Source organism: Protopterus annectens, chromosome 3.part1 (genome assembly GCF_019279795.1).
Source record: "Protopterus annectens isolate FY-2018-M chromosome 3.part1, PAN1.0, whole genome shotgun sequence".
NCBI classification, from domain to species: Eukaryota; Metazoa; Chordata; order Ceratodontiformes; family Protopteridae; genus Protopterus; species Protopterus annectens.
In genome coordinates, this window is record NC_056732.1 from 1,744,228,560 (window position 1) to 1,744,300,648 (window position 72,089).

Here is a 72,089-nt window from a genome sequence, read left to right on the forward strand (position 1 = left end):
CCTGATCTTAGCACTCCCCACTCTATGACCCAGGTAACAGACCTCTGCCATACCCAACTGACACTTACTGGGGTTAATGGTCAACCTTGCCCTTTGCAGTATATCCAGGACCTCCCTGACATGCTGAAGGTGCTATTGTCAGGATTGGCTGTAGATGGCAGTATTGCCCAGGAAAGCAAGGGCATAATCTCCTGCTCCTGCTAGGATACAATCTACCAGCCTCTGGAATGTCATTGGAGCATTTTTCATCACAAAGGACTTCTTTGTGAACTTGTATAATCCAAAAGGAGTTGCAAAGGCTCCCTATAGCAGTGGCTGTCAAGAGCACCTGCCAGTAGCTCTTGGTTAGATAAGTAGTTGTCAGATACTTAGCCCCAACTAGCCTCTAAGACTTCAAATGTCATAGGCATGGGGTAAGTATCTGACTGTGTGATTGTTTAGTTTTCTCTGGTCCACATAAAACCTACTGCTGCCATCCTTCTTTGGTACCAGCACCATTGAGGAGGCTCAGGGACTGCTGGTCTCCTGCATTACTCTCACTTCCAACATTACCTGTATCTCCTCTCACAGAGTCTGTCTGACTCACTAGGCACCCTGAAAGGGACCTGCTTGATAGGTATTTGGGGTGCCGTATCTACATGGTGCTGCACCAGGTGAGTGCACCCAGGTTTCCCAGTGAACATGTCCCCAGATTCCCATAACACTGCTCGGATTTCTCAAATCTGGGTAGGGGATAGTCACTGGGACATTGCTACCCCTTCCACTGAGGTGTTAGTCTGAGCCTAACTGAGGAGCTCACTCACTAGATCCTCATCAGATTCCTCCTGCCAACTACTGCAAATACTCAGCACAAGGGCCTCCCTATCATGGTAAGACTTCACCGTGTTAACATTGTACAGTTTGTGTCCCTGCCTCCTGCCTAGCAGTTTTGCCATGTAGTTAACATCACTGACCTGCCTTACCTCTTTGAATGGTCCTTCCCAAGCTGCCTGCAGTTTATTGTATCTGACAGGAATGAACACCATAAACTGTTGTCCCACAGCATACTCTTGGGCTCAAGCAATCCTGTCATACCAGACCTTTTTTCTGCTGTTGGGCTCCTGCCACGTTCTTCTGGGCGAAGCCCATGAGCTCTCTAAACCTTGTCCTGAGGTTTAGGAGATATGCCACAACAGACTTTTTGTAGGATTCACACTCACACTCCCAATCATCACAAATCAAATTCAAGGGCCCCCTCACCCTGTGTCCATACAGCAACTCAAATAGTGAAAAACCTGTGGATTCCTAGGTTACCTGTATGTATGCAACATTAGCGGGGTAAATATTTGTCCCACTCTCTCTTAAACTGGTCTGCAAATGCCCTTAGTATGGTCTCCAGTGTAGAGTTTAAGCTCTCCACAAAACCATTAGTCTCGGGCTGGTGGAGATAGTCTTTGGGTGCTTTACCCCACAGCGCTCCCAAAGACAAGGCAACAGGTCTGACATAAAAACAAAACTTGTACCCAACAAGGGTAGAAACTTGTTGTTTCTTACAGATCTGATATGAAACTGGTACCACTGTCAGTCAGTATTTCTCTTGGGAAACCTACTCTGCTGAAAATTTCTAACAAACCATTTGCCACCTTCTCTGCCTCGATGGAGGACAGCACCATTTCCTCTGGGTATATAGTAGCATAATCTACTACTACTAGGATGTATTTCTTCCCTGGGGAACTTGGGCTACTCTGAGGGTCCAAAATATCCATAACTACCATCTGAAAGGGCTCCTTAATCACAGTAAAAGTGCCTTACTTACTTTTTGGCACTGCTCATGTGTTCTGCAGAGCTCTGTTACATCCCTTGCAATTCCAGGCCAATAAAAGTTCTGCATAATACTTCTCTTGGTACGCTTTATGACCATATGACCTACAAAAGCATTGTCATGGGCTATAGCTAGAAGAGTCAGATGGTAGGCTCAGGGCACTATCAACTGTTGCATTACCTCACCCTTTAGCACCCCATCAAGGGTCCATTCTGTAAGTAATAACCCATTGTTCCAGTATATAGACTCCCCTTTTCCTTGAGAATCGTGTGCCTCCCTAGCTACCTCCCTCAAGCCTCGTAATGGAGAGACTGAAAGTAGAGCCTGTCTCAACTCTACCTTTGTGACCCTTCCTAGCTCCCCTTCCACAGGAAGTCTGGTATCTTCTGACATCAGTGCCTCACTGTCAGCTTAGGTACTAACACTTACCCCTGCCCTTGCATTCACCCTGTCCAAAGAAACATCAGCACCTATCAGCAGCTGTGGCTCACCTTCAGGCTCACTGCTACAGGGTAGCTTCCTCCCTAAAATAGCCACATCACCAGCCCTGGTTTCAGGTGTAGGGTCTGTCTGGTTCTCCCCCAGGCTACCAGACCCACATCCCTGTCTCCAAGCCTGACTGCCTGTAACTGCATGCATGCATACAAGGTACTGCATTATCAAATTCCTCTGTTAAGACATCTTCAGGGATATCCTCAAACACACCTAGTTGTTTGCTTCCTTTTCCACCCTCCCTGTCAAGGTGAATTCTGGCCAAACGTATTTGAAATGGGATCCCTCCTAAAGCATTGAGTGGAGTGAACTGCCAAGCAAGTAATACTCCTCTTTAACCACTGCAGGCTTCACAATAGTAATGTCATAGGCTGTATCTGTCTTAGCAGTGACACTAAAATGGGATACAAACTCCAGTGATAGTTTGGTACTCCTGTTGTCTCCAGGCAACTTACTACTCCCAGGCTGCTATTGCCACTTGCTGGCTCCCTCAACTTTTGTTCCCCACCTTGCTTCAGTGGACATTTGTATGCTACATGACCCAAGAAATATACACGATTCCTCCACTCCTTCACCAGTAAAGCATACAAAATACAGAATGGAGAACACCGACTACTGCAATTGAAAATTTTTTAATTCTGGTACCTCGGCCTTCGCCTTCTCCTGGAATACATTTTACTTAATGCTCCACCCATTTTTATACAAATCTTTTAATTAAATAATTGATGCACCATCCCCCAATTAAATAGTTACAATCATTTCATTACTACTTGAAGCAAACAAATTTGACATTTCTTAAGCACAACTATACAACATGTTAACTGGAGAATAAATAGCATTCATTTCATAAATACTTCTGATAATATATACATGAATATAAATATTATTACTAATAATATATATACCTGTTGTTCACATAATGTTGCCCTTGCAAGCAATCCCTTTTCCCTAAATATTAGAAAATATTAGAAAATATTAAGAAATATGTGAAGAAATTAAAATTACTGAAAAAATTTTACTGAAAAAATTACTGAAAAAATTACTGAAAAAATTTTACTAACAAAATTCTTATGTGGAAAACACATTACACCTCCATATTCATTCCATTCGGAAATATAGTTTTTAAATTAAGAATGAACCTTGACTCCATCAAAAGTAATTTTTCACGAAAAATGGCCTCATTCCCAAATACATTAGGTCTACCTAACACACTGAAGACAAATCCATCTGGGACCCCCCCATGATTGTCAATGAAATGTTTTCCCACTGGGCTCTCCAGCCTCTTGTGTCTTATATCTCCTAGGTGTTCCAAAATCCTTAATTTAACCCTTCTAGTGGTTTGTCCTATGTACCAATTTTGTCTCTCACAGCCACATCCTATAATATACACAACCCCAGTTGAGTTGCAATTATAAAATTCCGTGGCATTGTATTTAACCCCATTAATTCTGCAACCATCCAAATTCCTAATCCACTTACACACTTTACATTTTCCACACCTAAATGATCCCTTTCTATCATCTTCACCCCCTTCACCATTTTTTCTAAAGTGATGAAACATGATCGAAATCAAAAATAGAGTGTCTAAGATAGAAACGGAGGTGGTTTCCCGAAAGAAGAGAAAATATCTTCGTGATATTAAAGACCATGAAACAGGTAAACTGTTTTCATGGCAATATATCTTTAAGAAAAAGCGTGGAGCTTCTCGTGACGTCATCAGGGGCCCGAGATCCGTTGGTGGTGGTGAAACTTCAGCATCTTCAGCAGATGAGTCGAGTAGTAGGAAGAGTGTATCGTTTGAGAGCTTGAATACAGAGCAGGAATCCAGCATGGGAGTCAGCAATGCAGCAAGCGACACAGACCAAACGGCGGTGCAACAGAAGGGAAGAGGCCGTCGGTTTCAAAGTAAGGGGAGAAGGAGGTGATAATCCGGCAAGTTTCAGCAGACATGGAACTATTCTCTCAGAGTCTTTTTTCCAAAGGGAGAGAGGGGTTCAACAGGTTCAACAGGATCATATGCAGTTTTCAACGTTCATAAGAAGCAGTCGTCATTCGGATGAAGTGGTTCCCTTACAGGACTTTGATTCATTGGTTTTTGATGCTGTGAACATTTGCGAAGGTGAGAACTATAATGTAATAAATGTCTCAGATTTAAATATAACTGAGAGTGCCAAACAAGTTCTTTATAAAGGCACCAAATTTGTACCTGTTTGTTTCCCTTCTCTTGCCGACTTGTCCTTGGAAATCAAGCAGTTTTGTAGAAAGCTGTTTCTGAGGGAATTTTTTGCAGTTCAAACTTTATTTAGACATAAATGTGATTCCAATATAAATGTTCCATTGATTGATAATTTAAATAATGTTGAGGAGAATTTGGCTAGTTTAGAAATTTTAGACGAGTCTTTATTGAACCTCACATTACATGAAAATGATTTGGTGGACATTCATGAACAAGATGAAGTGTGTGATGTTGGGGGGGGGTTTACCTTTAACACTGGTTATGGTAGACTAACGGTTCCCCATTTACCCTGCAAAAGTGAATTCATGCCACCTAGAAAGAACATAGTTATTAGTGTATTTGAGAAAACATTATTAAACACTTTGGAAGAAGAATATGTAAAGTTTTGTGGTAAAGAAAGAAATTATAACTTGAAAAGGGATGAATGGAAAGCTTTATGTGATTTAAAGCACATGAATAAAAAGTATGTATTCACTCAGGCAGATAAGGGAGGGAACTGGGTTGTTCTTCCTAGGGACAAATATAATTCCATGGCCATGGAGCTTTTGAGGGACCATAATACTTATTTTGAGTTACCCTTAAATCCAATGAAAGAATATAACATGCTATTGTTGGAAATACTGGAAAGGGGCGAGCGGCTGGGCTTTTTATCTCCAGGGGATGTTAGAAAGTTACATGTTAAGAATCCACGAGTGGCCAGATTTTTTACCATCCCTAAGATACACAAAAATCTCATGGATCCACCCGGACGCCCCATAGTTTCAGGGAAAGGAGGATACTTACAGAATGTAGGTATATTTTTGGATTCCCTTTTAAAGGGGTACCTAGAAAGGGTACAGTCTCATGTCAAGAATAGTGAAGAGGTGTGTTTCAAGGTTAGCAATATAGCATGGGACGAAGATTTTTATTGGGCTAGTATAGACGTTAAATCTTTATATACTAGCATCAATAGGTTGCATGGTCTAAGAGCAGTGGAAAAAATGCTAGGGGACGGACCCAGAACATTTTTTATCATCAGTTTGTTGGACTTTTGTCTCACGCACAATTGTTTTGAATTTGAGGGTAAACATTTTTTGCAAAAAGAGGGTACAGCTATGGGGGCGGCTTTCGCGCCCTCATATGCTATTTTGTTCATGGCCCATTTTGAAAATAGTTATATTTATCCCTCTTTCTTTTATAAAAGGAAGGTGGTCAAATATATGAGGTTTATCGACGACCTTTTATTTTTGTGCAGTGGTGTACCAGAGGAGTTCGAGAATTTTGTTTCAGAATTGAAGCAAAATAATTGGGGTTTGGATTTCACCTATACCATAGGGGGTAGAACTATCCATTATTTGGATGTAGAAATTTATGTGAACCAGGATGATAAAATTCAATACAAACCACATTATAAGAAGACTGCATGAAAATTTTCTCCATGCTTCCAGCATGCATAGTGATTCCTTGATTGATTCTCTCCCATTTGGTGAGTTTAAAAGAATAGGGAGACACATTTCAGATAAGAATTTGATTCCAGTGGAATTTAATAAAGTGGAAGGAAAGTTATTAGAGAGGGGATATTCTGTCATGAGTGTTAAAAAAGCTAGAAGAAAGGTGGAGAATGAGTTGGGCATCACTAGAAGGTCCAGCAATAGGGTGAGATTTAGGGGGATGGGACACTCTGGAAATCATGATATTCATGATAAAAATAGAGGGGGTTCCAAGGAATCTAATGGAAAAATATTTTTTGTAACCAGATTCTCTCATTTCTCTCAAACTTTGAAGGGACTAGTGGATAGATTTTGGCCAATTATTTGTGAAGATGAGAAGATAGGAAAACTCTTTCCATCACGGGTGACCTTTTCATATAAGAGATATTTTAATCTCAGGGAAATTCTAAACTTTAGAAAAAATGGTGAAGGGGTGAAGATGATAGAAAGGGATCATTTAGGTGTGGAAAATGTAAAGTGTGTAAGTGGATTAGGAATTTGGATGGTTGCAGAATTAATGGGGTTAAATACAATGCCACGGAATTTTATAATTGCAACTCAACTGGGGTTGTGTATATTATAGGATGTGGCTGTGAGAGACAAAATTGGTACATAGGACAAACCACTAGAAGGGTTAAATTAAGGATTTTGGAACACCTAGGAGATATAAGACACAAGAGGCTGGAGAGCCCAGTGGGAAAACATTTCATTGACAATCATGGGGGGGTCCCAGATGGATTTGTCTTCAGTGTGTTAGGTAGACCTAATGTATTTGGGAATGAGGCCATTTTTCGTGAAAAATTACTTTTGATGGAGTCAAGGTTCATTCTTAATTTAAAAACTATATTTCCGAATGGAATGAATATGGAGGTGTAATGTGTTTTCCACATAAGAATTTTGTTAGTAAAATTTTTTCAGTAATTTTTTCAGTAAAATTTTTTCAGTAATTTTAATTTCTTCACATATTTCTTAATATTTTCTAATATTTTCTAATATTTAGGGAAAAGGGATTGCTTGCAAGGGCAACATTATGTGAACAACAGGTATATATATTATTAGTAATAATATTTATATTCATGTATATATTATCAGAAGTATTTATGAAATGAATGCTATTTATTCTCCAGTTAACATGTTGTATAGTTGTGCTTAAGAAATGTCAAATTTGTTTGCTTCAAGTAGTAATGAAATGATTGTAACTATTTAATTGGGGGATGGTGCATCAATTATTTAATTAAAAGATTTGTATAAAAATGGGTGGAGCATTAAGTAAAATGTATTCCAGGAGAAGGCGAAGGCCGAGGTACCAGAATTAAAAAATTTTCAATTGCAGTAGTCGGTGTTCTCCATTCTGTATTTTGTATGCTACATGACCCCTCTGGTTACATTTAAAACATCTAAACCCTGATCTGGGCTTTGTACCTGATTAAGTGGCTTCCGCTTTTATTGGTGGACTCTGTTGGGGTGGTTTAGGCTGTCCACCCTGGGTTCCCTTATATCCATGTGCACCACTGGGTATCCCCTTCTTGTCCACTGATGCCCTGCTTGCCAAGCTGAAATCCTCTTTTCTCCCCAGTTTATCTGCAGAGTTGCACTCTTGGTCTGCCAACCAGATTTTCATGTCCTCAGGCAAAGTGCTAAGGGCTTGTTCCCTCACCAAAAGGTCTGTCAGACTTTCAAAAGTGGTGATCTGATATCTACTCACCCATCTATCAAAATAAGTACTTAGCTCAGCAATATAATCACATATTTTCATCTGCCTTACGTTTATGCTTGCAATTTTTTCCTGTAAGCTTCAGGTGTTGACTTAAAACATTCCAATAAACATTGTTTAACCTTATCATAATTTAAACAATCAGTATCATACAATTTAGAAACAGCAGTTGTAGCTTTACCATGGGGTAAGGGGGTTAGGAACTGTACCCAGAGCCCTTGTTCAACATCATATTGTTTACATACTCTTTCAAACACATGAATAAAACTATCAAAATTATCACCTTCTGTATATTGTGGAAGAAATGTACTGACCATTGTTGCTTCTGGGGTTCAGTTATTTCCTTCCCATTACCTCCTTGTTCCTGTTGAAGAGTCAGCATGCTCCTCTCATGTTGACACTGTTTCTCATTTTCTTTAGCCTCCAAATGATGTAGTCTATTTGCTGAATCTAATTCCATATGTTTTGCCTCCAGTTCAAGTCTCTCTAACTCTAGGTGGGTTTTTAAATCTTCTTAGGAAAAGGTTAACTGTCCTGTTTCTGAGGGCTGCATATCCCTATCACCAAACTGGTTGTCTTCCTGGTTGCTTGTCTGTGCTGCAGCTGTCACTAAGGCTGAAGTCATTTCTTATTTAATCAGGTTGGCATGCACCAGTCCTTTGGATTTGCACACCTTAGCCAACTGGTTCACTGTCAGCTTGCCATAATGCTCTTCTGACATCTTTGCCTGCTTTCTATAAATAAACTAAACTAAAAAAAAATAACATTGTTGTAAAAATGAAATTCTGTATGTTTACCTTGTGGCTGCTGAGAGTATACACACCTTTAGTGACAGCTGCTTACAGGCTACAGAAGTTCAATTAATATCCACACCGTTGCTCACCAATATGTGACGCCCCTCCTCTGGGCCAGTGATCAAAAAGCCTCAGTCCTCAAAACTAACACCAGGGGAGATCATTGACTGAAAGAAAATAGACACACACACACACACACACACACACACACACACACACACACACACAGAATTTTCAAAAGCAGCTGTCTGCACCAAGTACAATTTTTCTTAAGAGTACACAGGAACTGCGCACTCCACTCCTGGGGCTGGGCTTCCTCTCCAGGGCCCAAATAAGACTCCCCACTGACCCCTACAGAGCTACGTCCTTAGTCAGATGTTCCAAACAAAGTCATCCAACACCCTGTCTGTAAAATCAGTGCTCTCAGTGCCCCTGTTCAAAGTAGCCATCACACTCACTCACATTTGAGATTTGGATTTTCATACACACACACACACACACACACACACACACACACACACACGCACACACACACACACACACACACCTGGGAAAAGCTGGCACAGCTTACTCACTCTGACATCTCCACCCAGACTATTAGGTAGATTCATTGTCACCAGAACACACAAAGTCAGCTATTTTAAGGATCTTACAAGGGTACCCAATTACACTTATTAAAATTAATATTTATACAAGTGGTAGTGTTAAACAAGCAGCAAGACTTTGAGGATGCCATTAAATAAATGCAAGTACTATCTAAGGTTAAATGTTTTCTAAAAGACTAGCCACAAAGAAAGATTTAGATATATTTAATAATAATTAATAAAAAGAAAACATGAAAGTACTGAATATCTATTTACAATAAACACCAGAGTTTCAAACACAGGAAATATGAAAATAACACAGATGCAAAGACTCAGACAGATACAGAAAAATGCATTTATCTAATCTCACTAGATTTTCTAAATGATTGAAGAATTACTGTTCCCTAGTTACTTACTAAAGCAAGGCAAGATGATAGTGGATGAGTGTCTTTGGCAGGTGCCAAAAACAAAGTGCACTTATCACATCTTTCACTAGGATTCAAATACAATTTCAGTGCTGGCTACAGAATGACATCACATCTGGTCACCTGACTCTCGTTCCCACACTACCTCCTCACTAGAAACTGAGCCATCATCTGGCACTGATGTTTCACAATACATGCATACAACTTTAGATAAGGTTTATTACAGCATCTGGAAACTGTAAAATAATTCCAACACTTCCACCCTTCCTGCAGAAACTAACAAGCTATCATCTGGCAGCATTCAAACCTGTGAGATATAATCATTATGGCCTAAACCATCTGTAAAAATCAGTTTGATATTCAAATGACATATCATTCTTTACACAACTCCAGTTAGCTATGCTGGCATATATTATACATGTACTGCCTTACTTTCCCTGGCACAGCTGGCACTACCTTGCATAATCACAAGGACATCATTATATCTCCAATCCAGAAAGCCTCATGCTTTGACAAGCTTCATGGCACCCATGCAGATGGGAACCGAAAGTTTGACTGCTGAATCCTACACTAAGGCACTGTACAAGCACATCCACTTGTACATGAATCATGCCATCCCAAATAGAACCAAGACGCTCTCCTCCAAAAAAGGAAGCCAATCTGGTGGTCCTCTGCCATAAACAAACTATACAACAGAAGGAAGAAACTGTTGCAGAAAAGAGGAAAATCCCAGGATGCAAAAAACTCTCTTACTAGCCTCAGTAAGAAGCAGAGATCCCTCATAAAATCCTCCAAAGCTAGTTATGAAAATAAAATTGCCAAAGATTCCAAAGACAACCACAAGACATTCTATAGCTATGTCAAGAATCTAAATGGCAATGCTCAGATCTGCTCTGAGCTACAACAGAATAGCATTAAATATACTGATCCCAAAGATATTGCCAATATCCTGGCAGATCGATTTAGTGCCAACTTCACCCCCCTCTCACCCCCTAAAGGGCCTATCTCAATACCAAATGATTGCCAAATTCTGGTAATCACAGCCACACAGGTAGAAACCGCACTCTTCAAAGCTAATAATACTGCGTCCATGGGACCAGATGACATCCTGGGCTGTGTATTACATGAACTACAAAATGAACTTGCACCTCACCTAAGTGTCATGTTTAATCATAGCCTCACCTCAGGCTTCATGCCCACTGAGTGGCACAGAGCTACAGTTATCCCACTCCACAAGGGGGGATCCACCTTGGATCCTGGGAACTACCATCCCATCAGTCTTACGAGCCTGATCTTCAAGGACTTGGAATGCATTATCATGTAACTTATAAACAAAGACATTGGCAACCATCAAACATTGGACCCCACACAGTTTGGGTTCGTGAAGGGCTGACTTTGTTTCCTGAACCTGATTGACTTCTTCAAACCAATCTCCAGAGCTGTGCACAAGGGTAAGGCGGTCCACACAGCCTATCTGGACCTTGCCAAGGCCTTCAACACCATCTCCCACTCTGGAATCATAGATAAATTTACTAAGCTGGGCATAAATCCCCACATCACTCGATGGGTTGCCAAATGGCTTACTGACAGAATGCAGACTGTAAAAGTAGCCGACTTCAAATCCAGCTCCAGACAAGTGACAAGTGAAGTACCTCAGGGTTCAGTCTTGGGACCACTCTTGTTTGGCAACTACTTCTCTGAAGTACAGGCCAACTCTAAGTGACTCTGGCTAACAAAGTTTGCAGATGACTGCAAACTGGGAGCCATTATTGAATCCCCAAATTATGTGGATATTGTACAAAAGGGCCTTACAGAAACAGATGCTTGTTGCCAGAGCCATGGGCTCAAGCTTAATGCCAAGAAATGTATAGTTATCCCCTTTGGGAAAAATCATGTACCCATGAATTACCACATAGGTGGCAGTATACTAAACACCAAAAGTGTGATGAGAGACTTAGGGACACAGGTGGGCAGTGGTCTCACCTTCGATAACCACATCACCACAACAGTTAGGAAATCCTTCTATGTGGCACACCTCATCACTAAGGGCTTTTCATCCAGAAAAAAGGAGGTCATTGTCCTACTGTACTCATCCCTCATTAGACCCATTACTACATCCCATTTGGTATGTACCTCACAAGACATATGCAACAGCTGGAAAGGCCCCTGAAATACCTCACTAAAAGAATCACAGGCCTAAAGCAGATGCCCTATGCTGACTGTCTCAAAAAAAACTCCAGCTATACTCTGTGGCATATCATCTACTCAGAAGTGATCTCTGCTTAACATACAAGGCCATGTCAAACCCTGAGCTGTTGGACATGCTCCACTTAAAGAAATCCCAATCCCTCAGAGCCACACGCTCCAGGGATCTAAACCTTGTCATCACAATGAACAAAACATGCTGGAGGGATAGGTTCCTGACCCAGAGACTCCCCATACTCTGGAATAGACTGCTCATACATGTCAAGCAGAGTGCCTCCTTGGCCGTCTTCAAAAGGAACCTTGACGATTGGATGGGAGATAGGAAATTCACCCCGGGGATCATGTCAGTCACCCTGCTAGACAGGGGTCCAAGAAAGTAAATATTGTGGGAAGAAATATCCAGGGAATTGTTTGGCTATGCTTGTATAGGCCCTAGGGCCGATAGCCTAGTACCAACTTATGAACCTATGAACCTAGGTGAGCCTTTGCAAAATTCTATTAGTAGATGGAAATGAAAAAGTATAGCAAGAGTTCTTGACTAGTAATACAATCAAAGCATTGATCTAGTAAAACAGTGCTCTAGTGTAACCATCTTTTTTAAGTGGCAGTTCCATGACCTACCTGGCAAAAGGGACTGGAGGAAGCATAGCAGTCAATACTATATGCCCAGTATTACCTTACTGATATTCTCGTAGCCAGCAAAGAAAATTAATAGAATTGCAATAAAATATGGAAATGTGAGGTAGGTTAATAGAAAGACATACGTTTTCAAGGAAGTACTTTCATGATGTGGGCATGAGATTAGCAAAGGATAGATTACATAAGTCAGCAAATAAGAAAATCCTAAACTTTTAGAGTTCATTTTTAACCCAATACTGGGTTTTCTTATCAAAGACATTAGAATTTCTGTAGCATTTATTATTGTTCGTAAAGACACATACTTGTAACAGTGAATATACAGGAACAAAGTAACATGGTAATGGTGGTACTCCATCTCATTTATCATAAGAGAAACTTGAAGTGCCAAGCACCATTGACACATTGCATGCATTAAGCCATAACGATTAAACAAGTGTCCCAGAGAACTACCCTTTTAGAAAGAGAAACCAGAAATGATTTGATAATGTCCTTACTATATGGGAATGTTGTAAAAGGATGGCCTGGAAAAATAACATATTCCCTTAAGTATTCCAAAGCAGTCACACTGGTTCAACATGTAGCACTAGTCTTTGATCTGATATGTCCCTGATTTGAAGCCATTGTCTATCACTATTTTTTGGTTTTGTCTCTAAGTCTTATTTCAGGAATTTGAGAGCTAGGCATACATAATGTAAAGGAAACATGCTATACTGCATTGCACGTGACCTACACCAGACTGCATTTACATCTAGCTGTCAAAGCCCATTCAAATCACTGAGCAGTTCACCATATAGAAACTGAGTTAAGGTCTCTGAGGATTGTGAAGAAACGAAAGAAGTATGAGAGGCAGAACGTGATTTCTACTGGTGGCTTTTCAGGTGGTCATTCTTCCAAGTTCTGACGATGCTCACAGTGCAACTGCAACTGGGAAACAGGGGTGATGATTAACATTACATCAGGCAACTAGCTTATTTGTGAATCATGTGTTTTGAAAATTTGCATTTACCAAAGTTATAAATATCGCAGTTAAAAAGCCTGATAAGGAAATATATTTTATAAATAGTGGTGACAGCATTCACTACAAGGAACAAAAAATATATTTACTGCTTATGTATGTTGCAATTGTCTACAGGATTTTTTACCTACAGTGATGTCATTTTGCAACAAAATATGCTTTCTTGCGTCATTTTATCATATCCATTATTTTTAAACTTGTGTTTCTTACTTGGAAAGTAGCCACAGTTCTTCCGGATTTTTTTCTTAATCCTGGCACTGGGAGGCAACCAGACACATTGAGTGGTGGACCTATCTGAAGGACAGATGGAGTACCTAGCGATGGTCCCTAATTTCAGTTTCTGAAGAGTCTGATTTAGCAGAATGTCACTGCTATTGCTTCATTTTGCTTCTTCTCCTGTCCTGTTAAATCTCTAAGGATCACAGTCAGTCAGTAATACTAGACATTAGAGTTTTCTACCACTTGTTCACAAAAACGATGTTAATACAAAGCCATTTATTCTATTACCATTCTAATTGACTTTGAGTAATATTTAAGCATTATCCCTGATCTGTGATCCTTTCACCATCCTGTTATTAAACTGAGAGCTATGAATGTCTCCTGAGTTCGTGTCACTTATTTGATTTATTTCCATGCATTTTTTTTTTGGTCAACTATGGAGTGTTTTACTCACAAAATAATGAGAGATTTTTGTTCCTATGAATGCCATGCAACTCTATTTGTGCTGTCAGCTATCTAAGTGTACAAGAGCAATATTTAAAATACAGTAGAGAGTCGATTATCCAAACTAATTGGGACTGGGTAGTTCAGATTATCAAACTGTTCAGATAATCAAACATACATTGAACCAGATAAAAACTTCTAAAATACTGTTTTTTTCTGCATGCAGGGAATACACTTTTCAACCATTTATCAATTCCAGTGGACAATAAAGAATATCTATCACATACGAGTGGGCTACAAGCTAAAAAAGCACACACAAGTGAATACATATAACATTTACATATTCTGACTTTAAGATTTTTTTCTACCCAAAAACTTTGGAAAGTTGCGTTCGGATAATTGATGTTTTGGTTAATCGACATTCAGATAATTGACTGTCAACTGTATGTCCCTGATTATGGGGATTAGTTTTCACAATATGTTCATATATACTGTGTGTGTGTGTGTGTGTGTGTGTGTGTGTGTGTGTGTGTATGTATATATATATATATATATATATATATATATATATATATATATATATATGTGTGTGTGTGTTTGTGTGTGTGTGTGTGTAGGAGTGCTACAGAAGCCAAAAAAGCCCCAAATCCTGAAGACCAAAATCCTGAGACCAATGTCTTGAAAGTTCAAAATACTGAATACTCAAAATACTGAAAACTCAAAATCCTGAAAACACACAGGATACCAACAATTACTATATTCCAGCAGAAGTACATACAGAAAGAAATAAAACATAAACTATATAACTGTTCTACAAGTATAAGCACAGGGCAAGCCCCCCTGCATGCCCCATGTGGGGGGCTGTGCCCCCCACACCCCTTGCTGAAGTGCAATCTTGGAGTTGATATATTTAAGTAGCAAGGAGTGTGGGGTTGCAGCCCCCCAAATGGGGGGGTATAGGGGGTCTTGCCCCCCCTGCATATAGTTGAAGTGTAATATGTTTCTGTATGTACTTGTACTGGAATATAGTAAGTGTTGGTATTCTGTGTGTTTTCAGGATTTTGAGTTTTCAGTATTTCAAGTTTTCAGGATTTTGAACTTTCAGGATTTTGGTCTTCAGGAATTTAGGCTTTCAGGATTCTGTAGAGCTCCTATATATATATATATATATATGTAAAACAAGCCCTGATAACCACAGACAACTGGATACTGGCATAGAAAATCAAAAGGTGTCCTTAGAGAAGTCGCTGTTCAGCACTGATGCTATTACGTTAAAGTTCGTACAGGGAGCAAAAGTACAAATATATCCAGTCACGGCAATGCTTGTATATGAGAAATCCAAATGCGAATCGTGAATAAAAACAGGTTTAATGACATAAAAAGAACAACGTAAGCGCTTTCACTATCAAACAATAGCTTCCTCAGACGTTACAAATTTAAAATACGAGTGATGTTAAATAGAAACTCACATCTCACGATGTTACAATGAAACGTGACTTCCTGTTCTTCTGTAAGGTAGACAATGCATTTCTAAAACTGGTTACTATCAGATATATAAAAAAGTAGATAACGCTTGAGTTACATAGGAGCATATGCATAGTAGATTCTAACCAACAACCATAATATGGGTAAGTATGCATACAAAGCTCTATCCTGTTCATGATATTAATAGATGACCTAAAGTGCATTATTAAAGAATCCAAAAGAACACTATATCAGGACCCATGGCGCTATCCGTAACATCGTGCTAAAATTAGCCATGTTCACACAGGCTGAATTCAAGTGCAGCGAGTGTGCAAGAATATAAAAGGAACATGTCCATCGGCGTATGTTGGCGGAATGCCTAGACCGCCGTGCATATCATGTGAAAAACACATGTACACAGAAGAATTATATAGGTGATGAGGGAGAGTATTCAACACTGAACATTGTTTAATACAGTAAGTTCTATGGTTAATGTTGTCAACAAATGGGGCAATGTGTGTTGATTAATGACAGCAATAATGAGCACTAAACCAATGTGCTATGGGCAGAAAGCCCAAAGATAATGTGCTCATATGATCAACCATAAGCTAATGGTGTATGTATGTACAAGTGGAAGGGGAAGGAAGTGATGATGGAAACATCTAGAGTATTCAACACTGAACATTGTTTAATACAGTAAGTTATATGGTTAATGTTGTCAACAAATGGGGCAATGTGTGTTGATTAATGACAGCAATAATGAGCACTAAACCAATGTGCTATGGGCAGAAAGCCCAAAGATAATGTGCTCATATGATCAACCATAAGCTAATGGTGTATGTATGTTCCCACATACACTATACACCCAGTCTCACATGGTACCATCACAACCACAAATCATACACATAAACACACAAAGACATACTCGGAGGCTCTGATCAAAAATCTACCAAGACAGCAGAGACCACCAAAGCATACACCCAAACAACTACCACCTCAAAACACAGCACCTGCAACACATAGACCTCACAGTCAGAGTGTCAAACAGTCGCAGCCCATAAGGCCAAACACAATGCCAGACACACTAGTCATTGGTGACTCCATAGTCAGACACACTGACGTCCCGCTCACCAGACTGAGTAAGGAGAAGGTCACAGTAAGCTGCCTGTCGGGCGCTAGAATCCGCCACATAACGCAAGCACTCAGGTCTCTCAACAGCAGGTACAAGTACGACTCAGTCATTGTCCACGCTGGTGTAAACGACCTGAGACGTACCTCCTTGGACTACATGAAAAGAGACATTGAGGAGCTCTCCGATTATGTAGCCCAGGCAGGTATGACCCTGACCTTGAGCAGTATCTTACCTTCACCAAGAATGATGCCAAAATACAGAGATAAGATGATCAGTTTTAACAATTGGCTTAAACTCTGGTGTCATTCAAAGGGGATCCAGTGTCTGTCTGCCTGGGATGACATGCTGGGCAAGCCACGCTGCTTCGAAGGGACGGCTTGCACCTGTCACCCCTGGGATTCCGGATATTGGCAAAGGCTCTTGCCACCCCCATAGTGCCTTTTTTAGGCAAGGCTCAAATTCTAAACCTTCCACCCTAGAACACAAAAGGAAAAACTAAGGGTAATGCTGCTCAATGCCAGAAGTCTCAATCTCAAAATGCACGCACTCGAGGCCCTTCTCAGTATGGAGAACATCGATGTCTGTGCTGTGACAGAAACCTGGTTCAAGGCTCCCGAGAGCACCCCAGCACTATCAGGTTTTACCTCATATCATGCGTTCCGCCCCAAAATCTGGACAATACCAAGAAAGGAGGGGTATCCATATTCATCAAGGATACCTACACCTCAAGATTGGTGGCAACGACAATGCATCAGAGACCATCCAGGTGCAGATAACCATAGGCAAGACTGCTCTACAAATTGTAGCATGTTACAGGCCACCCTCACAGACCCAGGAATCTCACTTGGCCTTCCTGAAAACACTGGAGGGAATAAATGTATCCCCAAATACCATCATACTGGGTGACTTCAATTACCCAAATATAGACTGGGAACACTACTCAAGCCCAAACACCCTAGCCCAAAAGTTCCTGGAAGTCATAAACTCAAATGCCATGGAACAACTAGTCACTATCCCCACAAGAGGAGAAAACATACTTGATCTCATCATCACGAACATGGGAGCAAAATGTTCAACACCAGAAGTATACCCCTCACTGGTGAGATCAGATCACAAACTTATCTCGCTGGAGGTCCTCATCCCACCCTCCTGAAACAAAAAGACCACAGTAAAAACTTCTAAAGCCGACTTTGCACTTCTAAAGACTAGTGTGGTCTCCTTCAAGGCCCCCGAGCCATGGAAAACAGTACTCTAGCCGCTGAATCACTTACAAATGCCTTCTACCAGCACCTGCAGGACTGCATGGATAAGGCAATCCCAAGCAAAACAAAGATTCTCTGTACCAAAGGCAAGCGCCCAGCCTGGTGGACCCCAGCCATAAACAAACTCTACAACAAAAGGAGGAAGCTACTACATGATAGAGCAAAATCCTTGAAAGGCAAGACGCCTTTGATCACTATAAGTAAAAAGCTGAGAGCTCTCATAAAAGCATCCAAAGCAAATTTTGAGAGAAAAATAGCTAAAGACTCTAAAGACAATCATAAGGCCTTCTTTAGCTATGTTAGAAACCTGGGAGGAAACTCCCAGATATGCTCAGAATTAGTTCAAAACGATGAGAAGATTACTGATCCTACAGACATTGCCAACATACTGGCTGACAGGTTCAGTGCAAACTTCTCCCCCCCCTCCCCCCCAAAAGGAGAGATATCTATACCAACAGATTGCAGCCCCCCAAACATCTCAAATGCTCAGGTGAGAACGGCCCTCTCTAAGCCAAAAAACACAGCATCCATGGGACCTGATGGTGTCCCCGGCTGTGTGCTACATGCACTCAACGAGGAATTAAACCCTCAGTTAGGACAGCTGTTTAATCGTTGCCTCACCTCGATACGCACTCCAGGGAGTGGCGCACAGCGACTGTAGTCCCACTCCACAAAGGCGGTGCCTCCACCGACCCTGGAAATTACCGGCCCATCAGCTTGACAAGCCTTATCTGCAAAGCCATGGAGAGGATCATAATGGATCTCATAAATAAAGACATAGGGAACTTGCAGACTCTGGATCCAACCCAGTTTGGCTTTGTCAAAGGCAGGTCATGCCTTTTAAACTTGGTTGACTTTTTCGAAACAGTCACCAAAGCCATTGATGAGGGAAAGGCAGTTCATACAGCCTACCTCGATCTGGCAAAGGCCTTCGACACAATACCCCATTCGGGTATCATTGAAAACTCATCAGCCTAAATGTTAACCCATACATCACAAGATGGGTTGCTAACTGGCTGAGTGACAGAACCCACAGGGTCAGAGTGGCCGATGCCATGTCTGACTCTAAGCCTGTCTCAAGTGGTGTCCCACAGGGCTCAGTCCTGGGCCCACTCTTGTTTGGCATCTACTTTTCCGATGTACAAGCAAGCATGGAGGGCTATGGCTGACAAAGTTTGCAGACGACTGCAAACTGGGTGCCGAGTTGAAAACACATCTGACACAAATATCCTTCAGAAGGGTCTCATAGATACAGATAACTGGTGCCAAAGCCACGGCCTAAAGTTAAATGCCAAAAAATGCATAGTCATACCCTTCGGAAAAACAAGGTTACCCCTAGCTACCATATAAGTGGAAATCCACTGAGCACAGAAGAAGTTATTAGGGACCTGGGGACCCAGGTTGACAGCAATCTGTCATTCGACACTCATGTTGCAAAAATAGTCAGGAAGACCTTCTACATTGCCCACCTTATCATGAAGGGATTCACATCTAGATCAAGGAGGTCATAGTCTCCTATATTCAGCACTCATCCGACCAATGATTGAGTACAATGCCCCATTCGGAATGTATCTGACCCGTCACTTGCAGCAACTGGAGAGGCCACAAAAGTTCCTCACCAAGAGGATTATGGGTCTCAAAAATATGTCCTATGCTGCCCGACTGAAAGAACTCCAACTATATTCAGTCGCTTACCGCTTGCTCAGCGGGGACTTGTGCCTGACATACAAGGCATTGTCAAACCCTGACTTGATGAACATGCTTCACCTCAAAAAATCTAGATCCATTAGAACCACTAGAGCGGGAGACCTAAACCTTGACACGGCCATTAATAGAACGTGCTGGAGGGATAGATTCATTACCCAAAGACTCCCTATGCTGTGGAACAAAATCCCGGTATATGTGAGGCAAAGCACCTCGCTGGCTTTGTTCAAGAGAAATCTTGACCAATGGATGGGTGATCGCAAGTATACCCCAGGGATTACCTCAGTGTCACTGCTCGACAGAGGCACAGCAAAATAATGGGCACAGTTCCCCAAACCAAAGGGGTGGCGCAAGCCACAAACTACGGGCTAGGCTTGTAAATGCCCTCGGGCAGATAGCCTAGTATGAACCTATGAACCTATGAACCTATGTACAAGTGGAAGGGGAAGGAAGTGATGATGGAAACATCTAGATCAGCACTGACTGTAACATGAAAATGCTGATCTATACATGACTGTAAGCACGTGTTCACGGACAATATAACATACATAGAGGGTGGAAAAAGGAATGGAAAATAGGTCAACAGCTGCTGTAGCGTGGATGAAGATAAAATGAGATAAAATGAAATAAAATGAAATAAAACAAGAGCAAAAGTCAGTATAGAACTATACTATGCAATACTGAATATTGCAGTGCTACAAGAAATGTACATAAGACTGGGCAAGGTGAAAGCGACATCAGGATATGAAGGGATATATCATATACAAATATTAATGGCATTGGATACAATGAAATGGTCACTAAAGTGGTCTGGATCTAAGTATAGGTCTAATGGATACTGTCTCATTGAGGCCCAGACATCTGTGTGCACCTAATCTAAATATCCACTTCAGTTCCAATTCTTCAGTCGCATTCACCCCTCCTCTGACTGTGGGATGTACGACCTGTAGGACTTGAAAAAGAAAATTATGCTGCTCTCCAAAAGTGAGCATGTGCTTGGAAATTGCACTAAAGGACTCGCCCCTCCTGTACGCATAGAAATGATCCCGAATCCTTTCACGGAGGGTCCTGTTTGTCTTTCCTATATAGAAAGAGAAACAGGTTTGGCAACATGCCACATATACAACATGTCTGGTGTTACAGTCAGAAGTATGACGTAATTCCCAAAGTTTTCCGTCATTCGGACATCTAAAGAACCTTGAGTTGTCAATGAAAGCACATTGGGCACACGATCCACATTTCATAGTTCCATTATGCCCTGTAGAAACATCTTGGTCCACCATATGAGAGATCCTTGGATAACATAACAGTTGCTTCAAATTGGTGGCATTTCTAAAGGTATATTTGGGGTAGTTGCCAACAATTTGCTTAATATCATCATCAACCATTAAAGAATTCCAATGATAGTCTATCACGCTCTGTATAAAAGATGTGTTCTTGCCTAACGGCATAACTATAGATAGTTGTTTGTTGTTATGTATTGCCTTGTGATTAATGGGTGGTCGTTCTGCAAAATAAGGTTTGCCCCGTGTGCTTCTTAATCTATGGGCTAAATTGCATTGACGCTCCACATTTTCACAATCATAGCCCCTTGAAATAAAGCTTGCTTTCAATTGCCCTAAGTGAAATGTAAAGTCAAAATCTTGGGAACACAAGCGAGAGAGGCGAAGTGCCTGACCTTTTACTATTTCACTAAATATCCTTTTGTCATGCATGCTGTCACTAGAGAGATATGATGGCACATAGCAGGGCTTTCTGTAAACACTGGAGGTAAAAACATTGCCACATTTGGTGATGGTGGTATCTAGATAATTAATGGATCCACTGGAGTATTCCATAGTAAATTTCAAAAAAGTGGATAAACCATTCAGATAAGTATGGAACAAATTCAGGGAGTCTACTGTACCCCTCCAGAGGACAAACAAATCGTCCACAAATCTTCGGTAGAAGATTATGTTGTTCTGATTCTTTAATGCTGTGGTCTCCCAAGACACCATCACCAAGTTGGCATATGAGTTCGCACAACTTGTGCCCATTGCAACTCCAGTGCCCTGTCTATATAGATCGTCATTAAATGTGAATATGTTATTCTCTAGTACAATTTCAAGCAGCAGACACAGGAAGTCGCATTCCACCATAGATGTGTGGTCAAGCAGTAGACTTCTGACCATATTTATACCTTCGTCGTTGGGGATGCAAGTAAACAAGGAAACAACATCGAAGGTCGACAATATCAAGTCGTCTTTGTTGTCAATGGAAATGGTTGCTTCATATAAATCTGTTAGGAACTGACCTGTGTCCATTAGAACATGAGGATTTTGACAACACCTCCTTCAACTTGTGATCAAGGTATATCGAGATGGGTTTGGTGAGCCACCCTGATCCTGCCACAATGGGGCGTAAAGGTGGTGTAATGGGATCCTTGTGTATTTTTGGGAGTCCAGCAATACTGGGTACCAGTGGTGATACGACCCTAAAATAGTCCAATAACTCCTTGGTTAAGACCCCCAATTTGTAGCAGTCTTCTAATGTGCACGAAACACGTTGTATACAGTCAGCTAAATATTGTTGGTCAACTCGCTCATAGGATATGTCATTGAGCATGTCCAGCATCTTCCCAACATAGTATGCCTATCCATGACAACGACTCGTCCTCCCTTGTCGGCTGGTTTAATGATGATACTGTTGTTGTTCCTCAGATTCGCCAACCCCTTCTTCTCTGATGGAGTTAAATTATCAATTGCTGTATCCCTAGAGAATCCATACCCATGGTAGATGTGATTTTCAATCCCTTTAAGGAACGTGTCCAAACTGGCATTCAATGCAGGATTGTACAGGCTCTTACGCCTGAAGGAGTGCTCGCTACTTATTGTAGTATTCTGGAACTGTAATTTCAAGGCTACATCCCTAGTGAAAAGCCTTAAAGCTGTGAGTATTTCACTAATATCAGTTTTAACACTTGGAATGAAGGTCAGCCCCTTTTCAAGTACCGACAACTCATCCATATTCAAATGATATTGTGATATATTGTGTACTAATGATCGTGTGTCCACCTCTTCCTGGGTTGGTTGTGTCGGCCTGTGTGGTCGTTCCTCAAATTCGGTTCGTTCCCTGAAATGTAGTCGATGGACCTCTTGCGGCCCGTGCGAATCGGAAGAGGGACATCGGGAAAATCCCGTTTGTCCACAGGCCGTAGCTTGTCCAGCTGTATTTTTCTACGGACTATGGTATTACCATCAGGGACATGGATAGGGACAGTCGTGGTGGACGTTTGTCCTGGAGTAAAGTAGACAGAAGTGACTGATTGCGGAGTGTCCGCCATATTGGGAGATCTCACTGAGTCCACACTCGGTCTATCATTGGTTCCCAAGTGGCTATCCACAGGATTAATAGAATCCCCCTCTGGGTTGGTGGTATCCAGTGTGGTAACTTTTTTCCGTGCCACACAGCCATTAGTTCTGTTGTTACCTACAGGTTGCTCTATCCTGTTTGAAGTGGGTCTATATTCTCGAGTCTCCTGTGCAGGCTTAATACGACCTTGTGTTGCTATATTGCTGTTACTGACCTTGGGCCAAAGAAATACATTATTTAGCTGAAAGTCCTGCTGGTCTCTATGTAACTTGTTCTTCTTCTGTTTGAGGAGGGTTTCCCCAAACTTAGAGACTTTATCAGTAATTTCTAACATGTAAATATTGGATAGGTCAGCACCAATAAGATCTGAAAGTTGTTGTTCATGTGATCTCACATTAGTCACCAAGTCATCTTCCATGGGTTTAAAGAACTCGATAATTAGTTTCATATGTGCCCTACTGGCCTCCAGATTAATGACTTGCCATTTTGCTAAAAGATTCGGATATATATTCCCATATGTGGGCATGTTCAATATGCGTAGGCCACGTGGTATGACATTAAAATGCAAACTGGCCTCTAAGTGCTGTCGTTGTAAAAGCAGCCGTTTGTATTTAAACAGATCATTTTCTATTGAACGTTTAAGTTGTTTAATGGTGACCGTATCATCTGTGGGCAAATCATCATTCATAGGCACAAAATCTTCCATTTCAAGTAGTGGATTCATATTACGTTCAAAAAATATAGATGAAACATTATGTTGATTACCTTTGTTTCTCTCACGTTGTACAGCATTTCGTTCTAGTTCAACGGATCCTCCATCATTTGTTGCATGCGGTACACCCTTCGGTTCTACAGCATGCTTGACACTGTTATTTGCGTACAGCCGTTCATCGTTCACAGTATCCATTATTGCAAAAGCAAATATATCCAACGACAGAACGAAATATGTCCAATAACAAACAAACCCCTCCGATAGCAGAAATATGTAAAACAAGCCCTGATAACCACAGACAACTGGATACTGGCATAGAAAATCAAAAGGTGTCCTTAGAGAAGTCGCTGTTCAGCACTGATGCTATTACGTTAAAGTTCGTACAGGGAGCAAAAGTACAAATATATCCAGTCACGGCAATGCTTGTATATGAGAAATCCAAATGCGAATCGTGAATAAAAACAGGTTTAATGACATAAAAAGAACAACGTAAGCGCTTTCACTATCAAACAATAGCTTCCTCAGACGTTACAAGTTTAAAATACAAATGATGTTAAATAGCTAGAAACTCACATCTCACGATGTTACAATGAATCGTAACTTCCTGTTCTTCTGTAGGGTAGACAATACATTTCTAAAACTGGTTACTATCAGATATATAAAAAAGTAGATAACGCTTGAGTTACATAGGAGCATATGCATAGTAGATTCTAACCAACAACCATAATATGGGTAAGTATGCATACAAAGCTCTATCCTGTTCATGATATTAATAGATGACCTAAAGTGCATTATTAAAGAATCCAAAAGAACACTATATCAGGACCCATGGCGCTATCCGTAACATCGTGCTAAAATTAGCCATGTTCACACAGGCTGAATTCAAGTGCAGCGAGTGTGCAAGAATATAAAAGGAACATGTCCATCGGCGTATGTTGGCGGAATGCCTAGACCGCCGTGCATATCATGTGAAAAAACACATGTACACAGAAGAATTATATAGGTGATGAGGGAGAGTATTCAACACTGAACATTGTTTAATACAGTAAGTTCTATGGTTAATGTTGTCAACAAATGGGGCAATGTGTTGATTAATGACAGCAATAATGAGCACTAAACCAATGTGCTATGGGCAGAAAGCCCAAAGATAATGTGCTCATATGATCAACCATAAGCTAATGGTGTATGTATGTACAAGTGGAAGGGGAAGGAAGTGATGATGGAAACATCTAGAGTATTCAACACTGAACATTGTTTAATACAGTAAGTTATATGGTTAATGTTGTCAACAAATGGGGCAATGTGTGTTGATTAATGACAGCAATAATGAGCACTAAACCAATGTGCTATGGGCAGAAAGCCCAAAGATAATGTGCTCATATGATCAACCATAAGCTAATGGTGTATGTATGTACAAGTGGAAGGGGAAGGAAGTGATGATGGAAACATCTAGATCAGCACTGACTGTAACATGAAAATGCTGATCTATACATGACTGTAAGCACGTGTTCACGGACAATATAACATACATAGAGGGTGGAAAAAGGAATGGAAAATAGGTCAACAGCTGCTGTAGCGTGGATGAAGATAAAATGAGATAAAATGAAATAAAATGAAATAAAACAAGAGCAAAAGTCAGTATAGAACTATACTATGCAATACTGAATATTGCAGTGCTACAAGAAATGTACATAAGACTGGGCAAGGTGAAAGCGACATCAGGATATGAAGGGATGTATCATATACAAATATTAATGGCATTGGATACAATGAAATGGTCACTAAAGTGGTCTGGATCTAAGTATAGGTCTAATGGATACTGTCTCATTGAGGCCCAGACATCTATGTGCACCTAATCTAAATATCCACTTAAGTTCAAGTTCTTCAGTGGCGTTCACTATGTCCCCTCCTCTGACTGTGGGATGTACGACCTGTAGAACTTGAAAAAGAAAATTATGTTGCTCTCCAAAAGTGAGCATGTGCTTGGAAATTGCACTACCTTTACGCCCCATTGTGGCAGGATCAGGGTGGCTCACCGAACCCATCTCGATATACCTTGATCACAAGTTGAAGGAGGTGTTGTCAAAATCCCCTCATGTTCTAATGGACACAGGTCAGTTCCTAACAGATTTATATGAAGCAACCATTTCCATTGACAACAAAGACGACTTGATATTGTCGACCTTCGATGTTGTTTCCTTGTTTACTTGCATCCCCAACGACGAAGGTATAAATATGGTCAGAAGTCTACTGCTTGACCACACATCCATGGTGGAATGTGACTTCCTGTGTCTGCTGCTTGAAATTGTACTAGAGAACAACATATTTACATTTAATGACGATCTATATAGACAGGGCACTGGAGTTGCAATGGGCACGAGTTGTGCGAACTCATATGCCAACTTGGTGATGGTGTCTTGGGAGACCACAGCATTAAAGAATCAGAACAACGTAATCTTCTATCGAAGATTTGTGGACGATTTGTTTGTCCTCTGGAGGGGTACAGTAGACTCCCTGAATTTGTTCCATACTTATCTGAATGGTTTATCCACTTTTTTGAAATTTACTATGGAATACTCCAGTGGATCCATTAATTATCTAGATACCACCATCACCAAATGTGGCAATGTTTTTACCTCCAGTGTTTACAGAAAGCCCTGCTATGTGCCATCATATCTCTCTAGTGACAGCATGCATGACAAAAGGATATTTAGTGAAATAGTAAAAGGTCAGGCACTTCGCCTCTCTCGCTTGTGTTCCCAAGATTTTGACTTTACATTTCACTTAGGGCAATTGAAAGCAAGCTTTATTTCAAGGGGCTATGATTGTGAAAATGTGGAGCGTCAATGCAATTTAGCCCATAGATTAAGAAGCACACGGGGCAAACCTTATTTTGCAGAACGACCACTCATTAATCACAAGGCAATACATAACAACAAACAACTATCTATAGTTATGCCGTTAGGCAAGAACACATCTTTTATACAGAGCATGATAGACTATCATTGGAATTCTTTAATGGTTGATGATGATATTAAGCAAATTGTTGGCAACTATCCCAAATATACCTTCAGAAATGCTAGCAATTTGAAGCAATTGTTATGTTATCCAAGGATCTCTCATATGGTGGACCAAGATGTTTCTACAGGGCACAATGGAACTATGAAATGTGGATCGTGTGCCCAATGTGCTTTCATTGACAACTCAAGGTTCTTTAGATGTCCGAACGACGGAAAACTTTGGGAATTACGTCATACTTCTGACTGTAACACCAGACATGTTGTATATGTGGCATGTTGCCAAACCTGTTTCTCTTTCTATATAGGAAAGACAAACAGGACCCTCCGTGAAAGGATTCGGGATCATTTCTATGCGTACAGGAGGGGAGAGTCCTTTAGTGCAATTTCCAAGCACATGCTCACTTTTGGAGAGCAACATAATTTTCTTTTTCAAGTTCTACAGGTCGTACATCCCACAGTCAGAGGAGGGGACATAGTGAACGCCACTGAAGAACTTGAACTTAAGTGGATATTTAGATTAGGTGCACATAGATGTCTGGGCCTCAATGAGACAGTATCCATTAGACCTATACTTAGATCCAGACCACTTTAGTGACCATTTCATTGTATCCAATGCCATTAATATTTGTATATGATATATCCCTTCATATCCTGATGTCGCTTTCACCTTGCCCAGTCTTATGTACATTTCTTGTAGCACTGCAATATTCAGTATTGCATAGTATAGTTCTATACTGACTTTTGCTCTTGTTTTATTTCATTTTATTTCATTTTATCTCATTTTATCTTCATCCACGCTACAGCAGCTGTTGACCTATTTTCCATTCCTTTTTCCACCCTCTATGTATGTTATATTGTCCGTGAACACGTGCTTACACTCATGTATAGATCAGCATTTTCATGTTACAGTCAGTGCTGATCTAGATGTTTCCATCATCACTTCCTTCCCCTTCCACTTGTACATACATACACCATTAGCTTATGGTTGATCATATGAGCACATTATCTTTGGGCTTTCTGCCCATAGCACATTGGTTTAGTGCTCATTATTGCTGTCATTAATCAACACACATTGCCCCATTTGTTGACAACATTAACCATATAACTTACTGTATTAAACAATGTTCAGTGTTGAATACTCTAGATGTTTCCATCATCACTTCCTTCCCTTCCACTTGTATATACATACACCATTAGCTTATGGTTGATCATATGAGCACATTATCTTTGGGCTTTCTGCCCATAGCACATTGGTTTAGTGCTCATTATTGCTGTCATTAATCAACACACATTGCCCCATTTGTTGACAACATTAACCATAGAACTTACTGTATTAAACAATGTTCAGTGTTGAATACTCTCCTCATCACCTATATAATTCTTCTGTGTACATGTGTTTTCACATGATATGCACGCGGTCTTGGCACTCCGCCAACATACGCCGATGGACATGGTGCTTTATATTCTTGCACACTCGCTGCACTTGAATTCAGCCTGTGTGAGCATGGCTTATTTTTAGTACGATGTTACGGATAGCGCCATGGGTCCTGATATAGTGTTCTAATGGACTTTACAATAATGCACTTTAAGTCATCTATTAACACCATAAATAGGACAGAGCTTTGTACGCATACTTACCTATACCATGGGTGTTGGTTAGTAATTGCTATGCACATGCTCCTAAGTAACTCAAGCGTTATCTACTTTTTTTATATATCTGATAGTAACTGTTTTTAGACATGTATTGTTTATCTCATAGAAGAACAGGAAGTTACGATTCATTGTAACATCGTGAGATGTGAGTTTCTAGCTATTTAACATCATTTGTATTTTAAACTTGTAACGTCTGAGGAAGCTATTGTTTGATAGTGAAAGCGCTTACGTTGTTCTTTTTATCCCATTAAACCTGTTTTTATCTACAATTCGCACTTGGATTTTTCATCTACAAGCACTGCCGTGACTGGATATATTTGTACTTTTGCTCCTTGTACGAACACCAACGCAATAACACCATTGCTGAACAGCGACTTCTTCAAGGATACTTTTTGATCTTCTATGCCAGTATCCATTTGTTTGTGGTTACCAGGGTTTGTTCTACATATCTTTGCTATCGGAGGGGTTGGTTTGCTATTGGACATATTTCGTTTTGTCGTTGGATACAATTCCCCTTGTAATAATGGATACTGTGAACGATGAACGGCTGTATGCAAATAATAGTGTCAAGCATGCTGTAGAACCGAAGGGTGTACCGCATGCAACAAGTGATGGAGGATCCGTTGAACTAGAACGAAATGCTGTACAACGTGAAAGAAATAGAGGTAATCCATATAATGTTTCATCTATATTTTTTGAACGTAATATGAATCCACTACTTGAAATGGAAGATTTTGTGCCTATGAATGATGATTTGCCTACAGATGATACGGTCACCATTAAACAACTTAAACGTTCAATAGAAAATGATCTGTTTAAATACAAACGGCTGCTTTTACAACGACAGCACTTAGAGGCCAGTTTGCATTTTAATGTCATACCACGTGGCCTACGCATATTGAACATGCCCACATATGGGAATATATATCCGAATCTTTTAGCAAAATGGCAAGTCATTAATCTGGAGGCCAGTAGGGCACATATGAAACTAATTATCGAGTTCTTTAACCCCATGGAAGATGACTTGGTGACTAATGTGAGATCACATGAACAACAACTTTCAGATCTTATTGGTGCTGACCTATCCAATATTTACATGTTAGAAATTACTGACAAAGTCTCTAAGTTTGGGGAAACCCTCCTCAAACAGAAGAAGAACAAGTTACATAGAGACCAGCAGGACTTTCAGTTAAATAATGTATTTCTTTGGCCCAAGGTCAGTAATAGCAATATAGCAACACAAGGTCGTACTAAGCCTGCACAGGAGACTCGAGACTACAAACCCACTTCAAACAGGATAGAGCAACCTGTAGGTAACAACAGAACTAATGGCTGTGTGACACGGAAAAAAGTCACCACACTGGATACCACTAACCCAGAGGGGGATTCTATCAATCCTGTGGATAGCCACTTGGGAACCAATGATAGACCGAGTGTGGACTCAGTGAGATCTCCCAATATGGCGGACACTCCGCAATCAGTCACTTCTGTCTACTTTACTCCAGGACAAACGTCCACCACGACTGTCCCTATCCATGTCCCTGATGGTAATACCATAGTCCGTAGAAAAATACAGCTGGACAAGCTACGGCCTGTGGACAAACGGGATTTTCCCGATGTCCCTCTTCCGATTCGCACGGGCCGCAAGAGGTCCATCGACTACATTTCAGGGAACGAACCGAATTTGAGGAACGATCACACAGGTCGACACAACCAACCCAGGAAGAGGTGGACACACGATCATTAGTACACAATATATCACAATATCATTTGAATATGGATGAGTTGTCGGTACTTGAAAAGGGGCTGACCTTCATTCCAAGTGTTAAAACTGATATTAGTGAAATACTCACAGCTTTAAGGCTTTTCACTAGGGATGTAGCCTTGAAATTACAGTTCCAGAATACTACAATAAGTAGCGAGCACTCCTTTAGACGTAAGAGTCTGTACAATCCTGCATTGAATGCCAGTTTGGATACGTTCCTTAAAGGAATTGAAAATCATATCTACCATGGGTATGGATATTCTAGGGACACAGTAATTGATAATTTAACTCCATCAGAGAAGAAGGGGTTAGCGAATTTGAGGAACAACAACAGTATCATCATTAAACCAGCCGACAAGGGAGGACGAGTCGTTGTCATGGATAGGCCATACTATGTTGGGAAGATGCTGGACATGCTCAATGACATATCCTATGAGCGAGTTGACCAACAATATTTAGCTGACTGTATACAACGTGTTTCGTGCACATTAGAAGACTGCTACAAATTGGGGGTCTTAACCAAGGAGTTATTGGACTATTTTAGGGTCGTATCACCACTGGTACCCAGTATTGCTGGACTCCCAAAAATACACAAGGATCCCATTACACCACCTCTACGCCCCATTGTGGCAGGATCAGGGTGGCTCACCGAACCCATCTCGATATACCTTGATCACAAGTTGAAGGAGGTGTTGTCAAAATCCCCTCATGTTCTAATGGACACAGGTCAGTTCCTAACAGATTTATATGAAGCAACCATTTCCATTGACAACAAAGACGACTTGATATTGTCGACCTTCGATGTTGTTTCCTTGTTTACTTGCATCCCTAACGACGAAGGTATAAACATGGTCAGAAGTCTACTGCTTGACCATACATCCATGGTGGAATGCGACTTCCTGTGTCTGCTGCTTGAAATTGTACTAGAGAATAACATATTCACATTTAATGACGATCTATATAGACAGGGCACTGGAGTTGCAATGGGCACAAGTTGTGCGAATTCATATGCCAACTTGGTGATGGTATCTTGGGAGACCACAGCATTGAAGAATCAGAACAACATAATCTTCTATCGAAGATTTGTGGACGATTTGTTTGTTCTCTGGAGGGGTACAGTAGACTCCCTGAATTTGTTCCATACTTATCTGAATGGTTTATCCACTTTTTTGAAATTCACTATGGAATACTCCAGTGGATCTATTAATTATTTAGATACCACCATCACCAAATGTGGCAATGATTTTACCTCCAGTGTCTACAGAAAGCCCTGCTATGTGCCATCATATCTCTCTAGTGACAGCATGCATGACAAAAGGATATTCAGTGAAATAGTAAAAGGTCAGGCACTATGTCTCTCTCGTTTGTGTTCCCAAGAGTTTGATTTTACATTTCATCTAGGGCAATTGAAGGCAAGCTTCATTTCAAGGGGCTATGATTGTGAAAACGTGGAGCGTCAATGCAATTTAGCTCATAGACTAAGGAGTACACGGGGCAAACCTTATTTTGCAGAAAGACCACCCATTAATCACAAGGCAATACATAACAACAAACAACTATCTATAGTTATGCCGTTAGGCAAGAACACATCTTTTATACAGAGCGTGATAGACTATCATTGGAATTCTTTAATGGTTGATGATGATATTAAGCAAATTGTTGGCAACTATCCCAAATATACCTTCAGAAATGCTAGCAATTTGAAGCAATTGTTATGTTATCCAAGGATCTCTCATATGGTGGACCAAGATGTTTCTACAGGGCACAATGGAACTATGAAATGTGGATCGTGTGCCCAATGTGCTTTCATTGACAACTCAAGGTTCTTTAGATGTCCGAACGACGGAAAACTTTGGGAATTACGTCATACTTCTGACTGTAACACCAGACATGTTGTATATGTGGCATGTTGCCAAACCTGTTTCTCTTTCTATATAGGAAAGACAAACAGGACCCTCCGTGAAAGGATTCGGGATCATTTCTATGCACAGGAGGGAGAGTCCTTTAGTGCAATTTCCAAGCACATGCTCACTTTTGGAGAGCAACATAATTTTCTTTTCAAGTTCTACAGGTCGACATCCCACAGTCAGAGGAGGGGACATAGTGAACGCCACTGAAGAACTTGAACTTAAGTGGATATTTAGATTAGGTGCACATAGATGTCTGGGCCTCAATGAGACAGTATCCATTAGACCTATACTTAGATCCAGACCACTTTAGTGACCATTTCATTGTATCCAATGCCATTAATATTTGTATATGATATATCCCTTCATATCCTGATGTCGCTTTCACCTTGCCCAGTCTTATGTACATTTCTTGTAGCACTGCAATATTCAGTATTGCATAGTATAGTTCTATACTGACTTTTGCTCTTGTTTTATTTCATTTTATTTCATTTTATCTCATTTTATCTTCATCCACGCTACAGCAGCTGTTGACCTATTTTCCATTCCTTTTTCCACCCTCTATGTATGTTATATTGTCCGTGAACACGTGCTTACATTCATGTATAGATCAGCATTTTCATGTCACAGCTAGTGCTGACCTATATGTTTCTATCATTACTTCCTTCCCCCTTCCACTTGTATATACACACACCATTAGCTTATGGTTGATCACATAAGCACATCTTTGGGCCTTCTGCCCATAGCACATTGGCTTAGTGCTCATTATTGCTGTCATTAATCAACACACATTGCCCCATTTGTTGACAACATTAACCATATAACTTACTGTATTAAACAATGTTCAGTGTTGAATACTCTAGATGTTTCCATCATCACTTCCTTCCCCTTCCACTTGTACATACATACACCATTAGCTTATGGTTGATCATATGAGCACATTATCTTTGGGCTTTCTGCCCATAGCACATTGGTTTAGTGCTCATTATTGCTGTCATTAATCAACACACATTGCCCCATTTGTTGACAACATTAACCATAGAACTTACTGTATTAAACAATGTTCAGTGTTGAATACTCTCCCTCATCACCTATATAATTCTTCTGTGTACATGTGTTTTTTCACATGATATGCACGGCGGTCTAGGCATTCCGCCAACATACGCCGATGGACATGTTCCTTTTATATTCTTGCACACTCGCTGCACTTGAATTCAGCCTGTGTGAACATGGCTAATTTTAGCACGATGTTACGGATAGCGCCATGGGTCCTGATATAGTGTTCTTTTGGATTCTTTAATAATGCACTTTAGGTCATCTATTAATATCATGAACAGGATAGAGCTTTGTATGCATACTTACCCATATTATGGTTGTTGGTTAGAATCTACTATGCATATGCTCCTATGTAACTCAAGCGTTATCTACTTTTTTATATATCTGATAGTAACCAGTTTTAGAAATGCATTGTCTACCTTACAGAAGAACAGGAAGTCACGTTTCATTGTAACATCGTGAGATGTGAGTTTCTATTTAACATCACTCGTATTTTAAATTTGTAACGTCTGAGGAAGCTATTGTTTGATAGTGAAAGCGCTTACGTTGTTCTTTTTATGTCATTAAACCTGTTTTTATTCACGATTCGCATTTGGATTTCTCATATACAAGCATTGCCGTGACTGGATATATTTGTACTTTTGCTCCCTGTACGAACATTAACGTAATAGCATCAGTGCTGAACAGCGACTTCTCTAAGGACACCCTTTGATTTTCTATGCCAGTATCCAGTTGTCTGTGGTTATCAGGGTTTGTTTTACATATTTCTGCTATCGGAGGGGTTTGTTTGTTATTGGATATATATATATATATATATATATATATATATATATATATATATATATATATATATATATATATATATATGTATATATATATATATATATATATATATATATATATATATACATATATATATATATATATATATATATATATATATATATATATAGATATAGATATATATATATATATAGATATATGTGCGTATGTATATATATATATGTATATATATATATATATATATATATATATATATGTGTGTGTGTGTGTGTGTGTGTGTGTGTGTGTGTGTGAGTGTATATACATATTTGGCATTTTCCCTGATTCTTTCACTTAGAAATTGGCAGAGCATTTTTTAATAATAGTGGGATATCAGACAAATGGGTTATAACCACTTAGGCTGTCTGCAGAAAAATTGCTTTCCACTCTTTGCACATTATTCCGACTTTGTACAATTACTCTGATTCATGTGATATAACTTGGGATCCTTTCACATGTGGAACACAGATTAAATTATTAAATTGTCATCATTTTTATCACAATCAGACTTCTGAATTGTACACAGAAGTGGCTATAACTGCTGGGTGTGGGTAGGACTTAACTGTGGATGAAACCAACTGACCCTGTTGTTTGCTCACTTTAAACAGTCACTTATCTAACTTTGAAAGAGTAGTGTGCATTTGTATGTAGTAAGATGGAATACTTTGTTATTGTGACATTTATTGTTTTACCATAATCTTAACATCTGAAGAATACACAGCAAAGTGAATGCAAGTGATTTGTACAGAACCCCTTCTGTTGTTTGATCACTATTAAACAGTAGTCACTGATCTGGCATGACAAGGTTAGTGTCAAGCAATGTACTTGCTAAAATCGGTATAAAACCAATATTACTATGGCTGTGTGTTGGGGTAGTGTATTTAAGAGTAAAACACATTTAAGAGTGACACGTTAGCCATTTCTTTCTCTTTACATTACGCCATCAGTACGGCATGTGATAAGAGGCTATTTTTGAAGATCTGGCAGCAGCAGAATGCATGTGAAAACAGTTGATCATTAGTACAGTGGTGCAGTGAATAACACTGCCATCTCACAGTACATAGCTTTCTTGGCTGTGGTTTCTTCTTCTTTATGGAGTCTGCATGACCTTCATGTGTCTCTTGAGCTTATCCATTTGGTCTGGTTACCTCCAGAAACCTAAAGACATCATGTAGGTGAATTGATATTCTACCAGTTTGCCTGTAGGTAAGCCTGCAGAGAGTGTGTGTGTGTGTGTGTGTGTGTGTGTGTGTGTGTGTGTGTGTGTGTGTGTGTGTGTGTGTGTGTGTGTGTGAGTGTGTATGTGTGTGTGTGTGTGTGTGTGTGTGTGTGTGTGTGTGTGTGTGTGTGTGTGTGTGTGTGTGTGTGTGTGTGTGTGTGTGTGTGAGTGAGCACATGTGCACGTGCTTGTGAATCTTGTGATATACCTGTATTTCAGTGGCAAAATGTATATGTTAAAAAAAAAATAAAAACAACAATATCACACATTTTTATCTGTGGATGCATTCAATATCATTATCTCATCATATCTAAAACCAAACTTTCTTAGAGATGTGTATGAACGGTCTTTGTAGCTTCTTTGGGTGACTGAGAATGGTGAGATAATTACTATTTAATTTTTTTCTTACAATAAACTCTCTGAGGAGTACACAGAATGTCACTTTAGCTTGTGTAGGGACTATGGACTGTATGGAAACTATTCTTTAATTCCCCCTCCAAGTCTTAGAAGTGTACTTGGGAGTTCACTACATTTTGTCTAGGGGCACTGTACTGTTTAGGAGCAGAAAATTGCAATACATTAGAATAATTGCTATATTGTTTACTTTTTTCACCATCAAACAGACAAATATGCCAAGTACTTATTTTTTGGTGGGTAGGGGTAAGGAGGCATATTGTTTTATATACATCTCTATATCTACATATATATATATATATATATATATATATATAGATATAGATATATATAGATATATATATATATATATTTATATATATATATATATATATATATATATATATATATATACCCCAGGATTCATGAAGCTCGGTGCAAGGCCGGTGTAAGGCTTGCACCGGCTGTGTGGCGTATATATGGTGTAGTAGCGCCATATGCATATTAATGAAGGCACGTTGCCGCCACATCCATGTGCATAGGAAACGTGCGCGAGTGCATGGGGCGTTTCTAAGTTGCGCCCGGAGGCATGTCAATGTCAGCTGTCGATGAGCAACCTAAACTGCTGAATATTATAGTCTGCCTGCAATAGTAATCGCACCTATCAGTGTCCGTGGATAATGAAATGCATGCAAAGCATGCAAGACAGTTCCTGGCCACACAAAATTGAGAATCAAACAGAAATGCACGCAACACAATATGGAGTTTCCATCCTTGGAACAAATGATATTTAAAATCATGTGTCCGTAATGTACTGCACTGTAAGTAGTTATACCCAGTGGAAGTGAAGCGCATCATGTCAGCGCGCCACCAATACACACTTCCAGGCCCATTGGCAGGGTCACCAGCAGTCCCACATTGGTAGTGATAGTACACAGCTGGGCAGTTGGGGCCATAGCAAAACACCACAAGTGTAAAGTACCCTGCGACCGTATAATATAATTTGTCCTACATCACATAATAATCACATACAACAAATGTCCATACTGGACATGACATATAACAACAAATATAAACAAGGAAATGAAACAGACGGAGCATATAAACCGCCGCAAAAGTAAGCCAACATGTATGCATAAAATGACAGCAGCATCCGTAGTACAGTCTGTGGATATGTGTTCTGTCATACAATCTGAGTACTGTCCGGAAGATATGCCATCCCGGCCGCATGAAAAGGTGGCAACACTAACAATATCCATAGCATGTCAGCAAACTCCGGACATATGCGGTCCAAGCTGTTCTTGTCCACATGTGTGAAGGTACAACGGGAATTACCCGGGTGGACATTACATGTCATGAAAGATAAGTCTTGTGTGTACCTATGTGTGTGTTGTGCAGCCATGTTTAAATTTGAAAATGCCACAGTAGTCCTCACAACCATACAGTTACCTGACATATGTACTTTATGCAATGTGTTCCCTTGACAGTGCCATGAAACAGCAACCAAACAAGGGATGGATGGAAGTGTCTGTAATATGTGTGTGGGTGTATGCAAACTGTAATAATCCCTAAAGGCGAGACTGTGTCGGATGCACAATACACCAAACTGGAGGTGTATGACGAAGCAGTGTGCGAAGTGAGGGTTACCACCCGCACCTCTGTGCGACAGACAGTCCGTCTGTGGCCAGTGTTGTCCTGCTGACAATAACAAAACAAATGATAATTGGCCTGAGATATCATGACAAAATATATTCCCTAACTTATTAGTGATACATGCATAAGTCAGTGATGTAGTATTTTAAACACCTACATCCTAAATGAAATGGTGTAAGCAGCTTAAATACTAAACAAATAACCTGTACTATTGTCAAAGAAGTGAACTTCTGTCCCATGCACTGTCCGTGGTATATGCTATACTGCAAAGTCACGTAGTAATACTACAACTACCCCACATTGCCCAATGGAAAATGTGCCAATCCAATGTAAATCAGAAAGAAACACAAAGAACAAACATGTAACAATTGTAAAGTAACCTGACAGTCCATATTGTATACCAAAATCACACAAATATATGAATATTAAAATGTGCTATACACATGAACAGGAACGTAACCGTCACATACACACAGGATGGTATATGCGGAACTGTGACATCCAAATGCAGAACCCATGCATGCATAATGTAATACCCAACATCCCCTGTATAGCACACAACCTGCACCCATGTCAGAATGTCCACCAAATCCAGCCATACTTAGGCTACCAGCCTTGCGCAGCCGCACACCTACACATAGCGAGTATTACCCTTATGTAGTAGGAAGTATCACCCTAGGCAGTGTCAGGATTGCAAACTATGTATCCCACGTTTCTAAACATCCTATCACATTTTCGTAAATCCAAAAGCCCACGCGTTCATGTTTTGGCAAAATTTGTGTACATCCCGCGTGGGATAAGTAACCTGTTTAAACATCAGAGTGTTTACATGCCATGATGTCTAGTACTGTACACATCTGGACAAAAGTTGTATGTGTAGTCACGCTACTGTTCAGTTTCTAGATGGACATGCATAGCATACTACGCAGGATGGAACACCTGTCCACCATGCAGGTCTCCCCACATGAATTATCGACAGAATATATTCTACTCAATCACATACTGACACCACACCTCTCAACCTATTGCAGCAACAAAATCTGGACAAAGCCTAAAATGATGGGTGGACAAATAGGGACAGATGTAAATATTGCTCTCACAAACTTCGAAAGTTGATAGAATAATAGTATGTACATTAGCATGAATTTCGTGAAGGATGTGGGGTAGTCCCTGAGTATTACAGAGGTCCATACATATTTACAGTAACAAACCTTCACATTTGTTTACTGTACTACTGCATACCTGTAGTTAATTCATGTCCAAAATAATAATCCTTGCATGAATGAATACAGGAAATAGTCAAATGTGAATGGGAATACCACTCACCGTGGATTATGTATTGTAACCACCCCCACCCATATTATGTATTGCCAACATAATAAGCTGCTGACAGGTGCACAAACACCTGTGTCTGTAAACACAGGTAAAAATGTATAAAATGGACAAACTCTGTCCATGTGCTTTGTCTGACATTTGAACATGGTCAGGGCAGTTCCGTTCACCAGGCGGACAAGCCTAAACCCAGATCACCACATGAACACCCTGACAATCAAAGACTTGTATGTGCCAGGACTATAAGCCTTGGAGTTCTGAATATCCTTGGATTGATTAAATATGCAGCTTGGGTCCAGAGCAGTAGGGAATAGGGAATGTGTAATATGTAGTACCGCGTTTTTCCCAGCAGGAGAATGGATGCCTGTGTTGTAAGTGAAGCGGTGAGGCATATGTTAATGTAGCTATGTACTATGGGTATGCATATAAATGAGTCAGAACACCAATAGTATAGTGGTTACAGCATCCAGCCAACGTGAATGCAGTCCCGGTTCAACTACGACTACAGCACATATAATTTTAAAGTGTAATGAATGTGTCTGTGCTGTAAAGACATTTAAATATATAAAGGTGAACATGTGTTTCGCATATGTCTGTTAACCGGATTACAGATATTTTACTGGTACTGTCACAATTAATAAAGCCCATGTAAGCACAAAGACTTAGTAAACATATGTAACCCACAATAAGGATATCAAGTGCACCTGCGCGTGTGTAATCCGCTCACAGCATAGCAAATGAATGCTGTTTTCTACACGTTATTTATATATCTATATATGGATATATATATTTGTGTATAGATATATATCCACAGACTTAAACTAAATAAATATATGAAATAAAGAATGTACAGACATATATATATATATATATATATATATATATATATATATATATATATATATATATATACACACACACACACACACACACACATACAACATTATTTGATATATACATAACAAACATTAGATATAACACATGTACATAAATAGGTTACGTCATAGCTATTATGGATAGACATACAGACATGCAATAAAGGTAAATACACTGCTGCTTTCCAAACCATTGCCTGGAAAGTACCAGTGTGCCAGATCTGCAAGTTCTGCTCTTTAAACATGGATATAGGTGTCCTTTGCAGGACCCCAAAAATTGTGATTCTTTACAGGCACCGTCCTGTAATGATTGCTGCAAAGAAGTGTCATCCACAACTACAATATAGCTTTACATGCAACAGTAGCTTGTACAAGTGTAATAACACATGGGTTGATAGAATGTATGACATATGTCCCGATACACGGAGAGTGGATAGTGCTTAGAAGTGTCTTCATACTTTATTATCGCTCACATTAAATATGTCTTATGACTACTGTGGAGGGGTGTCAAGTATGGGAATCATGGGTATGCAATAATGGGCCTAGGTGCCTAGGTGTTGGTTGGCACAGATTTATTAGGTCCGCCCCATGGGAGTGATTAATATTCCTATGTGGGTATAGCACACGCCTATATCTTCCAAAAATGAAGAACCCATCTACTGGATATTGTGTAAACCATTGGGGGAAGACGTAGGGACTTATATTAGTGTTTTGTAAGCAATTATCATGGACGTACATGCATACGACTAAGATGGTAACCATACCTCTCAACCTTTCAGAATAAGACATCTGGACAAAGGCATTTTAAAATAAGTACAAATAGGGAATAGTTTAAATATTCCTCTTACAAAGTTAGAACATTGATAGAATAATGGATTATTCATTAGTATGAATGTTTTGAGGGTTATTAATTATAAAATACTAATGTCTGTCATTATTTTCTAACTTCACAGTCCTTAATAACTTGCCACTAATTTACCAGAAAGGCACAATATTATGAAAAAAGGAACAAAATTATAAGTCTAAGTTCAGGACATTTACCCAAAATGTGTACAGTTGAGAGGTATGAAGGTAACCCTGTCCTAAATAAATGTACAGAACTAGTGATAGTAGGTGGACAGGTGTGAAGAAAGACGTGATGACAAATGACAACACATGTATAAATCAAAAGCATGTACCTCGATAAATGTGAATGAATACTTATGCCCTGTGATAGTCAATGTGGAAGGTTAATAGAAACAAAATAAATGTGTCCCTCAGGGTGTTATGCAGTGTCCCCGATACAGTGTTCAGTCTCCCATACTCACATGTGAGTTCTGCCACTGACGGAAAGCGCAAATACCGGCGAACACATAAGGTATATGATAACATAATATGTTTTGATTAGCACCTGTTGGCTTTTGTGAGGAACACAACACTCTGGGCGGGTGTGTCCTGCAAAAGGAATGTAATGGCATCTGGCCTGTGATTTCTTCATATATTGTGTGTAGTGATGTAATAAAATGATATATCTTGTATCAGAAACAGATACATGTTATAGGAAACAGTCTTATCGACTATACTACTACAAGAAAAATCTGAAGGTATGAAAAGCGCTGAAGTAGTCAGTTTAGTATTGACCACAGGTATGTGTTGACTTGTCAAATGTCACAGCTGTATATATAGTTCCTATAGGGCTGTCACCTCTACAAATGATGGAAGTGGGAGCTGCTCTGTATAAATGTCAGATGTAGCAGGTCAAAACATACCTACATCCATGCATACTCCACAAATAGACATATTAGCACACAGCAAAGCTTAGGCCAGGATTCATGAAGCCTTGGCCAGCGTGTATGAGTAGAGTAAGAGTAGAGCAAGGCAAGATGTCTGCCAAGCTATTCAGCAATATCCTGTAGGGGCGTGTAAGACAGCCCCTAAAACGAACGTTGCACGGACAATGTTAGGATATGCAAATTACCCCATTTGTAGGTGAAAGCTATGCAAATGATGTAAAATTTGCGATACATGAAACAGTAAGCTGTCTGTGCAAGAGTAGAGTTAAGTGCAGAAATGTACTCGGATGTTAACCGAGTAACGTTCTGCAAGTAGCTAAATGAAGCAATGTCAGGTGCAAATAAAGGATGAATTTAGTTGAAGAAGCATGCCAATGGCTAAATATAAGGCCAGTGGCATTTTTTTCCATTGGAAATTAATAAAACTCTATTTGTCCTCCCCCGATCTCCGGTGTTTAAGCGTAGCGAAAACACTCTGCGCTTTCAAAAACAAGAAAAATATTTAAAATATACATACAAATTGTAATTTTCGTTCAAAGTTAGTTCGCCATGCAGGTGAATGGCAAGCTGAAGATAGCATGGCTACTGAGTACTGGTTGCTATGTGTGGAAGCGCTCTTTCAGAGATGTAACCAAGCATTAGTAGGCAATCCTATGCAACTGAGGCTGAGGATAGTGAATCACAATTTGTCATGCCATATGGGCCAAGCTTCTACAGTGTAAGAGTAGGTTAAGGGGACTATCAGAGTAGATGATAGGTGACATCATGAGTGTGTATGTATAGAACACTGTAATCTTATTGGAGCAGTGTGTCACATGTTTGCTGTCAGTTACTCATCAGTGGAAGAGGCGTGTTATGATTTATCCTAGGTAAAGTCAGGAAACTGACGGTGTACACCATGGATATCACTGAAGTTTCTTGCAAACCTGCTTACAGTGTGTTCGCGCCTGTGCGTGCCTGTGTGCGCCTGTAAGCCCGCGTAAGCATGTGTGCGCGCGCGTCAGCCCATGTGCACGCGTTGAAGAACAAGTAAGCTAGTGTAAGATTGTTGAAGCCCATGTAATGTCGTGTAAGCCAGTGTAAGCATTTGTAAGCATGTATAAGCCTGTGTGCACTCGTGGAAGCGGATGTGTACTTTTCTCTGCTCCTATGCGCGGCGCTGCTCACTGTGGAAACAGACAGTGAAAAGGAAGGTAAACAAATAGCAGTAAGTTAACCAAGGAGAACTACCACAGCTAGCAGGTGAAAACAATCAGAATGAGCATATTACACAGCCAGTACAGTAGGCCAGCACAGCACAGCACTTACAACTCTACAAACAACATTCCACCATGTTTTTCTCAGACACACTACACAACTGTAGTATACTAAGAGAAGTGAAAACTGAAAAAGCTTAACTGAGACAACATAATGTTAGGGGCTGCCATTGCTATTATACGTCAACATATGCAACATGCTCAGGGTTGTGCCAATGTGAATGCTGCTCAGCAACACACAGTGAGTAGACGGAGAAGAGTGTGCAGGCACAGGGTAACCTACCAGGGGCTACATGAGCTGGGGATAGTGGAGCGCTATAGAGTGGACAGAGACCTCCTGCAGAAGATTGTTGAGCCGTGCAGTCCATGTCTCACACACAGAACCAACAGAGGGAAACCCATCCCAGTGGAAACCAAGGTATGTGTTGCCCTAAGGATACTAGCAACAGGTACCTTCCAGAGATCAACTGGTGATATGATGTGGATTTCACAAACATCAGCATCCAGGGTACTGCACCATTTCATGAATGCCAAGTCAGCACATGTCAGTGATCATGTATATATCCCCAATTCCCGTGAGGTATTGGGCAGCAATATGTGTCTTTTCCACACAATAGTGGAATACCCTGAGTACTGGGTGCAATACACTGCACGCACATATGCATCAAAGCACCAGCCAGTGAGCATGGTAGGGCCTACATCAACCACGAGGGCTTCCCCTCCATCAAGTGGCGGTTTGTGTGTGATGGCCAGCCCATAATACTGAATGTGTGTGCTGGCTGCCCTGGAAGCTACAATGCTTCCCATATGTGGCATCTGACGCAGCTGTACAAAACATTTGGCAATGGGGACAACCCTCATGGTCACCTAGTGGGGGATGCTGGATGTGCAGTTCAACTGTGGCTGATGACACACATCAGAAATGCACACACACATGAACAGGAATGCCATAATGAGGCACACGCACAAACAGAAAATGTAATCTAGCATGTGTTTGTGCTGCTCAAGTCACAGTTCTGGTGCCTGAACACATCTGGTGGAGCATTAATGCACTTGTCAACTACATGTACCAGAATTGTCTGTGGCCTAGGTCATCTGTGTCATGCACACACATGACAGTTTATATAGATAGTGTGAGTGACTGTTCATGTATGTGTTTTACTGCAGAACAGTTCAAGCACAGCAAAGTCTGTCAATAATGGACATTCATCATAGTTGTACAACCTTCTTGGTGGATATGCATGCAGACCTCTCATTGCTTATGTGATACAGTGATGTACTTCAAAATACCATTGTAAATGCAAATATCAAAGGACAAATGGCATAGCACTTGTCTATATGTACACATTGTTACCCATTATACTTACTGGGGTCTAATACCTATGTGTTACTGTTGGTATAGTATGTGTAATAAATGTGGATGACTAACTCATTTTAGCCTTATAGGTTTACAGCATGGGTTGGATAACACATATCTGTCTGTATGATACCCTTGTGTAGAATAACTGTGTCATGTGCAGAATGCATTGTAGGCCACAGTATGGATTTTCAGATGTGGACAGGAATATCCCTATTGTCTTTGCTTGTAACTAACATGGCTATATGTCAAACAGTAATGGTCCCAGCAATGTGTGGCGGTCAATACCAGTTCTTACTGGTATAGTATAGTACATGAAGGATCCACATGCTACTGTGTGTCCTACATGTGTTGGTCAGTTGTGAAGATATATAACAATTGGCTATTCAGACTGTTGAGGTCATGTCTACTACCATAATGCAAAACAATTACAGATAGTAACAGTATCACCCACAGCACCGTGTAAAACCATATCATACACACGTATAGACAAGTACAACAATATGTGTATTATAATGCATACTGGCTACCAATAGAAACTATGAAGTGTTAACAGTGTGTAATACAGGGCATGTCATTATTCCAATGTGTCCACTATACATGTATATGCAGACAGTGCACCTTCACCATGTTCACAAATAAATACATGAAAATCTGTACTACACACATCACACACGTACTGCACACTCTGAAACACATGCTGCCAATACTACACACGTCAGTCAAATGGCACATGGATGGATAATAAATCTTCAGAATTAACAGTGCTGATGATCATAGCTGTAATGCATCATGCCTGCTTACATACACCTAGAAGGATATCACACTTTGTGTTAACAACATTTTAACATTAATGCAGTGCTATAAAGCCACCCTGTGCATCAGCACCACGTTAGTCTATTCCTGCATCAATGTTACACATTACAGGAGGTGGCACAGGTGTCATCATATGCACAGGGTATGTTGTTTCTTTTCCAGAGCCTGTCATTGAGCCATCCAATCAACATGTATGTTTGTGTGTGTGTGTGAGGGACAACAGTTTTTGCATGGACCAATGTTGATGCAATGTGTGTGTGTGTATGTGTTAGCCCTAGCTGTTTGTTTTATGTGTGTGTGTCTGCATGTACACAGTTTCAGCATGTGTCAGCCATATACAGGAGGTTGTGGCACAGTCACAGACCGTACCTGCCAGGCTTTACAGATCGCCATTTCTGGCCATGGACACCCCTCCATGCATTCAATAATATTCCAGTCCTGCACCTGGCAATGTATACACATACATTCTTCGGATCTGTATCACAACCTGTGGATAAACTGGAGTCAGTAATGTTAACCTGATTTGCATAGTATTTTCATTTAATACATAGTTATATGAGCCATACTCATCCTCCAAAGTAATAACCACTGCTGACTGTTGCTGAGATGTGCACACGACGGTTTAAAGGTGCTGTACTATCATTGTTTTCAATGTCCCTTGTAATACCCAGCAACAAAATAACTGGTCACTACACAACTATAACCCAGGATCACTACAGCACATAGTATGTGCACTATCACAGAGCCATAGCAGATTTAGATACATCCAAGGTGATCACGTACAGATAATGCAGCACATTCAATAGTGCTAATATCCACATACATATCTATATCTATCTATATATATATATATATATATATATATATATATATATATATATATATATATGGGTCCACTACATAATCTCGAATTGTCACAATACCGACGCCCACAATACCGAGCCGAAATGACCGACTGCCCACAAGCCCGAGAATACAGAATACCGTAGCCCAGAATATCGACAGCCCATAATCTCGAAAATGACGTCACAACAGCGTAAACGTGCAGACGAACATGTACACCAACAGAAAAACCAACTCTGCAATGTGCATAACACAACCCCATCACAACATAAACCCAACAAACATAGCAGAATCATCACGCCTAGTAATCACACATACACACTCAATGTCCCATCACCTGGATATAGTAAGATATACTTCCACATAAACAAAGCTGAAATGCTAACTGAAAGTGTATATAATTAGCGGAGCAACGGCATCCCTGTCACTGAAATACAGCTGTAGCTTATCACATTTTCAACAGTCTTGCAATACACCTGACATACTCCACGCATGAGTAATCACTCCTATTAGCCATTAAGCTGGAACTTCTCCTGGCGCCTATAACACGCCCCGCTTTTGGTGAAGTGCACAGCCAGCGCCAACCGCTGACGAAGGCTATCTACCCTGTTCTGTTCTCTGCTAAGACATGACATCAACGCCGACAGATCTGTAGCTCTATCTCCGAGAAGACACTTTAATCGCCGTGCCACGCCTCTACTGAGTTCTGCTCGGCAGAAACAATGTGTTCAATTGTGCTACATTCCAAAATGAGACGGGAATAGCGGTGGGAACCTGCAAACCTTACTGGACCTGGTAGTGAACTTCCTAACTCTACCAAGCACGCACCAGTTCAGAAATACCGGATCAATTCCCTACCTTCCTCAGGGAATGACCCTTTCAACTCGTAAATAGCAATTACATCCGACTCATCCAGAAATGCTAATCCAACCAATGACTTGACTGACAGCTGAAATTCCAAGCATCTATTATAAAGAGACCCTAACCCTAGTTGTTGGACTTTACGCCACACATTCATTCAAATGGAATAGACAACCCTTCGCAGTCACATCAGTGAAGTTAAGCCTGATACTTTTAATCGCCGCAACCTCGTAGTCACAAAGAATAAATTGCAATGACAGTGTTAACTCCTGAGAGGAGAATAAATGTAGAACACAGTGCCATAACATATTATAAGCACGAAGAGACTTTTTGGACATCAGGGCATAAATGAGTGGCACTGATTTACTGTAGCCGCAACACTTCAATAAACCATGAACGCTATACAATTGACGACATATAGCACCGTTGCAAAAGTACGTTCCGCGTTCCGTCCATCATCCAAATCGTTGCCACACTTAAATCGCTCAAATTATTGGCAGTACTAAACACAACCACATGTGTATCTGAAGCACTATCACTAGCCCGTTTAACAAGAAATTCACCATGCTTTATAGGGAACTTACTGACATCCAGTGTCTCTAATGTTACATTTGGTAGGCGAACTACAGTAGAACCCTTACACCTGACCCGGCCGTCAGATCTGCTGCAACATAGCTTTCCTATTCGGAAGGCTAGGAACACAGGCTAGAGATGTAGATGCTAATGCATCCTCTACAAGTAAACAAGGCGTATCCCTAGCTACAGCTGCTCTGTCGCGGAGTGATCCACAAACGCTATAGCTCCACCTCTACTGGATCACCTGCATGGTTGTGGGGCATGGTTTTCTTCAGTAATTCACCTTCGACAGTGATTCCGTTACCGTCCTACCCTTGCAACTTTCACTTCTCTTCAGTTTGCAACACCAGTACCGCTTGCTACCAGCCTTACATTCCAGATGATACACATAACCCTCAACTATAAGTACTTCCTTACATTTCTGAGATTGCAGCCTAGCATACAACACACCTACACAACCAGGCGCATCATACTCTATATTACACATGTCTGCGACGTTATGCCGTTGAACAAGTTGAACTCTTTCACTCACGATCTTATTACTTCCGTAACCTGACGTGCACATCACATTCTCATGCTGTTCGCGAATAGCGTCTTCACCGCACTAGGCAATATTCACTGATTTACTAACTGGAGATCGCAAACAAGTCAGGCTATCAATTTGCACATTCTAGGTAACATCTACGGTATTCTGGGCTACGGTATTCTGTATTCTCGGGCTTGTGGGCAGTCGGTCATTTCGGCTCGGTATTGTGGGCGTCGGTATTGTGACAATTCGAGATTATGTAGTGGACCCATATATATATATATATATATATATATATATATATATATATATATATATATACACACACACACACACACACACACACACACACACACACACACACACACACACGTGGCAGGATTGGGATTAGAACACAGACCTAACTACCTTATCACACTACAGCATTACGCATTTACAGAACGCACTACCGTGATTACTAGATCACAGCATTCACACAGGCATACTTCTAGCTTGCTGACATCAGCATCAAAGGCAAAGACACCGTACGGATTCTATGGAGAGTGGATAGTGTAAAAGCAATGTACTGTTGTCATGCAGCGGGAAACACCTTCACACACACACACACACACACACACACACACACACACACGGCAGGATTGAGATTAGAACACAGACCTAACTACCTTATCACATGACAGTATTACGCATTTACAGAACGCGCTACCGAGATTACTGAACATAGCACTCCCAGAGGCATACTTCTAGGTGGGTGACATCATCCACAAAGGCAAAGACGCCGATAGGGAATGTATGTGGTGTGAGGCATCTAAAAGCATTACTGTGTCCCCAGGCAGCTGGAAACACACACACACACACACACACACACACAGAGCACACACTTGGCAGGGCTGGGAGTCGAACATACACCTAACTACCTTATCACACTACAGCATTACGCATTTACAGAACACACTACTGAGATTACTGAACACAGCACTCCCAGAGGCATACTTCTAGGTGGGTGACATCATCCGCAAAGGCAAAGACGCTGATAGAGAATGTATGTGGTGTGAGGCATCTAAAAGCATTACTATGTCCCCAGGCAGCTGGAAACACACAAACACACACACACACACACACACACACACTTGGCAGGGCTGGAGTCGAACATACACCTAACTACTTTATCACACTACAGCATTATGCATTTACAGAATGCACTACCGAGATAACTGAACACAGCACTCCCAGAGGCATACTTCTAGGTGGGTGACATCATCCACAAAGTCAAAGACGCTGATAGGGAATGTATGTGGTGTGAGGTGTCTAAAAGCATTACTGTGTCCCCAGGCAGCTGGAAACACACACACACAGAGGCATACACTTGGCAGGGCTGGGAGTCGGACATACACCTAACTACCTTATCACACTACAGCATTACGCATTTAAAGAACATGCTACCCAGATTACTGCAGACAGCACTCCCAGAGGCATACTTCTAGGTGGGTGACATCATCCGCAAAGGCAAGGATGCCGATAGGTAATGTATAGAGAGTGAGCAGTCTGAAAGCATATTACTGTCCCAAGGTAGACGTAGACAAACACACGACAGTGGTGTGATCGGGGCAACTAAATATCTATGGAGCACTACAACAACACTACATAGATACGGGATGCGCCACAGACAGTACACCCTTCAAGACAGTCGTGTGTTCAATGTAGGCATCCATCGTGACATTGAAAATGGACATCTGTTGCCTGGATGATCACCATCGCTATACAGGATGTCAATGGCCATGCCCATACACAGAGGCACATCACCGACACAAGGTGTCACTGGCCATGCCCACATGCTTATTATCACATGTCCATTTGGAATGTACTGTGTGTCCATCTACACAACGGCGTACTGGGCATGCTCACACACTTAGCAGTTGCAAAGGGCCGTCTTGCATGCACACGGATTCTAAACATGGAAGGGCGCAGTTTGGAATGTACTGTGTGTCCATCTACATAACGTCGTACTGGGCATGCTCACACACTTAGCAGTTGCAAAGGGCCGTCTTGCATGCACACAGATTCTAAACACGTAAGGGCGCAGTTTGGAATGTACTGTGTGTCCATCTACACAATGGCATACTGGGCATGCTCACACACTTAGCAGTTGCAAAGGGCCGTCTTACATGCACACGGATACTAAACATGGAAGGGCACAGTATGGTATTACTGTCCCCATGTACATGAGGGCCACTCACATGTATTGACCAGTACACACTCAGGAGCCATCACAGATGCCTCAGGTGCAGATCACAGAGGTACACACTGCAGTCTACAATGTAGTCCTCAGACATCACCATGTTGTTGGACCAGCAATACACAGCCATACATTAACACAACACTGTGTGTCTCATGACCAGTGGACTGTACATAGGTCTACAGCAGCTGTGCAGGCTACGCATGTACCGACAGGGTTCCATCATGTGTTACACATTGCAATGATACCACTGTACATAACCAGGTCAGCTCTACACATACCATGGGCCCTGGGTCTTACACAGCTGTGACAGATGACTGTCGCTGTACACCAACGAACACACATGTTTGGATATGTCATACATGTAATTGCAGTGGATATGTGCATGGACCACACACACAACACATATGTACATAGCATAGCTTTTGCTGTCCTCCGTGCAGACAAGTGGCTACAGCAATCATACGCACGCAAATGGAAGGTGGGTCCATGGCTGTTGAATGCTAACAGTACATGAGGTAGCAATGTTGACCGAGGACACATTCCCTTTGTACTAGTTACCCATGACACCCATCATATCATACAACAGTCCATGTGTTATGTATGTCAACACACATGTCCACCAATTGCAATGCATACAAACATGGCTACATGACAGGCATGTAGGACCAACACACATGTACAATCTGTAGTGTGCATGCAGCTACCATGCATGTTCAGTAGCTGATGTAAGTAACTCATCTGTGCCTAACTACAACATGCAGTTGTAATGCAGCCCCATCAGTGACACCTGTATATGGTGACATACTGACAGTACTGTAGGATGTACATCAGGTATGGATGGATGTGTGTACATAAAGTGGTGATATACCTGTGTAGATGGATGTTTGCCGGGGACGGCTCACAGGTGTGTCACACGCCATCCTACCATTACATGTGCAAACAGTACGCTATGTTACTGTTACTTGACGGTGAAGACATAAAACCTACACAGCGGTCAGGTGTTACCGGCTGTACGTCACTTGACACCTGTAACACTTACATCCTCCCATGTGCATATAGCAGCACAATTGTCGGACATAGCGTTGGTACACATAATGCTGCCAATACTGCTGCATGTCTGTCAGACATATCATCATATAGCAGGTGTATCATTCACAGTACTGCCATGTCTGTTTGCTTGTGTGACCATATATGCCACATATGGTGGGGAATACATCCCAATTGTTACACACCCCTGTACACTCTTGTAGAGATCTGTACATACTGCAGTGTGGAAAGCATGACGTAGGCAGGTGTGCTGTGTGTATCATACACATCAGCTATCCGTATGTGTATGACATTTGTGGTCTCCACAGTGTGTGTGTGTATATGTATGTATTTATGGCTGTCTGGTGCATGGAGTGAGGGTGTATGCTACCATACAGAACACACAGGATCCCTAACCCCTCATGGTGATGCAGTCTACTACCCTGTTGATGCCATCAGTCTCAGCTGTACTGGCTACCTGTACATGTTCTTTCTCTGTGTTGTGTCGTGTGGGTGCACAGTACTGTGAGGGTGATGACCACATAGGCAAAAGTCCTCACCTCAACACTATGGGGTGGGCGTTATAGTGTTGTTGACCCCGTGAGTGTGGGCATGTTCCTGTAATGTGACAGGGTATTACTGCTACACAGTGAGGCCTCATGCTATCAAGTGGCCTCTAATGTTATCATTGGCCAGACCGCCGTGTACAACCCCTGCACCATGTCAACATACCTGTGATGTGACTTGGTATGGATGTCACGTCTCTAGCCACTGTAGCCTATTAAACTGCCATCATGCTTCTGGATCAGTATATGTGTGGACATCTGTGGTATGTTAGACTTTCCAACAGTCAGGTTGAGGCTACGTATAGCAAGTTGATATTGCCATACGTGCCTGTGAGTACTCCACAGTTACACATGGGAGACTGCAAACACTGCTACCTGTAGGCACATGCAAGTAGACCATAAGGAGGGAACCAGGGCATCATTACCAACATGCTGTTACTGTTGTTACTGAGACACATACTGTGAAGATATAACAATGCATGCTAAACCTGTACTACATGGTATGTCTGGTGTGTGTCAACAGTACACAACTAATGTAATATACACATCTCTCACTATTCTTACACAACTAATGTAATATACACTTCTCTCACAATTCTTACACAACTAATGTAATATACACTGTTCACTATTCTGTTCACCCTGTGCATTAGACCATTTGAGCATGTCCCTGCACCGATGGTGTGGATGACAGGGATGCGGCACAGGCTTCATCATATGCACAGGGTGATAATGTTTGCCAGGGGCATAGGCTGCACCAATGTATGACATCATGTGTGTGGGTAAGGGCCAGTGATATGATTGGACATGTCTGTTCAGTATGCATTTGGGTGTTGTGGTGCCCTACAGATGTGTTTGCTGTGTGCGTGTATGTGTGCACACAGTTCTGCCTTTTGTGAGGCCTACACAGGGGTATGATTGACAGCTCCAGATTGTACAGACCAGGTTGTACAGCTCACTGTGTCTGGCCACGGCCACATGACCTGTGCCTGTCAGGGGTTGCACGGGCACTACCAGGTGGTGGTACAGCTTGGCTACTGTCCGACAACACATGTGCACTGGAACTGTGTCCCCGCTGGGAACGTCCAGGGCCATGTCCACGTGGCCTGCTGTGTCCTGGTGTGGACAGCGCAGCACCAGCTGCACTGCTACTGCTACCGGCCCTATGGGAGTGGGCATGTGAGGTGGCATGCTCACGTTGACCTGCACTAGGTGGTGTAGCTGGCCTACATCCATGTGGCCTACGCCTCACTCCTACCAGATGTTCCAGAACAGACAGCTCACGCTCACGGATTGCCATGCCACGGTCAAGGATTCCGACCATGTCACTCAATCGCATGTCCAGAACATCAGCAATCTGCTGTTGAGCATTTGCCAATGCATGGATGTTGTCATTTAGGGTATGGATAGCAGCCCTCTGCAGCCTCTGCCCTTCTCTGTTCTGCCATTCAGCATGTGCCTGTGCCGCCATTACAGTCTGGAACATGGGTCTGATGATACCAGCTGCTGCGCTCTGTCCTGCAGGTGCATGTCTGCCAGAGATCCTCCTACGAGCAGCACCGGCCACATGCCTGTGTGGCACATCTGCAGTCATTACACTGACACCATGGTGTGGAGACACACCTTCTGTAGCCACTACACGTTCCTGTTCCATGCTAACAGATGCTGACTGTCCTTCTTCTATGGCCACTGGTGATGCGGTATGTGTTGGCAGCAGAACTGTGTGCGGGGAAGAGGTGGACATAGCTGGGATGGCAACCATTGGCACAGATTCAGCCCCTGACAACCCTGCCTGTACCTCATCCATATGTTCATCACTGCTAGTATCTGTGTGGACACTAACATCAGATGGACCGCAGGAGGGTAACACACCAACATCACCTGTGAATGCAAAGAAAGACTCTAAATTACAATAGACACACACACAGACACACAGACACACACACAGACACACGCAGACACACAGACACACAGACACACACAGACACACACACACACACACACACACACACACACACACACACACACACACACACACAGACACACACACACACAGACACACCATACATGTGATTTGACAGATGGCATGCAGCATGCCTGTGATACAGAAGACGGCATGCAGCTCAGACATTAACAGTGTTAGTAAGCATACCTCCCTGGGGTGCACACTACAGCAAGCAGATGTCATATCAGTAGCCATGCAGTTCACACAATCATGGTAGTATGCATGCATCCCCGTGATACACCATGTGGACCAGAACAGGATAACAGTACACATGGCTGACGTGACCTTGACATGTAATCTGCTGATGTGTGCATTAACATGCACACATGTCTGACACAATGGTGTCCTGACACATGTACAGCGTCGTAATGGGCATCACATTGCAATGTTGTCTGTATGCCCTACAGATAGAATGCATGTTTAGCAAATGTGCATGAGCATGGAAGGGTAGTGTGAGCCGTCTACATTGCTATACAGTGTGAAGTACAGACACTGTGCCATTGCATGGCATCATGAGGCATCTATATTGCTATACAGTGCATAATATGTACACATTGCATAGCCATAACTGCATGCATACCCATGACATAACTGTGGATTGTGACCCACGATGCTGAGGTGTATACACACGAAACCATGCTGTGTCATGTGACAGGTCACTGAAGGACCTACAGATGACACCCCTGCACAACAACTACAGAGTCTTAGCTGCTTGGTAATCATGTCCACACATAGCGGACTTGTCAATTCACCATTTCCCACATGACATTGATGTACCACACACACGAGGTGCACAGCTAACGGTGATGTCCTACAGCAGCAAGGGGAAATGTACAGTATCTGTGGCCTGATGTGGTGTCAATGTCTGTGGAAGCTGTACAGGTGACTACTGTCATGCTATGACACAGTCGTGATGTTCAACAGATCTTATATGGTAGACTTCAGTGACACCTCCACTAGCTGGGCTATAATTGGACCATGTGTTGACAATGTGCAACAGGGTGTATACACATCACATCTACTGTGTGGCTATGTGTCTCTGGCCATCCTCCATGGCCATGTGTGCACATGTGTTGGCCAAATGTGTGTGATGGCTGTCTATCTCACATGACTGTGTTGTCCCATATGACATACACCCATAGATGTCAGATATGTCACCATCCACAGGGCTATGCAGACAATGGGTTGTATGTTTGGTATGTGGGGTATGGGTCATGGGATAGTGTGACAATATTGCAGCCAGAACACTATGTGTCTGGGACATGTCAGATGGCACATCACAATGTGTGCACCCAATGCAGGGGCATATAACACAATGGTGACACCTGTGGGCTGCCCATATCACAGCTCACTGTGTGGTACTGTTTGCATACCACACGTGTTGTTCCAATGTATAGTACATATGCCTCCATTGTAGAACACCTCCACCGTTGTATGCACAGCTGACCACACATGTAGCAATGACAAATGCTGTGGTTTCAAGTCAGTGTATCATTTTGTTTGTATATATTGCACATGGGTGGCCTGTGTGAATGATGGGTGATGTGACCTGTATATCATGACTGGAACGAACATCAAGTGTGCAAGTGTTAACTGGCCACATGGCAAATAGATCTATGCTTTAACATGCCTGATACTGATGACAGTCTCACCTGCAATGGACTCATGTCTGTGCAGCATGCCAGAGGTACCTGTATAGGGGTGACACAGCAGTATGAACATTATCCATGACTGTATGACAGCCACAGGGTGCACTGTGCATGTTAACACATTCGCCTGTACAATAGCATATAGTATGCACATGTGTGCATACACAGGGTAGCATACTGTAGTATGCAGCATGTGTGTCCACATACCTTGCATATGTTGTTACATTACATAATGTACAGTGACACATGCAACTAAATGGGATATAATAGCCATATGTGCAGTACTGACTTGCCAAGCAACTCCAGGCTCATTGGTTGGGAGACACCCACCTCCACGATGGCAGCTAGTGTTTGTGGATGCTGTTCTGCGGGTGTCCCCAGACTGGCCAGTAGCTCATCGGTGTGTATGAGTGGGGGCTGGGTTGGTGGCCCACCACCTGTTCCACCTTGTTCCCTGGTGATTGCAGTGGCACACTGTTTTGCATGTCGTATCAAGTCCGTGCAGTGTCTGCACACCTGCTGGTAGGTGCGGTTATGGCCACCCACATCGTTCACCCTCCTGCGAAGATCCTGCCACAGGTCGTCCTGCTGCTGAACATGCTGTGGCACATGGCTGAACAACACCTCGTAGTTCTCATGGAGGTACGGGATGAGGACATCATCCTCCTGGCGGCTGTACGCTGGCAGGCGTGTACGAGGCATTATCTGTAAGACATAATGATGGTGACAGGTCACAGTTTCAGAGATGTACAGAGATACTGCTGCACATACATTTCTAGTAAATCTAGTACATCTGCGCAGTTATCTTTGCAAATCATCATGACACTATCCAACACACATGTAACACCCGTTATGCATTGGATATCATCACCATATATGTGTGTCACCTCATTACAGTGTTCATACTCCATGTGAATGCTGTCTTGATGTGGGCATGTCTGTTTGCCTGCACTGGTGTTCTTACCTATCTGCACATGCCTGTATGTGTCCACGGTAATGCTGTTGACCTTGATGCTTTGTATATGTCACATATCAACACATACACAGCCTTAATGGACTTGAACAGTGACAATGCACACATACGCATGGAAACCTTTACATGCATGTGTTTTGCCATATACATCTACACAGCACTGTACAGCTGTTCAACATCCTGCCATGGATCGCCTGTGTTGCACATGTGATAGACATGGGACAATGGCTAGTCGGACGTCATTTCCAGGGATGGTTATCAATTACAGCATGTATAGGCAAGGTTTCGTAGCTGTATCCGACAGCCATTATGCCACCGCGAGGTGCATCAGTGCCACATTACTGATCCAGACAGTTGATACTACATCTACCATGCGGCCATCACACCATGTATGACAGGGATGACATGTGCAGCTTTGATGGACAGGGTTGCATGGTATGGCGGGAGTATGTCACATGTATGGCACAGGAATCTGTCCAGCATGTGGCGATCCTAGTAGTAGGACGGTGGCTGTCCATGACGTATGTCTTTCAGATCAGGATATGGACATGTAGCATGTCCAACATCATAGTGTAGCAAATGTCTTTATGCAAGGCAGACAGCATGCTGCATAATGGAAGTGAGGATTGTGAAGGCTGGTATCGCCCATCCACGCATGGCCAATACCCCTTAAAGGTGATATGTGATCCAATATTGGTCACCCGAGTGCTGTGTATGCCTGTCCAATGATCTCCATGCTCATGGATGGCACCCTGTCATGACATGGGTACCTCGTATGACTACATAAGGGGCCTGGAGACGTCACCAACTCAGGGAGGTGTACTGTGCATCCCTTACACAGTGTCCATAATGTTGACCACAGCCTAGGTGGTAGTTAATGGGTACAGGGATATTCACCTAGTGGTGACAATGCTGATATCATCCATCAGAATGTGCACATATGTCACACACCTCACCCACACAGCCCATTCTGTATGTTGTTCACAACACTGAGACAGCTATTGCTCATAGGTCATGGCCATTCACATCCTTACATACACAGATGCCTGACATGTGTCTGTATGGTATGGGCTACAATGAGGGTGGAGTACAACACATTAACCCTGTTTTACTGTAGCTGGCACTGGTGTGATATGCACATGTCACTCTGGCATCTTTTGTAGTTGTGATTCTATCAACAGGCCACTGGTAGAACACTCCTGTGACATACAAAGGTATTTGTAGTCAAACATCTGTACTGTCATGTACATCTGTACTGCTAACATCTACATTGATAATGGTTCATGGACTTGCAGACCATACTCAGCAGGGTTAAAGTGCGGTGCCACCAATTATGACTGTCGTCACCACTTGTGGGGTGATATTATCCAACACCCTATCTGTATTGTATGTTCATGCTCAGCACTTGTTCAGAACTTGTGAGCATGTCATGAGCTACTAATTAATATAGCACCCATTCCACACCATTTCTCACAGGTACACTGTCTGTCCTTAAATTTCCAGCTTGCTTACAGTACAACAGCTGTTGTACACACGTAACTCACATATCTTGTGAGACATGGTTGTATATACAGGCATGTGCAACTGTCACGTACCAGTGCTATTGCCTGTCTATATGATGAATATGTTGTACATGTGGCAATAGAGCTATTGTCTCATGTACACAGTCAATGCTCACTTCATAACATACGACACTACAGACTGTGGGGGATGCACATATGCAGCCCTGCTGGGGGTAATGCTGTCACCAACCCTGACTGCACCTGACAGTCATGTGGGGATGTGTAACATTCGCAACACACCCCACTCATCACATAGTCTCACAAGATCTCCACCACAGGCCACACATACGAGGACAACTTGTGCAGTACCTCTCCATACTCTGTGTAGGCACCAAAGGCAGCCCCCATCACCAAACACAACAACACCAACTTATAGCCCATAGACTCAGGTGTGCCCATCACATACAGCCAATAGGGTGTTATAACATACACAACACACCTGTCATAGGTGACTCTGTAGGCGGTCACACTGCTGTTCCACTCAGCAGGCTACACAAGGTGATAGTCACTTACATCTTGCTGTCGGGTAACTGGTTCTGCAACATAACCTATGCACCCATGCCACACCACACCAGGTACAATGTGACTGTCATTCTCCATGTTAGTGTGACTGCCCTGAGATGCAACTTCACAGACTACGTGTGCAGGGACATGCAATAGCTCACCAGTCTTGTAGCCCTGAAGGTGTGGGCCAAGCCCTGGGGAGCATTATGCATTCATCCAGACCTGATACCACTGTACAATGACTGACTGTGTCACTTCAACAGTTGACTATGCTTCTGCTGTCATTCCACAGGCATCTGGTATCTGTCCGCTTTGACTGACATGGTCAAACAACACGATGCTTTGGCACAGATGACCTGCACCTGTCAGCCCTGGGAGTACAGATCACATGTAAGGCTCTTGCTGCTTCTATACTGCCTGTCTTGCACAGTTTCCAATAACAGTCACCACCAGATGGGAACTGGCAAGCAAAACATGGGGTCATGTGACGCAATGCCTGACATCTTCATCTCTGACGCATGCAGGCAAAGCACTCCTTATAATGCACCACTTCAATATCTCTGCAGTGACTGGGACCTGCCTCTAGGCTCTGCAGAGCACACCTGCAATGACAGGTTATACACAGACCATACCTTTCAGGCATGTACCTGGACCAGCACACCCACGGCTGAGGTGTTCCCATAGTCCACTATGTTGTACACACATCCTGGCTAGTTACTTAGCACAATGCATCAGAGGTGCTCCATGTGCAACTAACTGTGTCCAGAACTGCTATACACATTGTAACAAGCTACGGATTCAACAACATACCCCATGGTTACCAGACCTCATTTGTTGGTGTACTGGACAGTAGGGCTCAGACAGATACTACTGATGTGAGACTGACACTACCCCACACTTCACTGGGATAGCCACTCATGTACTGACACATTAGGCCAACACTGTCCGTGATTCATAACCTCCACTCGGCTGGATCAACCCATATACACCACCTCCAAGACCAACATTATCCTTGACATGGACACTACCAACATGTGACTGGTGTTCCACACCTGGGTTATCCCCTTATTGGTGGATTCCGAACATATGCTAATCACCCTTGTTATCCACATCCCGGCACCACACCCTTCACGGCATACACAGTACATGAGTACTACAACACCTACTACAGACGTCTTATGACAGCAGTAGTTAACGTCATGACAAAAGTGCAGATGGACAATGCACATACAAACACTGAAACATACCCCAGTGCACTTCATTAGCACATACACAACTGCATGGATCATGCTATTCCACACAGAGCCATGATGCTACCCACCAGATAACAGATGCCACCCTGGGGTCCAGTTCCATGGACATAATTTACAACAACAGGTAGAGGCTGTTGCACAGTGGTGTACAATCCCATGGGTGGGGTAGCTCACTGGTCAGCCTCAGTAGGGCCACGGGATCCCTCATCACATTCTCCAAAACTAGCTACGTAAACATTACTGTGACACATTCTGGGGTGTACCACAAGGCATTATGGTGGTATGTCAGTAGTCATTGGCAATACCCACATCTGCTCTCACATACAACAGTTACTCAGGAACATTACAGAACCAGGTGATGTTGGCAACATGCTGGCGGATGGATTCAATGCTAACTTTACACCCTCTCACTCCCTACAGGGCCATAATCCATGCAGGAACATTGCGGTGTCCTTGTGGTCACACCTACACAATACTAACCTGCAATCTATATGTCCTGGGACACTGGCCCCATGTGACCTTCCAAAATCCCAGGCTGTGATGTCCACAAACCTCTGAATGACATGTCTCCCCACTAGGCCACCATATTCAGTAATAGCCTTGTATCAGACATTGTGGCCCCTGAATGGCACACAGCAGCAGTTATCACACTCCACACAGATGACGCCACAATACACGAATGGGACTATTGCCCTACACACCTGACTGGACTGTTCTGCATGGCTATGGGGCACATTATCGTGGACGTCATTCACAGAGACATTGTTGGGGTCCAGTCCTTTGATGCCACCCAGGTTGGACTTGTTAGGGCCAAAGCATGGCTCCTACACCTGGTGGACTACTTTCATGCAGTTACCAGTGTAGTTGATGATGGTACGGGGGTCCACACAGCCTACATTGTCCTCTCATTGCCTTTCAGCACCGTTCTCCATTCTGGTATTGACAACATACACATCCACCTGCACATCGAACCCTATGTCTCAGGATGTTATGCAAAGTGGCTCATGGACAGGACACACACAAGGAGGGTAGCATACCATAGTACCTACTGTATTTCAGTTACACTTGGCATACCACAGTCCTCAGTCATAGGGCCCCTCATGTTCGGTATATGCTTCCCTGAGGTACAGGCTAGCACAGAGGGACTTTCTCTGCCTAGCTTTATAGACCACTGCATACAAAGCACCATGATTGCTCCACCAGCTGATACTGACTCCATCCATAAGGGTGTCACTGTGACGGATACCTGATATCAATATCATGGCCTCAAGCTGCATGACACAAGGTGCATGAACATCCCCTTTGCATTACATCATTCACCCACTGACTATCACATAGGTGGTAGTCCCCTACATACATGTCAGATTGTACGTGTTCGTAGTACACGCATATGTCGCACCCACTCCTGTGATTACCATATTGCCACTGTTGCGTGGATATCCTTCTATGTGGCCACACTTATCTGTACTGGGTGTGTAGCTGGTACATAGCCACCCACTGTACCTCTGAACTCCAGACGTATACACACATTCAAGGGTACAACACCCCATTTAGGTTGTACCTTACACAACAGCTTTGGCTTTACATACCACAACATTAACATGCCATGACGTTTATTGAGCTCCGACAGTTAAAGTATGCGGCTGAACTACGGACACCACGTCTGTATACATTTGCATACTACATACTCGAGGGTGACCTCTGCTGAACAGACAGGGCCCATGTCCACAACAATATTAATGGATATACTCCATATATGTGACATAAGCAAAAGCCACTGTGAGCAATGTGCTCATGGATATGTGCACACACGCAACGATGAGTGGGATGTGCTTGAGGGTTACATTCCCAAACCAGACACTCACCATGCTTTGGAACATGATTCCTATGTACATCACACAGGGACACTCTGTAGCACTGTTCATGTGATACCTCACTTGGTGGATGGGAGACACATGTATTGCAGGGATCACTGCAGTGGCTGTACTGTGCAGAGGTGCAGGTAACACATGGCTCTGCTGTTCACAGGACACTACCCTAGAGAGGTGCCACTGGTGTGAACACTGTAGTTGTGCTTACACATAGACTTGCCAGACTGCATAGTACCCCACTATGAACCTGTGAAGCTATTACATGTCCTTTGTGCATGGTTACTTGAGTAGCCCTTCCATTTAGATTAGCTATCATGCTATTACAATGTCCCGTGACGACAAGCCATATGTATCCTGTTATTGTACATTGTACATGCCAATAGACAATACCTTTGGTATGCATGATATGCCTGTTATGCTGTGTAGCATATCTGACATATCTACCTACACTACTATACATTACACATATTTTACATAGTATCCCATAATGCAAAGCATACTTGCACAGCAGGACCACCTTAGACATGTCATTGTCATTATATGCCCATACACATGCCTACTGTGACAGTATATCAACATACACTATCCCCTGCTATGGCATGTACTTGCTGGACATACCCTACCACTGATGGTGGGTGGTATGGAATTGTTCTGTTTAAAGCCCTCATGTAGCATCCCTTGTGGTGTTTGTGATGTTTACCTTGTGGCCCACTGCTGGACGCACAATTTCTACAAAGCGTTAGTATGCTCAGCAAGACATCACTACATAAATACCCTTTCCCACTTTATGCATTGCGGACACTTTTAATTAATGCAAACCAGGCTATACATACACTAACATAATTAATACAACACATGCTATACATACACTTACATACCGAGTGTTCTACATACCTTGTTATCGTTCCAGACTTTCATCTCTATCTCTCTTACACTGTTTAAACAGTTCTATGGTATGAGCATACGGTTTGAATGTCTGGCAAGTCATCCTTATATATGTTGATACCTGTAACATGTGGTTTCCTGCCACCAATTGGTGTTCCTGAGTGACTTATTACTTGCATATCAGCTGGGCAGCTACTCCATTCACCAATTACACGGCAACAGTGGGGTATAATTGAATTCTCCACTTGGGCATTGCCCATTTGCCCTTCCTTCGGGGAGACGGCCTGTATTGTGTTTTGTTGTGTGTAATTGCAACTGCTATGTGTAGAGACACGTATAGTTTGGATTCATGTCCCCCGTGGATTGTGTGTGACGGCTAGAGTATGTGGTTCTACATGTGAGTGTACCTGTCATCCCAACCGTCTGATAACAGACTATTGCAAACAAAACCTATAACATCGCCGTTTGTTCCATTATACAATGGCTACAATTTTGCATGGCGCCTTTAAATGTGTCTCTCACAAGGTATGTTAACGCTTCTGCAGATGTAATTGACTGACTGGATGTTTGTGCTGTAATTACAGTCTGTATTGCTATAGTTTCTAGTGTGGGGGATATAGGTGGGTGTACGTAGCATATACAGGTTTGTGGGGCTTGCATTTCTGCATATACCATATATAAGTGTGTGGGCTCCTTCCCTAATTAAAGAGCTATCAGTTAGTAGACTTATGTTATGGGATTATACATTGGGCTGTTGTTAATTGGTTTATATATAGTATGCAGGGGAGGTTGATACTTCCACACCCCCGGAATTACAGCGATATGTAAAGGGATATTTCTAAATGACAGCTATCCAGTGTATTTCTGTCCCAGATATTTGCAGTCATTGCAGTTGTGTTGGTGACAGAACTTCTTTGGCATGGGTTGCCACCTTTTCATATGGCCATTGTTGGACACTTGCGGGACACACATCGGTGTTTACAGGCCGACACATAGCCATGGTCAGTACACAGAATAGCACATACTTTTATCCTCAATACATACTTATTGTTGTGGGACTTTGGCTACTTATCATATTGCATGTAACATTTATGTTTCTTACATACAGGCATAACTATTTCATGCAACTATTACATAATATATGGGACATAATAATGTCCTACAATCTCGGACAGTTGCCCTTTGTAATGTTTTATGTCAGGACACAACTGCCCAGGGAGGGGCTGTCCCTCCTAATGTAGGACAGGTGGTAACCGTATGCCTACGGCTAGTTATACCCACACCTACCGTAATGATCTACCTCCGAGTTGGCACTAACAGACACATGATGCGGACACACACACACACATTACAGTCACACGGAAACGCACACGGCACCCTCAACACACACCTACACAGACTACAGCACTCACAAACACAGTTGAACACAGTACCTACATGGACCACAACACCGGCAGCGGTGACTAAATGTCCCTTCATATCGTCATAATATTACTCGCAGTTCTACTGTTCCAGTACTGTGTTCTTTCGGTCTTTCAGCCTCGTGGTTACACGTGTCGGTATGTGACACATTCCATAGTTGGCGGTATCCTATTTATTTGTACCTCCAAGAGATATCGGTGAATCTGTATATATCAACATATATCACTCTATCGCCCTTTCTATCTGTATTATATATATGTATATATATATATATATATATATATATATATATATATATATATATATCTGACAGGGAAAGTGACAGGCAAGCTACACCTTTCATTGTGTACTTGTCAGTGTATACTGTTTCCTGGACTCCGCACGTTTGTATCTGTACCTGTCACATTGCACACCTGCCGTAGGTTAGGGTTACCACCTGTCCCACTTTGCGAGGGACAGTCCCTCTTTGGGCAGTTGTGTCCTGCAAAATATTTGTAAAATGGCAAATGTCCTGAGATGTTAGTACAAACTTATTTCCTATAGTTTATGTAATAGTTGCATAAAACAGTTATTCTGTATCTGAACCACCTAAATGTTATAAGAAACAGAATAAGTAACTAAAACATTACAAGAATAAGCTTTTATCTAGGCAAAAAAGTGAAGTCCTGATTTTCGTACTGGCTGGGTGTATGTGTCAGCCTGCAGAAATCTGATGTATGTCCCACATTGGTCATTTGAAAAGGTGGCAACCCTACCGTAGGTACATCTTGGCTACCATAGTGTTAGGTGATTGTATACATGATTGCGTGTTCTACTCCTGGCAGTGGTCGTTTTACCCTTCAGAGCAGGTGCTATTAGTACAGGGGTGAAAAATGCTGGTTTAATCACCTGTTCTGGACATCATTGAGCGTGATCTGCGCGATATTCAGAGAAGCTTAGCCCTGTTTCGCACATATCCGTATAGTCATATTTAAACGACGCTTACCAGCAGTGGGCAACGCATATTCCCACTAACGTGTGCTAAACATGATCTGATGACCTGCATCTGACGTGCATTACTCGTGCCTTCGGGATTACGTTACATCCCTTGCAGGACATGGGACCGGGAACATGCACGACGGTCACTGCATTTACCACTTGGCCATCTGTGATTTGTACACGTGTTATGTCATTTTGTATGTGGAGTATACTACAGCTGTTACTCCATACTGCACTCACATGGGTAACTCAGTTAGTTTACATATTGATGAGTCCAGTTAATGGTATGTCCATGTGATGTTTACTGGATGTGCATTCGGCATTGGGTTATGTATATCACAGTGAGCCACACACGATAATGTGCTACACCTTCAAACGACCGTAGGTTGAGCATGCTGGGGTAATGAATACCTGTCATGGGTACACCCCATGCCTTGACACAACATCCATGATTACATTATGTGGAGCCCCTCATTAACGCAGCAGGGAATCAATGCAGAGTGTGTGCAGAGCAGTGCTTACACACATGTGATCCCGCAATTGCCTCTGCTCCACTAAGCGACAGTTGGTTACTTGATGTTGTGGTGACAGCAGACACTGTTTGCCTCGTTTGGTGTATGGCCTCTGACAACCGATGTACCTGGGAACCTATACACACAGCACCAACATATGCTGATAGGCGCATGTACTGTTCAGGTGCTATGACAGTTCTCCATGTTCCAATAGCTGTTGTGTGTACAATGTTTGAGGGCTGCCTATGTAGGATTCACACAGTGGGCTACCTATACATTACAATTTACAAATGGTCATGTGTGTGTGTGCCATCCATTTTACTGTGTGTGCAGGTGGAGAGGTGTGTCAGTCCATAGGGGCCTACACTGTCAGAGTATGTGCTATACGTTCCCTCTTTGCCAAGGCATAGACATATTGGGCATGCCTCCATCTGCCTACTGGGGCTGGCACAGTGTGTTCGTGGTCTGAATCCCTCTGTGCCTGTGATGGCCTTGGCAATTGCGGTGGGCTATGTGGGCCTTCACCATTTTGTCCCTGCTACAGCTGTTTCCGCAGGATCATATTATGTAGCATGGCACATACTACGAAGATGTGGGCACACGTGCCTGGAGAGTACTGCAAGGCTCCACCAGATGTGTCCAAGCAACAGAACCGTGATTTCAGCATCCCAAACACATGCTCTATGATGATCCTGGTTTGTGCGTGTGCCTCATTATGGAGTTCTTGCACGGGTGTGTGTGCATTTCTGATGGGAGTCATCATCCACGGCTCCAGTGCATAGCGAGCATCCCCCACAAGGTGGCCATGTGGGATGTCCCCCCTGATAAATACCTGATACAGCTATGAGGCATGCCAGATATGGGAGTCATGGTAGCTTCCAGGGCTGCCAGCACACACATCCATGATAATGCCCTGGGCATTGCACATGACCTGGCAGTTGATGGAGTGGAATCCCTTGCAGTTTATGTAGCGCCTACCATGCTCACTGGGTTGGTGACTTGATATGTATGTGAGTGCAGTCTATCGCACCCAGTACCTCCGGATAGTGTGTCACATGGTGGAAGTGACGCATATTGCTGGCCAACTCCTCCTGAGTTCGGGGGAAGTATATATGCTCATTGGCATGTGGTAACATGGCATCCAGGAACTGGTGTAGTACCCTGGATGCTGATGCCTGTGAGATCCCCATTATATCTCTTGGCCTTTGAAAGGTACCTGTGGCTAGTATTCGCAAGCTTACACATACCTTCGTGTCCACTGGGATGGGTTCCCCTCTGTTGTTTCTGGTTCTCAGGCATGTTCGGCACAGCTCCACTATTTGCTGTAAGATGTCCCTGTCCACCCTGTAACGCTCTACTATCTCCAGATCATGTAGCCCTTGGTAGGTTACACTTAGTCTGAGCACTCTTCTCCTCCAGGGCCTGCGGTGGTTGTCAGCATCATCCTCCACAACACCATCAGTCTCTAACACATGGTGATGAATCACAGCTATGGCAGCTCCCAACATGTATATTTTAAAAATTCCCCATGTGTTTACACCTATGGTGCAGTGTTTGGGAATACACAGGTGTGTGTAGGGTGCTTTCACACTTTATACTATTGTGCTGTGAACACCGATGATGTCATAGAGTGTGTATGTACGATCGTAGCTACAGGGTATCTTATGTGTTTTACTACAGGAATTACTATTGTGGTGCCTTTGGTGTTGAATTACATTTGGCTGCCGTGGATTACCTCTTGCCCTTCCCTTTACATTTCTGCACATTTCACCTACCATTTTCTGGCATACATCCAGCAGCCTGCTTTCATTTGTACTTTCCTAGACCTGGCTTATCTTGCGTAATGTGTTCTATTGCCAGTCTACTGTAGGTTTACTTTGCTCTGCTATTACAGTTCTCCTATCTTTGCAATCCAATGCCTCCCCTCCTTTCTTTGCAATCCAATGCCTCCTCTATCCTGTTTTGCAGGTTTCTGCAAGCAGACTTGTCAGCTGCCGTTGATTGGCCGCTGTGAGTTGATAGGTGTTAATTGCTCAGTTGTACTCCAATTACCCTACTGTGGCATTTCCTTCTTTTCTTCCCCTGACCTTCCTGTTCATGTTATTGTTCGTGGCGAGTGCATCCGCTTACCGGGTTTTGGGCACATTTTCATCCCCTTACACATGCGCTTTCGGGCACCATATGTGCTCTCAGCTAAACAATTCTATACCTACCTCCCCACCCCTGTCCTGCAGCTTTGCTTAGCAATGGCCAGGCCAGATTTGCATTGCTCCAATGTGCTTACAGCTACGGTGGCACACCCCTCTGCTGATGTCATGTATCACCTCTGAGCCACTCCTCGGTGTTATAGCGCTGCACCGTATGGTACATCCTTCATCCATTTGCATCCAATTCAGTATTACCTGCCTCATTTGCATGGCATTGACTACTAATTCATAGTTACCGCGCCAAACACTGTCGCAGACCCTTAGCAACCCTTGCGCCTTGGTTGTGGTGTACCATGCATACCATTGCATATTATGATGAAATCCTGATTTGTATTACATTGCAATTTTATGACATTTGTATATATTTTCTTTGTGTTCCAGTTTGCGCACACATGCCCTGCGGTTGTACTGTGCGGTACTGTGGACATGACATTAAATGTTGTTTTTTAGGTGTTGTGCATCTTTTCTTATGCCATTGGCTGTGTATTTAGCCATTGGCATATGTTAACTTTGTAATACATGAGTCTGGTCTGCTTCCATAGCTCCGATGTTCTGTTTGGGAAAATGTAAACCGTGTTTTTTTGTTTCCATTTCTGTGGGCTTACGCTACGCCTGCACCACTTCATGAATCACTATATGCCTTCATTTGCATGGTGTGACACTGTGCATGGGGTGATTAGCATACCTAAGCTGAGGGCTGCGCAGTTCTGGCATACACCGGTAGTGCACGTGAAATTGGATCATACCTGAATCGCTCTGTGGCCATATTTTTCATTATACCACCTATGCTATGCCTGCGCCTGGCGCAAGCTTCATGAATCCTGGGGTTATATATATATATATATATATATATATATATGTATATATATATATATATATATATATATATTATTATTTTTTTTTAATCTGACAGCGAACATTTGAACTATGTTAATCTGTTCTGGTTTTTCTTTCAGTTTTGTCCTAGCCTGATGAGAACGCATGCTGTATATATATACATATATATATATATATATATATATATATATATATATATATATATATATATATATATTTAACAGCAGCCACTTGGAAATGTATTTCTAGAAAGTTTTTATGTTCATCCAGTCTAACACCAGAAGGATACAAAGAAGGTGACCCAGTTAAGCTATATTGAAAGGATGTAGGGAAAAGCTAAGTAGGACAAAATGTGTAAAACAGGAGGGAGAAATGATGAGTAGAGGCACGGGGGGCTGTGTGTGTGTATGTGTGTTATTGTTTGTGTGTGTACCTAGGGTGCAATGAACAATGGGGCCAGCATGAAGGCTTGATATTGTACCATGGAGCGATTGTAAAATACAGGTGGAGTACTATAGTCCTAATATGGAAAAAAAGTCAACATATTAACTTTTCGAATGCACTAGAAGGATACCCAAATGAAATACTACAATTGTAACTGGAAACTTTAATTACCCCATATAGCTTGGTAAGACAGTAGTACCAGTACTAGCTATGACTCTTGCTTTTGTACATGATAAATTCTTATAACTTTAGCCAATTTATTGAAAAAAATACCTGTAAAAGTTCTATATTGGACTTATTATTAATCAATAGAGATGGACTAATAAATAATGTTAAAACAAATGAATGGTTAGTTGGCTCCCATCATGACAGAACTTATTTTGACATTTTGCCATAACCTGTGGTAAGAAGAGGCATAATATATTATAAATGCAGTTTGGACACAAAGTAATTTGTTCAGAGATGCCTGTGGGATTGGAGGGTGGGAGTTGTGGGTGTTAAGAGTTAAGTAGATTAAGGAATTGTTGCGATGTTGCAGGCAAGGAAGGGTTAAGGTTAACAAGAAGGGCTGGTTGGAGACGAAGTAAGGTAATGGTAAGGAGAGGTTAGCTTAGTTTTGTGCAGTAGCTATGGAGTGGGAATATCAGAGTTAGGCATGAACTTGCTGCTGCAAGTATTACATTCAAGACGATAAGTAGTACTGGACTGAACATGTAGGCCTTCAATTAATATTGGTTGGAAGCAAGGGGTTTATGCTCGTGTGTGTATATATTTTATTTTATTTTTTTATAAATTGTAAGCATGGCTAGGAGAGGAAGTGTGAGGGGTCTTTGGTTGTTTTTGTCGTACAGTATGTTTTGAGTCATGCTTTGTGTTTGGGATATTTTGGGAGCTCTTTAGCTTTTTAGTTTTCATTGGTAGTCAGCTTGACAAAGACAGGTGGGTGCCTTTCATTGCAGTGGTTGTAGTGTGATGGTGTCATCTTAGATTAAGACACATTATTAATGTCATCAGTGTCATCTCATGAGCCCTTGTTGATGACTTGTACGGTGGGTAGTGTTTCCATTATGTGGTGGTTATGGTTTTGTAATGGCATCCGTTGAGCATCAGCTAGTGTGGGTTGTTCAATCTTTCATTTGCATTTTCCATTGGTGGCTCAATTTAGGGCAGTCTTTGGTAGTCCACCATCACTCGTCATTGGTTTGTTTGCTTTTTTGTCTCCTCAGAACTTCCAGTTTTTCACAGTATTACAAGAGCAATTGTGTGACATGGACAGACCATGATTTTAGAGGAGTAGCAGTCTGGATAGGTGTTTGCAGGCTGTGAAGCACCCCCGAGTAACATTTGCATCCTGCAAACATGCAGTAGTGGCTTTAACCATTGGCGGGAGTGAGTATTATGCTCACCTATCCTGAATGATATTGGAAAGGTCTCTTCTGAAGTGGCCAGTTTATGCAGTATGTCCAGATCTTGCCTCATATTTGGTTTGGTTTGATGCTGGAAATCTCTCAGAAGTGAAGTTACTTACATTTGTGTTGATGGCCAAGGGCTATATTTCCACATGGTGAGGATCTTCCACTCCCTTTTTAGTACAAGGAGGAGAGCAGTAAATGCATTGCACAATAAAATCAGGGCTGTTAAGTATGCCAGCAACCATCCAACTTTTTGAGAGCAGTAATTAATATCTGTCTCGAGTTTTGTGCCTTTGTTTCCCCATTAGTTAAGCGTTGTACAGATATATGAACTAAGAGGCTGAGAAGTACGTTAAGCCACACATTGGAGGGATAGAGGGATGAAGAGAGGGTGGAGGCAGATGGGTGCCTTTCATGCTGGTCAAGGATGAACTTGGGCTCAGGGAAAGCAGTTACAGGGTGAGGGTATGAAGTACAAGGGGGAGGTTATAGAGAAGTTCTGGCAGAGTATAGGAACCAATAAGCAAATTAAAAATATATATATAATACAAGATGTTTTGAGGCTGGCTGTATGTGCTTAATGAGTGGATGAGGCCTTTGGAGGGAAATTTGTGTTAAGAGATAGGTAATCATTTAGACAGCGAAAATGTGTTGTAGAATGCATCCAGGGAGTAAGGGATATGGCTTTTTTGAGACAAATAGGTTAGTAAAATAAGTATGCAGTTAAGGCAGCTAATTACACCTTGTTAATTTATTTTAGGGAAGAGTAGTTAAGAATTGCTTTGTGGAATAAACAGGAGTTAGTAGCATTTTTTTCTCCTACTTATGTTTTTACTTTCTTTTGAAGATGGTAGGATCTCACAGCCTGAAGGACAGATGGATGGCTATTGAGGCTCAAGTGGAGGAGCTGTTTCGTGAAGTGCCAGTAGGAGAGTCTTCTGCCAGAGCAAAAGGCAAGCACATTCAGCAAGAAAGACTCATGTTGCCAGAGGGAAGTGAGTCAGGATGTCAGCAGTCGCTCCTGTCATTAATGATCTGGCTAGGGGAGCAAGTTTGGATGTGGTTACAGGTAATGATGTTATGTCAGGTATATGTAGTATGGAATTGGTGGCTTCTGGGAGCAGAAGTTTGGTGGGGGTAGGAGTAATTGAAGTAATTTGGAATGTTGATGTGAGGGGTAAAGTGGATGATAAGTACCCTTTTGCAGAGATTGATCAAATGCAGAGTGAAGTGCTGAGAGGGAATGATAGGAGGGTTTCATTATTGAGGAGTGCAGGATTGAGTTTTGATCAGAGTGATTCACAGTGGCTGGACATGGGATCTGACTTTGGGATTCGACCAGGGAATTGGTTAGCTGCTCAAGTGTTGTCTAACACAGAGGGAGGTTTTTTTTCTCACCCCACATATTCCCATGTTGGTTAAAGAAAAGATATAGAAAGGTGAGTATATTAACTTATTTGAATTAATTGATGCAAATGGAGTACAGAGTTTGGTGGAAGCTGAGATTTCAAATAACAAGGACCTATTGGCAGCATTAGTGGCCCAGGGTTGGAGGAGGGTTGGAAGGTTTCAAGCCAGGACATGGGAGAACTGGGTACTTGGTTTCATATAGTATATTGTGGTTTGCTTAGAGAATGACAGGTAGCAGGCTTTACTACTTTTAGCTTATGTTCTCACATTTCAAGAGGCTCACCGACTAAGGTGCAGATATTGCTCCAAATGTTGATGCACTTTCCGTAATCAGAAATTGTGTCAGAGTTGAGTTCTGGGTTTCTGTGGGGATTTCTATCAAGTCAGGAGTTGGTAGGGTTGGTTTGATTTGTAACAATTTGCATTCCATATGGGGGAATGAGGTGGTATTGCAAGGTTTGGTCAAGAAGGAATTGCTCATGGATAGGTTGCCGGGCCCTTTCAAGTATTCACCTTTTGTCAGTTTTAAAGTGTCACCTTTGGGATTGGTTCCTAAGAAGACTTCTGGTGAATTTCGGTTGATTCATCATTTGTCTTTCCTGAAAGAGGTATTGGCCAATGATTTTATTTATAGGGAAGATAGGGAAGATGCAATGGTTAGGTACACAACATTTGATGATGCAGTGGCATTGATGAAAGGGTTTAAGGATTTTTGGTTAATAAAAGTTGATATCAAGTCAGTGTTTTGTTTGCTGGCTATGGTTGTAGACGATAAATTTTATTTTGACAAGGTCATCCCCCTGCATTGCACAGTGGCTTGTGTCACATTTGAGAAATTACTCACAAGGCTGTGCTTTACCTGGATGTCTTCCTGTCAGTGGTTGAAGGTTCTGAAGTGGCTGTGAAAGGTATGCAGACATTCCTTGTCTTGTGTGAAGCGATAATTGGAAGACCCTGCTAAGGCTTTATG